The sequence below is a fragment of the Diceros bicornis genome, chromosome 22, assembly GCF_020826845.1.
Source record: "Diceros bicornis minor isolate mBicDic1 chromosome 22, mDicBic1.mat.cur, whole genome shotgun sequence".
In the NCBI taxonomy this organism is placed as follows: Eukaryota; Metazoa; Chordata; class Mammalia; order Perissodactyla; family Rhinocerotidae; genus Diceros; species Diceros bicornis.
In genome coordinates this window covers 9,829,851-9,890,798 of record NC_080761.1, presented here as the reverse complement: position 1 = coordinate 9,890,798, position 60,948 = coordinate 9,829,851, and the positions used below count along the sequence as shown (strand labels likewise).

Below are 60,948 nucleotides of genomic sequence, written 5' to 3'. Positions count from 1 at the left end.
TGCAGCAGGGCAGGCGTGGTGGGCTCTGGCTCCACACAGTGGCTTCTACAGCTTCCCGTGTGACGTTTAGACAACATTGCTCAGAGCAAGAACAGGGACCTTCTCCTATGTTTCTTTCCTAAAAGGGAAGAAATCTTTTCCCAGAAGCCTCCCTACAGACTTCCCCTCCAGTGTCACTGGCTAGAACTAGATTACATGCCCCTTACTAAAGCAATCACAGGCAGAGGATGGGATTATCATGAATAAGAAACCATTCATATTAACTCGAGTCTACCTCTGGAACTGCGGATGAGATCATCGTCCCGAGTCACTAGGGGAGGGATAGATACAGGACCACCATTTACGGCGGTGCACGTTGTGCAGGGCACAACTCCAGGGGGCCCCATTCACATTCAGTCATTGTCATTTGTGAGGTGATTATGACAAGTTTCCAGCAGATGGCAGTAAAGTGCTTGGGGAAAGGACGCCTTTTTCTGACTCGCACAAAGTCACAGCGAGCTGACAAAGAAGATTAACAAAAACAAAACAAAAACTAACATCCTCACATCTGAAAAGAAAAAAATTATGTTAGAAGGAGGGTGGAGGTGAAGGTGGGAAATGAGAGTTCTGCAACATAAAGTAAATAATCAAATTCATTGTAAACCTTTAAAAATTATATGTGGTAAATTCTATTTTAATGAAATAATCCATTTCAGGTTTAAGAAAAGTTTTAAAAATCTTTATTCAATTCCAATGTCGTTACTCTGGAAAAAACTACTAGACAGACAGATATCATAAATTGAAAATCCCTATGTACAAAATCCACTGTAATTGCCAATAAAAAGTTTAAAATAAGCTGTCAAGATGGATTTTTACAAGAGCAGCAGCATTCATACAGCAAAGACCCTACCCCCTCATATCAAATGATTAGGTATACAGAAAATTACTACACCTTGAGAAAAGATACCAACTGAATGGATGAAATATTATCACTGAAGATTAATCACATTACAAGGCATGATTAATTTTAAGAAATCTGAGATTTAAAGAAAGCATTAAAGTTTCTTCACTATTTCTGTCACGTGTCCACAGAAAAGGAAAATATAGGTGAAATTAAACAAGCAGACAAAGGATAAAATTGGGAATACAGAGTGATATGTCAGGAAAATTATTTTAAGTGAGACTGGGTATTCAATTTTCTTATTGCTGTAACCTCTATCACCTTCTTTTAATATCAAAGCAAAATTATACAAATGATTATGTAATATAAAAATGCAAGGAGTTTTCTTTGGATCAGTTTACCCTTTGAGTCAATAATATATGCAACGTGTGCGATGAAACGGAATTCCTTTCATATCTTCCCTGTGATCACGCGCATAGTCCCATAAGTAATAATCCAGAAGAATGGAATTGATCTCTCCACTAGTTTTTTCACCCTTTTTTTCAATAAGCTCCAGAAGACAATCCCGGATCAGCTCAATACACCAAAGTGAGCAGCCTCTGATTTCCACCTCTTGCCTATTCCCATACGAGAGCATTTCTCCTGCAAGGGAGAAAAAACAGAGCAAGAAGCATGAAGAGTCAATGATATAAAACCTACTCAGAACTTTACTGTAGAACAAAACACAGTATTTAAATAGTACTCATTTTATTTATTTATTTATTTTTAAATTCAGGTCCTCAGTTGCACCAGACACTTTTTATTTTATTATATCTTTTGGTGAGGAAGATTGGCCCTGAGCTAACAGCTGTGCCAATCTTCCTCTAGTCTTGTACGTGGCTCACCGCCACAGCACGGCTTGATGTGTGGTGGTTTATGCCCAGGATCCAAACCTGTGAACCCCGGGCTGCAAAAGTGGGGTGCACCAAACTTAACCACTATGCCACAGGGCCAGCTTCCTAAATAGTACTCATTTTAAAACTGTAAACCTCAGACTTTATTTTCAGTAATTTAAACCATTTCTAAACTCAGATATTAATTCAAAACTGCAAGTTAAGTTCCACCAGGACAGGGACCATGTCTGGCTTGTTTGTCTCAGTGTCCCTAGGACCTAGCATAGCGCCTTGCACATACTAGCTCCCCAATAAATATTTGCTAAATGAATATGGAGTAACCATAAATTGTAAAATATGACAGCAAGATTATTAAATCATTGAAAAGAAAAGATTTAAAATTGGGTTTGATGCCAGGAAAAAAAATATTATTGCAAAATTTGGAGGACTCCTAGGGAGCCAAATAAATAGCACCTCCCTTCCCCACTTGAGAACTGAACGCTGTCTTGGGGATACCCTAGATGCATCAAAGAGAACCTGGGAAATCAAAGTTGTTAACTTGAGCAAGGAAAACCATGATCGTTCTCTAGATTCAGGATCCTTTAGTCAGCTCTGCCTGAATATGGAGCTGAGAGCTCCCACAGGACCTGCAGTCTATTCAGTGCCCATCCCCAGGGCATATCTAATCCTGTAGGGTGGGCACTACTGTGCTTTGCCATGGAGACTGGAGTTGGGCTCATCAACTCAACTGCCTATAAGGATCAGGCAGAAAGAGTAAGTGAATGCAGCAGCCAGTTGCAAACTGTGGTGAGCTGGAGAGTATGGACTGCCCTATCTAAAGGTAGACCCAGTGTTCTCATATATCTCTATTTTTACAAGAGAAGTCAGAAAGTTTGATTTTCATGTGAAACCTAATTTTCAAGTGTTGACAACTAATTAAAAATTGCTTAAAGCACTGTTCAGTCCAAACAAAACACATCTGCAGGCTATATTTGGCCTCTGGCCACCAATCTGTACCCTTGCATAGAGCTTTACAGTACCCAACCGGCACTGTGATCCACTGAGATGTAGGGAAAATGCCCAGCCCCACTGGGTTCCACTCTGTCATCTGAGATCTTAAGTAGTGTTACTTATGTCCCCTCCCTCCATGTCTCCCTAGGGCTTAGGCACTGGTCACTGGGGCAGGGGGAAGAACAGACACAAGCTGTGCCCTCCATTTCCTTACTCTGCCCCAGGTGCTAGCATACAAATCCATCCCTTCCTCTTCAGTTTTCTTGTTAACCAATTCCTCCAAACTTGACTATCAACTTGTCAGAATTGCCAAATGAACCATGACAGTGACCTTGGAGGCAGATACCATATGCAACTAGAGTCATTAGATGGGACCACTGCCCCAGATGACAGCCTGACTGCAACCTTGAGCCAAAGGCACCCAGTTACGCAGCACCCAGATTCCTGACCCACAGAAACTGTGAGATAATAAATGTCTGTTGTTTTAAGTCACTAACTTTCAGCATAATTTGTTACAGAGCAATAAATAACTGTAGTGCTGAACTGTGTCCCCCAAAAAGATACATTCAAGTCCTAACTTCTGGTTCCTGTGAATGTGGCCTTATTTGTAAATAGGGTCTTTGCAGATATAATTAAGTTAAGATGAGGTCATACTGGATTAGGGTGGCCGTTAAATGCCATGACTGGTATCCTCATAAGAAAAGAAGAGGATACAAAGAGACAGAGAGTCACACAGGGAAGGTGGCCATGGTTGGTGTGATGTGGCTACAAGCCTAGGAATGCCAAGGATTGCTGGGAGCCACCCGAAGCTAGAAAGAGGCAAGGAAGGATTCTTCCCAGAGCCTTCAGAGGGAGCATGGCCCTGCTAACACCTTGATTTCAGACTTCTGAAAGCTGTGAGTGAATAAATTTCTGTGGTTTTAAGCCATCCAATTTGTGGTAATTTGTTATCTCAGCCTTAGGAAGCTAATAAAGTAACTAATACAGCAACTTATAGTATGGGATAGGACATGGACTTTGTAATTTTATTTATTTATTTATTTATTTTTTCCCCCAAAGCCCCAGTAGATAGTTGTATGTCATAGTTGCACATCCTTCTAGTTGCTGTATGTGGGACGTGTCCTCAGCGTGGCCAGAGAAGCGGTGCGTCGGTGCATGCCCGGGATCCGAACCCGGGCCACCAGCAGCGGAGCTCGCACACTTAACCGCTAAGCCATGGGCCTGCCCAGGACATGGACTTTGAAACAGAAAAAGAATGAAACCATTTGAGAGGACTGACAAACACAGGTTAGAGTCAAGGAAGGTAATATGGCCAATGTGTGAGGCCTGAAAGTCGGCCCTAGAATCACAGTGAAGAATCTAAATGTAGCCAAACTGCATTGTCAGTCTTTACAACTGGCCAAAAAATATGCCTTAGGTAAAGAGATGGGTTAAAGATAAAATGGACAGAAGTCTGGGTAGGCTTTCCAAGAGCTGTCCTGGAGATTCCAGAAGAGGGGAGAGGAAAAGGAATGTAAGTGCAGCACATCCTCAGGTCTGGAAGAAGAGTCATTGGAGGCCAGTTAAGGAAGGTTCTACCTCATCTAGTTAAGCCACTTGGTTCTAGATTTCACTTAAGATAGTTTTTAAAAATCAGTGTACTATACTTGTGTGTGCACTCCTTTACATTTATAGTTTCTGCCTCTCCTCTAGTTTGCTAGTAAAGTACATTTTGGGAAAAAAAAAAATCCACCTTTGCTTAAATAAACTAAGGGGCAAAGGAATTTGTTCACCCTACGTCAAACCAGCTAAGGATCGCAGAGTACCCTTTTAGAAGCTGGACATTACGGAGGCAGTAACGGCTGCAGCTGGACATCTGGAAAAGAGCCTCTGTAGCTGAAACAGCAAAAGAAAATTCAGACAACTCGGTTCAACTATGCTGGACGATCCCTTCTCACTAGGGTTTTTCTCACAGTAGCACAGACAGTTGGGTGCTATGAAAATTCAAGAGAAGAAGATGGATAAATCATGAAGAGTCGGGAAAAGCTATATGGAAGAGGTAGCATTTGAGCTAAGGCTTTGTGGATGTGTAGGATTTGACATAAAAAAAGAAAATTTGGGTGAGGGAAACCAGGCAAGAGAATGTTCAGAGATAGGAATGAGTGGCGTATACAACGGCAAAAAAAAGATCAGCTAAGTATGGCTGTATGTAAAAGCCCTGACTGCTAGATGTTGTCCCTTTTAAAGGTATCCAACAATTAATAACCCAGGACATGAGCATTACGACATAAAATAGCTTGTTATTTTTCAAATAAGGAAACAGAGGGACAAAACGGATTGCCCAAGGCAGCATAAAAACCTGGTAGAAGCAACCATAGGAATAATGGTACCTTTATATTCTGTGTTATTCTTATTTTAGGTGATTGAAATCTGTTTCACAAGAGAAAATTATTAGGTCATAAAAACTTTCTTTTAAATATGAAGAAAAAAGCAGCTGAAAATACTGCACCCAAAAGAGATTAACATGAAAATTATACAATATAATTATTTTTCTTAAACAAGGAAATATTTAAAAAACAAAAAGCTAATTTTCACACAAACACAATTATCTATACTCATATATTATAATAAGGCTCCCACTCTGGAGACTCAATAGTCAAATCCATTAATGGTAAATAAATAAGCCTGGAACAGTGAGTGACTTGTGCAAGATAACCCAGTGGCAGACCTTGGAGCCTCCTGACTTGAAATCCAGTACATATTACCCACCTCTCAGCCCACTTTATATTTCACAGTGTAGTGTTCTCTTCAGCTTAATTAACACTCTTCAATACTACATCTGATGAACTGTCTTAGTGTTGCACACCTTCATGTAACATAAATTTAGGTTTCATTTTATTATGAGGCTCTGAAATTATAATGTCCAAATAGCGCAATTTCCCACAATATCCACATTCCACAGTGTAAACAACAAAAAGCAATTTTTTCTATATTTTAATTGCCCTTGCATTTTTCTTTACAAGTGCTTTTAACAGTAAACAGTGCTTTTTTTAAGGAAAGGAGCTTTTGTGAAAGAAATTAGACAGAGATTCAACAAGTCATAGTATAACAAGGAATGTCTTAATAAAGCTGGCAAACCTTTGAGAAGCTTTTCCAGTAGCTCATCCGAGTATTTCAGGGCTCCCAAGTGAACAAGAACCTGAGGTAATCTGTAGTCAGCAAACATGGTGATACTGGAGATGTCCTTAAAGCAGCCGTCTCCTTTTCCCTCTAACACACTCCATGTATCTGCCACAAGGATTTGGGCCCGTTTGTAAAAAGAAATTCTTTTCCCCTGATGAATGAAGAGAATATAAATGTTATCTGGGTATCTGAAAGCTTTAAGTATGCTATTAAAAAAAGGGCACACATTGAAAACATTTTTCAAGGAGAATAATCTTACTCTGTTGGCAAGAATTTATAGACCTTTTACAGAAAAAAAAGGGGGGCTAATAAATATTAAATTATCTCTATCACTCAAAGTTTACGTCCTATATTTTTCAAGGTGCATACAACACGATTTATGTAATCACGGTACTATTTCGTGTTCTTTTTCAATGGCATTACTTCACATACATATTTCTGTGTCACTGTCATCCTCCTGTTTATTATTTTTAATGGCTAGATAGTATTTCTTTAGAAAGTTTCTTAAATTAAAAAGATATATATAGGGCCAGCCCCATGGCTTAGTGGTTAAGTGTGCGCGCTCTGCTGCTGGCAGCCCGGGTTCGGATCCCGGGCGCGCACCGATGCACCCTTCTCCGGCCATGCTGAGGCCGTGTCCCACATACAGCAACTAGAAGGATGTGTGGCTATGACATACAACTATCTACTGGGGCTTTGGGGGGAAAAAATAAATAAATAAAATCTTTAAAAACAAAACAAAACAAAACAAACAAAAAAGATATATATATATGTTTTTCTGATTGCAACATAATTCATGTTAACTGTACAAAACACAGAAGAGTATAAAGAGGAAACTAATCATCCTTAAACTCACCTCTGATGAGAATCACAACATTCATTTAACGGTTTCCTTTCAGATAATATGATTAACTTATTTCAGAGATAAAGACACAACTGATACACAGCCAGAATTTATCCAGTCTACCATTTTTGGAAATGGTCCAAGTCAATATGTAAGCCCATATAATAAAATAAACTACCAATTGTATTTATACGTGGAAGAAATAAATTTAACCAAGCATTATAAGATAGTGGGTTATAATTTAACTCAAAAATTCTCTGTAAAATTACAAATGCAGATCAGCACAGCCTATGGAAAAACACAAACAGATAATTACAATCTATTCCTAGTCCTAATACCAAATGGTAATAACCTCAAGTCATCTTTTATAACTGCTTATCTCCTAAATGGGAATAATCAATATTACTAGTTCTCAAAATATATCTTGACCGCCTCAGAGAAGGTTTTAATAAGTAAATGACATAAATAATTAAATTAAAAATGAAATGAAATTCTTCAAGGAAAGGTTCCATACAAAAATTCCTTAAGATGATATTATAGACTCCTTTATTTACTAAAAAAAAACTCCAATAATACTCTGCGCAAATGAGAAATAAACTAATATTGCTTAACTTTAAGGTATACCCTATTGCAATCAACCTAGACCTCCTGTTAATAAGTAAATTAAATTTTCTAGGGCCACCAAGAAATTCAGTACCTTGTTTTCCAGGGCAAATATATATGCTCATTTTTTGACACAGTATAAAGTTCGTAAATTAAATTGAGTGCTGGGGGCACAAATCACCATTAAGAAGTATCCTTACATAATTTGGGAATAACCTATATTCCTAAACCTATCAAAATATGACAACCTGGCAATTTTTCCTCTATATAAACTGAACTTCTATATAGTAACTAGGTTTCCAATACAAGTCTATTTTATTAAACAGCAAGCATAAAACTTAATTTACAAAATAAAACTGTGTATCAAACAATTATTACATCACAATGTTTACTATAATAGACAGAAGATATTGTCTCCTATTTCTAACAAGATTCATAGAGTAAACGGAAAAATCTAGGAACGGGACTTAAATAACAAAAATGCTAGCATCTAACAAAACACAAATTGTTACACTGTTTCCATGGTAGCCAACTAGTATATCAGAAAGATTAGATTCTAATACCCTTAAAACTTAAAAAAAACAATAAGAGTCAAGTGAAAAATCCAAAAATAAATTCAAATCTCCTATAAAACATTTTCTTAAGCTGATATGGTTTTAGTAATCAAATGATTTCAGTAATCAAATGATTTTAGTAATCAAATTCTGTTTCTAAAATATTAACTGATATCACTGAAAATACCAGTAAATCCCAAAATAACAATTTCCTATATGTTCCATAATATTGCTTTCTGAGTAAAACATTTTCAAAATAGTACCTTTAAAAAATAATTATCAATGAAAAAACTCTATGACCATGAGTTGATTTTCTTCAACAAATTTATCATGAACAAATTAGAAAGGGCAAGAATTACAAATGCTTAAGAGTAACATAACAATTAAAATATCAAAAAAGCTCCTGTGGGGCCAGCCCAGTTGCGTAGTGGTTAAATTCATGTGCTCTGCTTCTCGGCCTGAGGTTCACAGGTTCGAATCACGGGTGTGGACCTAAGCACCGCTCATCAAGCCATGCTGTGGTGGCATCCCACATACAAAGTAGAGGAAGCTGGGCACAGATGTTAGCTCAGGGCTAATCTTCCTCAGCAAAAAGAGGAGGATTGGAAGGGATGTTAGCCAGGGCCAATCTTCCTCAAAAAAAAAAAAAACCTAAAAAAAAAAAAGCTCCTGTTTTCCATGTATATTTATCAGTATGTCAGAGTAAAGATGACAGCCTAAGGAAGCTAATTTATTAATTAGGATTTTTACATAGTTACTGCATATTCTAAATCAGAGTCACTTGAAGAGCTTAAAAATATAGTTCCTCAGGGCTGGCCTGGTGGCAAAGTGGTTAAGTTCACATGCACTGCTTTGGTGGCCCAGGGTTCACAGGTTTGGATCCCAGGTGCAGACCTAGACATACTGCTCATCAAGCCATGCTGTGGTGGTGTCCCACATACAAAATAGAGCAAGCGTTTTTTTCTTTCTTTCTTTCTTTCTTTTTTGCAAGGAAGACTGTCCGTGAGCTAACATCTGTTGTCAATCTTCCTCTATGTGTGTAGGTCGGCGCCCAGGAACCAGGCCATGGGAAGCAGAGCACCCGGACTTAACCACTACGCCACCAGGCTGGCCCCCATAATATGTTAAATTTTAAAACAGTTTATACAGCAGGATCCTAATTCTCCCCTGCCCATAGGTATACACGTGTACACACAGAGAAAAAGACCAAACTGTGAACAGTCATTACCTCTTGGTAGAATAGAGACTGCTTCTCTGTACTTCCCAAATTCTATAATTAATACATTTTACTTTTGCAATTTGAAATTTTTAAAATATGGATAAAAAGATATATTTGATTTTAACACTTCCTGAATTTCTAAAGCAGTCCCAAAAGTTCTTTAGAAATCCTCCAGATTTGGAATTAATGGCACGAATGCTTTATTTGTGCATCTGTAAAATGAATATGCAAAGATACCCGTAAACTGACCAATCAAAGCATTAAGTGAACACCCACTACGTGCTCAGTGTTATGTTAGGAATCATAGGGGTTACAGAAATATAGTGCTTTAGAGTAACATCAATGATAATCTTATGGAAAAATAAATGAAAAAAATATAATACTCTTTTAAGAAAGTGTTAAAATTCTTAAGTATGATTGTTATTACATTTTGGGGATTTTTCCATAATAATGTATTTTAGAAATGAGTACAGTACTGATGGGAAATGATTCAGGTACTAATTTTTATTTTAAAATGTATCAGCCTTAAAATTAATCTATATCCTGGTACAGTTTTTAAAAATTGAACTTTTAAGCAAAGCAAATCAAAAGCACTGTGCTGTAAATAAAATAGAAACTCAGCAAATGCTTACTCAATATTATTATCTAATAAAAACATTCACTCCTTTCTTCCACAAAAACAAAAACTCAGGACAACTTGAAAGTAAATAAGCAGCATGGTGTCCTGAATTCATTTCATCCTCAAGTCATGTTTTTTTTTTTTTTAAAGATTTTTATTTATTTATTTTTCCCCCCAAAGCCCCAGTAGATAGTTGTATGTCATAGCTGTACATCCTTCTAGTTGCTGTATGTGGGACGCGGCCTCAGCATGGCCGGAGAAGCGGTGCGTCCGCGCGCGCCCAGGATCCGAACCCAGGCTGCCAGCAGCAGAGCGCACGCACTTAACTGCTTAAGCCACGGGGCCGGCCCATCCTGAAGTCATGTTAAAGTTAATATCAACCCTTCTATTACAACCATGTTGATTCTGGAATACATGGATTCTTAGTCACATGAATGGCAGTTTGATTTCTTTTATACACTGTTTAATATATTTAGATGGCCTGAATGATGGTCCAAGACTCTTGATCCATAATTTCTTGAAAAACAAGACTGAAATGATATACTTTGAAGATACAGCTAAACCTCCAAGTACTCTGCATTAGCAAAATGGTTAGTCAGAACAGAATGAAGTTCAACAGCAGCCTAGGGCCTCTTTTTTAGGAATTGCTCTGCCCCATCCACACTCCCCCTGCCCCCCACCCGCCGCCCGCAGCCACACTTAATTGGTAATAATCTACGCCAGTTCACGCAGCCCTTGCCCAGTTTTACAACAGGAACCGAGAAAGTGTGTGTCCCTCTCTCTCTCCCTGGTGGCTGAAGCAGTAAGATGCAAAATTCACAGCCCTTTTCTACTTCATGGAGACAGCTGGTCTGCAAGTAATAGAAAAAGGGAGCCAACAGAAGCGAAGAGGAGAGACTGAATCCTCATGGCACTGAGTTCCTGACCCTGGATGTTCCTCCTCCCAATACCCACCCCGAAATTCTTCTTTCTGCTTAAGTTTTTTCTAGTTTTGTGTCTGTCACTTGCAATTAAAAGACTCTTAACATTCATAATCAGACATCTCTCACTTTATAGTAGGATCGAATAGCAAACTATTTCCTGACTAAATAACCTAAGATAAACTAGTTAACCTTTCTTTTTAGACTTTGATTCCTGGTTGGCAAACGGAACAATAATGCTCCTTGTCCTTAGGCCCCATAGAGCTGTTCTGTGGACCAAATGAGAGTGTATGCACAAACACCCTGTAAATCTTAAAGAGCAATTTAAACAATATTACTGGTAATTTTAGTTGTTGAACTGGGATTACAAAAGTGTGGCTTTAAAACTTCAACTTGACATAAGTATTAACTTATTCAATAGATTTATACTGTGTGATTCCTCTGAAGTTGCTTTCAATTCTATGTCACAGTTAAAACACACAGTGATAACGGATTCTAAAAGAAGTTTACAAAAACAAAATCCAGGTGTACACTGGGAGGGTATACAAAATGTTCACCATTTTAAGAGTATATCTATTTAAATTTTTTTTCTGTACCATACAGCAAATAATGCTGTTAAAGTACCCTGTGCATGAAAAAGAAAACACATAGAATATATATATACATTAGAACTTTGCAAAAAATACTTTTTATTAGAGAGCATTTAGTATACATTCTGATTTTCATCCAATGAAGTAAATTTTTTGAAGTACTAAAAGGACCTCATTATCCCTAAATGACATCATGTTGAAGGTCCAGTGTTTTTTAGGTTTGAAACATTTTAAAAGGACAAAAGAATAAAGAAAATACACTGATTAGAAAACAGAAGAGGAGTACTGTCTTTGAAACACTGCTTAACAATTTTGTTACTGTTCCTCATCCATAAGGAATGAACTTCAGAATTTAAGTTTTTATTCTCAAAAGACGTTCTGGAAGTAAAAGAGTTAACTACCAGAAGACAGTTAAGAATTCTAAAATCCCCAACAGAAGCAACTCACCTCAAAGTGAGTCACATCTCTGTAAGAAGGAAAGCTTTCAACTATCAGATTCATTAACTTCTGTGCACTTTTTTCACTTTTTCGAACACAATTAAGAAAAGAACCTTCAAACTTTTCAAGCAGAATTTTCCCAGTTTCATTGAGAATCCGATGCCTCTCTTCTATTAAAGGCATGGGAACGTCTGTGTCAGAACGGAGGACATGCCGAACCTGATCCAGGGTCACTGTGGCATAGTACGAAGCACTCGTTATTGGTACCCCTTAGGGAGAAAAGAAAATGCAGAGGGAAAATGTCATTCTTTTACATCCATCGGACCCTTGTATCTTGTAAGTACGATTAATAGGAAACCAAGTGTTACAGGAATGCACTAAAAGTGGATGAACAATAAAAAATCAGAAGCAGACCCCTTATTTTCTATTTGCTTGTCTGTACTTATTCATCCATTTCTAACAACTGTCATATTACATCAGATGTATTTTGACTGCGTAAAACGTGTTATAACAGCTGTCCCTTTGTTCAGGTGTCATCAAAGCGGCGTTCTTTAGAACACTGACTTTTACACTTAGCTGCTATAATGATAAATATTAGGACCATTTCCCACTGAATAAAGATTCATTGCCAGCCTTTTCTCTTACTTTTATTTTAAGTAGAAGGATTGGCAATGAAGTTCAAGTTCCCCGTATTAACACTATTCCATCTCCCAGCCCGCTCCTCGGGACCCTCCCAGTAACCGAAACCTCAAAGGCTGTTGGTCCGACCCGGAGAACGCGCACCAACCTTCGTCGAGGGCTCTGTTGACCGCGGCGCACAGGGACCAGTACCCACTGTACGTGCTCCCCCTGTACCCCACCACACATTTGTGCTCGTCGTGCTCCGACCAGAAGGAGAAGTTGAGCGTGTCTATCACAAACACCCAGTTGACCGCGGCCTCGTCGGCCGCCCTGGGATTCAGCTCGTGAAGGGCCTTCCAGCCCCCCACGAACAGCGCCGGCCCCGAGGCCTTGGCGAGCAGTAGCTCGGCCACCCTCCGCACGCCTCCGCCATCAATGAACACATCCCGACTGTTTTCTGCAACGAATTTTGCGGACTCCCTGGGACTCAGGAGCCCGTCCATCCCGCCCCTCCCCTCTGGGACCGGGAACGACGCTTTTGCCCGCGGGCTGGCCAAACTCTCTTCCCTCAGCAGTCTGGGCAAGGGCGGGGGTCCCTCCCTGCCCACCGTGGGATTGCTGCCCTAATAGGGCCCGCCTTCCGGAGGGGCTCTGAGAACCGAGAGCGCGGCCTGGCGCGAGGGCCCCTCCCGCAGCGCCGCACGGCATAGGATCGCCGGTGACCGCCGGGCCGCGCGCCAGGCCCAGGCTGCAAGCACTTCCGGGAAGGCGGCCCCGCCCACTCTCGCCCGGGCGCGCGCCGGGCACCCGTTTCCGGTTCCGAAGGTCCGGAAACCGCCTGGAAGCGTCGGGCGCGCGCTGCTGGAGTTATCCACCGTGAGACGTGCGGCTGGGCCGTCTTGTCTGTTCTCCCATCCTCTCTTCGGGCAGGTGGGCCTCTAGGTGGCCGCTGTGGCCCGGGTCGTGATGACTCCAGCCTGTGTACAGCCCGGAGGGCGAAGTCTGGGCTAGATGCCCTTGGCGAGGCCCCCGTCGGTGTCCCCGGGCCGCGACGAACATTATGGCCGCCGGTCTCGGTGCGAGGGTCCGAGCCACCCCCGACTGCCATACAGGGCGGCGGTCCCCCCACCTCCGTCCCCCAGGCAGGCTCCTTCTTTTTGCTCAATTCCTGGCCCCTTTGGAGGCCGAATGGACGTTAACTGTTAGTTGGAACGTTTCGATAAATGGTTGAGCAAACAAGTGTATTAAATTATTAAATTAACATTGTGTGCCTGGAATTGGCTTAAGTACCGAATCTCATTTAGTCCCGGTCGTGACAAAAGTGTCGGGTGTAATACCCGTTTTGCAAGTGAAGCTTAGTGGTTCAGTGGTTAGCCCCTGGTCACAGCAATGGTTGGCTTGAGACTCGAACTTTTGTTTGTGGATCCCTAAGTATTAGTGCACTTTCTACAAGCCAAGCTCACCAATACCAACCATTGTGGTCGTCAAGTAGTGAGTATATCAATGGCCCTGCTGAGAGGACATTAATAGAGGAAATAAGTCAGTATTACCTTACAGCCCCAAACTAAAAAAAGAAATTTTGTAATAGGATGAGGAGAGCCATAACAAGAGTCAATTTAGTGACGATCCAAATTTTCCTAGTGATGAAATTTTAGTATAGAAGCGTGTCTTTTTCTCTCTCTCCATGGATATAAAAACGTTCATGTCTTCAAAAATCAACTATTGAAAATAATCATCAGTCATCTTTGGTTATTGAGGTAAAGAATCTTGGAATTTGGGGAGGATTTGGAACTTTTAAGTTTGGCAGCTGTGTGTGCCCCTAGAGAAGCAGAATATCTTCATCCCGCCAGTTTCCTCATTTTCTTAAGAAAAAGGAACTTTAAAGACTCCACTGTGATTTGCTTTTCCAGAAAAAATCACTAGTACATTAATACAGTTATTGAATAAGTGTAAATCTGTTGATTTGAGATTTTTCCTGTCTACCCCAGCAGCTCTAAGTCTTGGGAGTCAAAGAAATTGATTAGCTTAGCAAGAAAATCTAACAATCTTCAGAAGAATCCAGGAGGTTAAATAATTTGGGCCATTTTCTCTCTGAGAGAAAAAAATTGTTGACAAAAAAAATCAACAAACTGAATTCCTACTATATCCAGGATATTGAGTTAGACAGTAGAAGTAGTACACATAAACAAGAGTTAAACATGCTTCCTCTCTCAAGGTACTTACCATAGATATAAAGCATAAACTTTGTGTGGGGGGGAGGTTTTTTTTTTTAAGTATGTTTACAAGATGCTGGGAGTACAAAAAGTGAGTTCTTTACTACTCAGCTTCCTTTCCTTCCTTCTTCCTTCCCAACAGAATCCTGATGTTGTTCAGGAATCCCTCCCTCTTACCCATAGTCGGCATACCTCAGCATCCTCAGCCTTAAGGGTGGTCTGGACTGGCCTGAGGGTAATATCACCCTCTTGCCAGGGACTTTGTTAGGATCATGCATGTTCCCCAGTTCACCTCAGTGAGTTGCAAGGATAAGTTTGCAGGATGCTTCCAGAAAAGCTTTTCTAGGAGAACTTCCAGAAGTGATTCACACTCCCTCTGGACATGGTTGAGCTTGAATATGAGGCTTGAAATTGCTACAGTTCTTTTTGATGGCAACCTGAGCATGAAGTCAACACATAAGGGAGGTCAAAAGAATAGCAGAGAAATGGAACTGGAGTAATGGGATTACATCAACTCCTAAGTCTATCCTACTTTTGGATCTCCAGTTATGTGAGTTGTTAAACTTTCTTACACTTTAAAGCAGTTTTGAGTTGAGTCCTCTATTACTTGCTATGAGAGCTTCCTATTTTACGCAGGTAGCAAATACAGACATGGTATCCGACATCTTATGATCTAGTGGGGAACACAGACAATCAAATGTCTGGGTTGTGCTTCAAGCAACAGAAAACCAAACTATAGTGACTAAACAAAAGGGGGATTGTTTTTCTCATATAAGTAAGTCCAGAAGTAGGCACTCCAGGGCTTGTGCAGCTATTTGAGAATGTCAGCAAGGAACTAGGCTCCTCGCTTTCTGACTCACTATCCCTAGCATGTGGCTTTTGTCTTTATGGTTGTAACATGGCTCTATCCTTATAGGCATTGTGTCCACAGAAAGGAGGAGGAAAGTAAAGGGACAGAGGGCCAAAGGAACATGCCAGCTGAGTATGTTTCTCTTGAAAACCTTTGCTAGAAGCTCTACCCCATAGGCGTAGGCTTTTGAAGATCAAGCTGACCTCTAAAATATTCCTAAGTTTGCATTTTAAAGGTTAACAAAGGAGGGAGGCATGGTCAATGATGTTGTGTCCCTGTCACTTCCCCCTCCTGAACAGTATGTGAGTTAGATTATTCGGATCATTAAGAGAGCCATCATTCTAAATAGCTAAATTAAATGTCAAGCACTGGCAACACTCATTGCTACATCTGCTATTTTCTGTCATGATAGGCTATAGCAGATACATAAAGGAAAGTGGGTTAAGAGGTTTTCTTGAGGAAAAGTTGTGGAAGTTGGCTAGAGCAGTGAATGGACAATAGACATTGCTAGAGAGGAGGCTGTAGTTTCTCATATACACAGGAGGTAAGCAGAGAAGTAGAATGGATCTTGTGAAGGTAGGACATCTCAATTGTTTTAATTTCCCCTGATTTTCCCAAAGTGATCAATAGACTAAATCCCCAAGAAGGCTTAGCAGAAAAGAGATGTGGTTTACTACTGTGTAATTTTTCTCTGTTCTTTTTCTCCTTGATTTATCCATATTTAGCATTTAAGATTGACCACTTCCTTGAAATTCACTCTTGGTTTGTAGGGCATTATATTATCCTAGTTTTCTCAGTACCATTAGAGACTCTTTCTCTTTCTACTCTCTTCTTATTGAGTGTAAAATGTCCCATCCACAGGCTATGGCTCAGGGACAGAATGGACTCTTTTTGGTGAAAACTCTTAAATACTTCAATTTCTCATTAAAAGCCTTTAGTTATAATGGAATAAATACATTGTTTCCATTATGTATCACTAACATTATTACTACAGTTCAAAACCAATTACAACTTTTTGAACTATAGTTTGCTTTTAACTAGTGAAATTAGTATTTCCTACTTAGGACAAAGAACTAAGTATTATAAAAAACAGTACAGGGGCCGGCCCCGAGGCGTAGAGGTTAGGTGCGCGCGATCCACTGCTGGCAGCCCGGGTTCGGATCCCGGCGGCACACCAACGCGACGCACCGCTTGTCAAGCCATGCTGTGGTGGCATCCCATCTAAAGTGGAGGAAGATGGGCACAGATGTTAGCCCAGGGCCAGTCTTCCTCAGCAAAAAAGAGGAGGATTGGCACGGATGTTGGCTCAGGGCTGATCTTCCTCACACACACAAAAAAACAACAACAGTACAGAGCTTCCAGGTTGGTGAACACATAGCAGTTTGGGGAGATTGGCATGCTCAGAGAGCATGGAAGCTCCGTGCCCTTTCCCACATACCTTGCCCTATACATCTCTTCCATCTGGCTAAGTTATATCCTTCTATAATAAACTGGTAATCTGTTTGTTTTCCTTGCTGTCTAAAAAACACAACAAAGTTCTAGAACAAGCCACACAAACCTTGAGACGTTTGCTGAGTTCTAATGATGTTCCTTTACCAGATTATGCACAAGACTTAAATGTCATTGAAGAAGTGACTTGAATGACATTAGAGATCATCAGTTCCTGCCTGCCAAATTCTCTTCAGCATGATCCAGACTTGGTGTATGCACTGCTTTACAAATGAGATCTCTTTGAAAAATTTCAACTCACCCTTCATTTCAGGATATAAGGCAAAATATTGATCTGGTAATCACCCTGTTTAGCTCAAGGTTGCTACAAGCTGGAGCTAAGCTGTCAGTAAACAGGTCCTGGAAATCATCAAGCAAGGGGTTGTTGCACTGCCCAAAGACAGGCTGAAGAAATTTCCAGAACTGAAATTTAAATAAGTGGAAGAGGAGCAGTAGCCCTTCTAGTTATTTTATTTCTGGGGAACTGAAGTAGACAGACAGATTGCCTGATATATCTTCTATTTAAGAGGATTACACAAGTATGTTTCTCTTGTACACTTTGATTAGGAGAATTGGTGCCAGTTGGCAATAGATCACTCAGCTTAGATTGTAGTGCAAAAAAGGGGGGTAGGAAATATATAACAATAATAAATGTAAAAACCTGCTTTTAAAGTACAAAAATAAACAGATACAAAGGAATGTTTATCTTGAATAGAACCTGAGGCAGGGATTAAGTGCTGATATTTTATCTATGAGGTGCAGTCTGAGGGCATTGACTCAGTGAGGGGAAGGAAAAGAGAAGGTTCAGATGACAAGTAATACCAAGGGACAGAGTATACTGTGCTGGTCTCTGCTTCATGGTGAGCCTTGAAGAGACACAGCTAGTCATTAGGTAGGAGTGTTTTCACATCATTGGAGAAGTCTGGACAAACTATATGGAGAAACTGCCTCAGAGCAGTTTGTGGGAGAGAGAAAGGAGAGGAAATTCTCTCTCCTATTTCTCTCTCTCTCTTTTTTCAGATTTTAGGAATTTTATGTCCTTCACATATTCAACAGAAAATACTGACAGTGGATAAACAATAGGGGAAAAGACTCTTCAGCAAATACCATCTGGAACTCACAGCATCACCGGTCAAACACTAGAGAGAGAACAGTCAAGTGAACAAAGGTTAAGGGAGTTTAACAGGGAATTTTAGTTTAACGCATATCTAAAAATAAAGAACCAACCAACCAACCTACCTTCTCTTCTACCCATTGAAAGGAAAGCAAAAGTGAATCAGAGAACTTATTTTGTGAAGCAGCTTAAAAAGATGGGGAGGATGGGAGCCACAATTGTTGCTAATGTAGTGCTATAATGCACAAAGTCAAGGATTCTACCAAATTCTAAAAGTCGCTACGTGTATTACTGAGAACTGTATTATTAGAAATATAAATGTATAGGTGCCGGCCCGGTGGCGTAGCAGTTAAGTTCATGCACTCCGCTTCATCGGCCCGGAGTTGAGTTCTCAGGTTTGGATCCCAAGCGTGGACTGACGCACCACTTATTGAGCCATGCTGTGGCAGCGTCCCATTTAAGTAGAGGAAGATGGACACGGATGTTAGCCCGGGGCCAGTCTTCCTCAGCAAAAAGAGGAGGATTGGCAATAGAAGTTAGCTCAGGGCTAATCTTCTTCACACACACACACAAAAACAAAGAAATATAAATGTATAGAGATATAAACTATTCGGTATTAAAAACAGATTTTGCTATATAAACATATAGTATGTCACTTTTATCTCTTTCTGAGAATAACAGTATAAAGAAAGATTCCAGTTAGCCCTGTAGCCTGGAACTCCTAAACACTTAACACACGGTCATTGTTGACTTGAGCTAACAGCTGTGGAACCCAGGAGACCCCACCGCTGTCATTTTGGAAAGGATCAAGATTCAGCACCTAGAGGACCCCACCTACCCTCCATGCTGTATATGTGTCTCCAGAAACAATCTACTGAAATTTGCATAATTAAATCCACAGACAAGTTTGAATACTGAGATCTAGCTAGAAAAGGTAGCAGCAAAGACAACGTAAGCTGAAATTTGTTAGAAAAGCAAGAGGAAGATTTTTTAAATACTTCCGGTTCAAGTCAGAATTAAGGTGTCCATTAAGTCCCATCAGCTTTGCAGAGCTTGGATGTTTTGCTGTCGTTCTTTGAAAAAACAAGAATCTACAATAAACATATTCATTCTAGAAAAATATCGTGTTTGTTAAGTGTTTGTAGCCATTCTCAAGTTACTTTAAATTTTGTACATTGTTCAAGGGCGGAGTATATATTAGTTAGGATGTGTTCATAGCTGATGTATCTCCAAAGAATTTTTCATGGAGGCTGCCAGCTTCTGAACATCTTTGATCCTGTAAGCTTTATACAGAGAGGCCCAATGCCTCCCACAGGCCCACACCGTTTCAAGGAGATCATATTGAGTTCAAGAGCTTTATCAAGAAATCGTTTTTTCTAAAGCATCGTCTCCTTTGGCGTTGCCAATGCAGAATGGAATATTCATCTTGTTTCTATTCTGGGCTCCACTAGATATACATAGATTCCTTGAGAATTATCAAAAATATCATAAATCATTTGAGATTTAATGGAGCTAAGCTTCTCCATGGCTGCTGCACCAACATTGTTCTTAATCCACTTCAGGATCAAATCCATGACATAGATGCTGAAATAGAGAGGTGTGTTGTACAAGGGGTTGTTTCCAACCTGCACTGTGTATTCTAGGACCAAGAGGTACTCTCTGAGGGAGAACCCCAGCAGGTCATCTCAGATGGTCACCACTGTGACCCCCATAGAGCTAATGTTCTTCTGGGCACCAGCAAAAATCACACCAAACTTGGAAACATCCACTGGCTTAAATAAAGAGTTTGAGGACATGTTGCAAACCACCACTACTTCCTTGATTTGGGTATAAAGTCCAAATCCACCCTGTACACAGTCTCATTTGTGCAGTAACACCCATAGGAGGCATCTGGATTGAGGTTCCAGGGGCTTGGATCTGGAATTTTTGTGTAACTCCCAAGTTTAGTTTAGTCACAGTCCCAAACTTCTAGGCTGCTTCTGCAGCCTTAGCTGACCAAGCTTCTGTCACCACATAGTTGGCACACCTTCCTGCTTTCAAGCCAATTAGGTTTAAGGGGACAGCACTAAACTGGCCCAACCCACCTCTTTGCACAAAAATCACCTTGTCGTCTGAAATGGCTAACAATTCCGGCACAAGATTCTCTGTTAATAATCTTAGTGAAAGCTGATGGCCTGTCGTTCATTTCAAGAACACTAAGGCCAACTCCTTGTAGTCTAATAATTCTTTTTGTATCTCTAACACCACCAAGCGCGGCAGCTTGGCAGCCAGGGCTGAAATTGACCGCCTGCCTCTGGCTATCCACTGTGTGTCCCTGGTGGTGTGGGCCGAGTGGCCAGATAGGACAGATCCCAGGGCAGCATGTGTCTCTCTCCTCTTATCTCCCATTGGCCAGAGTTTTCCCCACAGGGAGTTGACTCCTCCATCATTCTAGATTGCATCATCCAGCCCCCTTTGGTGGCTGCTCAGGAAATCAAATCCCTTGCCTGTAGTCTGGCATTTTATCTAAGTCTGAAAGTGGAGGAAAAAGCCAGAAACTAGGGTCATTTTGCTGGTTGCCCTGGATGTTCAGTGGGAGCCTGGAAATAGGGTCTGGCACTCCCCTAGAAAATGACTGATTTACCCCCCAGATGGCATAACTGTGAAGGCCCAAGTGACAATGGGTGGCAGCAGTGGCGGCTGAGATGGAGCAAGCAGCCATCACTCATACTTTGTTGCTGTCCTCCCTGAAATCAGCAGTGCTGCCTGTACAAGATAAGCCTCTTCCATTGAAGGGCTGCATATAATAGCCACTGGCTGGCTAATTAATTTAAGGAAAAATAAATTTTGAACTTATGAAAAAGCTCTCAGGATGGGAGGGAAGGCTAGGGAACCAGACTTGTAAACAGAAATCAGGCAGTTCTACTGTTTGTTGGTTACCAGGGGCTGGGGGGTGGGGCGGTGGGCACAAGGGGTGGAGGGATGCACTTATATAGTGACAGATAAACAATAATGTACAACAAAAATTTCACAATAAAAAAACAAGATTCTAAAAAAAAAAAGAAATTAGGCAGTTCTAGACTATTGAGAGCAGAAACTGCCCACAGTTCTCTTCCACTACTGCTGCTGAAAAACTACGATCATTCTAACTTGCTTGCATCATTCTGCTCAAGATTCAAATTCTCAGGACAAAGAATCTGGTTGGGTAAGCCTGAGTCAAATGCCCACCATCTTGGGTGATAAGGAATCTCTAAGGACCAGGATTACTCTCTCATTAAGTCTACATACAACTGGAGAGAAAAACTCCAAAAGGAAAACTGGGTACTGTTAGAAAGGAGAAACTAACGCTGTGTTGTTGAACAAAAGGTCCATTATAATTCACCTCGATGGCTGTTCAGCATCCAAACTATGTTCTTCCCATACATATACTTTCAAAAATACTACTGCCTAACAGAATGCAGTTATTCCTTATAAAATAAAAAATTCTCACCCCTTCCTCAGAAGGAGATAACTCAATGGCTCATTACTTAGTGCATCAAAATCTAAATCAAGGATGTCTGGGTGATGTAAATTTCTGCCCTAGCTCCAGCTCAGATGTTTTAGATCAAGTCCTAGAAGCAGAGCCTAAGCCAGGGATTCTTTGCAAGTGATTCAGTGGGGAAATGCTCTCAGGTGAAAGGGAGCCAGGGAAGCAGGATAGGGCAGGGAATTAGTCAAGCCATGATTTGGTCTCAGCTGGAGATTAGCGTAGACTGATCCTACCGAATTCTGGAGTCTGAACTGTACACAGAATTGATGCCAGTTTGAGACACGGTATGAATAAACGATCTAGATAAAAAGGCTACCTGATCTACCAAATGAAGGCCCCTACTCAAATGGGGCCACCTCCACCTAGAACTTACAGTTTGATAGTATTAGCCTTGCCTCCTCTGCTTTTATGGGGACTTCCAGAGCTACCGAATTCCCATATGCCCTCTTTCTCATAAGTTCCCATTGATGGTAGAAAAACCCTAAACTTGCCAAATAAAAGTAAGTTGGTCTCTTTCAGTTTTTAAGTGGTCTAATTTAAGAAAATAATTATTCAGTTAACTTAGAGGTCAGCCCCCTTATTAGGGCTGTTTTCTCTGAAAGATCTTTCTTTTACTTCCACCTTTCCAAGACTTTCCGAGGACTTCTGGGTGCAAAGTTCAGGTGTTCTGATAATGGGAGGAAAGGGCCGTTGTCAGCAAGCTGTCTCTGACCTCTAGCTGAGGTGTAGTCTGTCTGTCTGGTGTCTGAATTTTGGCTCCTGCTCTCCCCATAGTTACCACTGAACGACCAAAGCTAGTATAACTGGTGGTCTGGTTTCTCAGCACTCAGCCCAGTGGTCTTCCTTGACTAACTGGATCTCACTTCGGCTTTCATTGATATTGACAATCCTTTGGGATTCTGCTGTCTCTCCATCCAGCCCCTGGCTTATAGCTCCTGCTGTGCAGTAACCACCCTTTCATCGTGGTGACCTCATGGCAAGCCCATTAGCACTTGGCTAGTGTCCCTCTTATGCCATATGGGAATCAAAGGAAATTCTGTGGAGTGTGCCTGTGAAATCTCAGGTCTGTGTGTGCCAAAACATGATATGCCTCAACTTCTGCTGTGCTTTACTAATCCATGTGATCACAGGGACACTTTGCAAGGTTCCAAATAGAAGCGAGGTTTGAGCCTTGCTTCTCTACTTTTGGTTTCCTATTCAACCTATCCGGAGTTCCCACTCTTACTAACCAACCCCAACTTGCCCTGCCCCAGGCTGAACCCCAGGTAGGTCTCTGAGGGACCTAGTTGGCACCTTATATTCTACTCTGTCGCTGCCAAATCTTTCTCTTTACTATCAAAATGACTTCTATCCATTTTGGTCTGATAAACAGCTGTCATGTTTTTGCCCCCCTACCCTACAGACTTTTTTGTTCTAGATGAATTGGCCGTTCCCTTCCATGATCTTGTCATTAATGGTAGAAAACCTTCAGGGAATAACGTGGCATGGGGGATAGGATGACCAAAAAGAGAAATGTGGGCCGGCCCCGTGACTTAGCAGTTAAGTGTGCGCGCTCCACTGCTGGCGGCCCGGGTTCGGATCCCGGGTACTCACCGAGGCACCGCTTGTCCGGCCATGCTGAGGCCGCGTCCCACATACAGCAACTAGAAGGATGTGCAACTATGACATACAACTATCTACTGGGGCTTTGGGAGAAAAAATAAATAATTATAAAAACAAACAAACAAAAAAACAAAAAAATGTTTCTGAGAGGATTTCGACAAGTGTTGAGGTATTGGTGACCATATCTTTCCTTTCCCTCACAATTACAGGTCTGGGGGTTAGAGGTCTGAGTTTGGAGGAGCAGGGAGAAATAGGGGGAGAGCTGTTGAGTGGGAGGACAGGAAATCCTTTTGGGTTCTGACAAAAAATGAGGCGGAAGCTAGAAAGGTTTGTCGTAGGATAGCTGGTCTATCAGTTTACCCCAACCCTGTTGCTAGTGCCTGTTGCTTACTTGGCAAACAGGGGACCCCAACCCCACACATTTGCACCTTACATTTTCCAATGCATATCTGCACATTCTACCACCTCGACTCAGCAGATTAGCTCCGCATTTTAAATATAGATAAATGTACAACTGTCTGGGCTTTAATTTTCCAGGTATTCCCTTCTCTCCTTTTCCTCAGGTCAGATCTTTCCTGACTAGAAGTGCTGAGGCCTGGCTTGGGCCAATGACGTCCATCTGTGTACACAAGCACTGATGTCTTTTTCATCTGCTAAGATGAGCAGAGGCAGACTTTTAGGTCAACACATTGGATTTTCCTAGTTTAACTCTACCCAGTGTTGTTTCAAGCAACATGCGTGTGAACACGTACACATATATACACACGTTGGTTTCTGCCTTCTTAAACACATCTCACAGTACTATGAGGTTTCATCAGTTGATTGTAATAATCACTGGATTGTTTCTCCAAATAGACTGTTTTTGCTAACCACCGCAGCCTTAGGGCCTACCACCGTCTCTGTACACCGTGGGAACTAAATACCTGTTTGATGAGTTAATGAAAAGGTATGGAAACATACTTGTGCTTCTTACTATATATTGCTATATTACAATGGTTTTTAACTAGAGGAATTTTTAAATATGAAGATTCCTGGTGTGTCTCTATAGAGATTGTGATTCATTAGAGCCGAGTAGTCCAGAAATTTTCATGTTTAACCAGCACTGTTAACAAAAGTTCAGTGCCACCATCAAGAAATTGATTGGGGAAAAAAATTGGGGGGGAAAAAAAAAAGAAATTGGGTGAGTTTCACTTCAAACTTGCCAGCAACTGGCAACTTTTGGGATAATAAACGGGAAATGTAAAATATAGTATAAGACTGATTTAATTTACATTTAACCACTCTCAAGACTGAATCTCTGTCCAATAAAAATTTTGATGGCACTGAACATTTAAAAAATCAAACTAACCTTATAGACAGAAGTTTCCACTGGTCTGAAAAGAAAATTTAAAATACAGACCTCTTTATCTAGCAGCAATCTTAAGCAAATCACAACCTGTCATTTGTGGAAGAGTAAATTCTATTTTGTGTACTAACACCATGAGGCATTAAGAAAAACCAGTGAAATGATTTTTAAGGGAAAAATTCCCGTGTTCATTTTCCTAAAAGATTCAGGCTCTACACAGTTCCAGTGGTAAGAACGACCCGAGATTTAGGAGTAACTACTGGATTATCCAATAAAATTATTTTACATTATAGTCTCTTTAAAAAGGAAAACTACTGAATTAAAATTTGAATTAATAGTAGGAAAACATTTTATTTATTTTTTTGTGAGGAAGATCAGCCCTGAGCTAACATCCATGCTAATCCTCCTCTTTTATGCTGAGGAAGACTGGCTCTGAGCTAACATCTATTGCCAATCCTCCTCCTTTTTTTCCCCCAAAGCCCCAGTAGATAGTTGTATGTCATAGTTGCACGTCCTTCTAGTTGCTGTATGTGGGATGCAGCTTGAGCGTGGCCAGAGAAGTGGTGCCTCGGTGTGCAACGAGGATCTGAACCCGGGCAGCCAGTACTGGAGCGTGCACACTTAACTGCTAAGCCACAGGGCCGGCCCCGGGAAACGTTTTAAATTCCTTTCTTCATTCCTTAGAAAACCACCTGGTGTCCAACATGTCTGTTGGCATGTTGGTAATAGCTTTCAAAGTTTAGCTAAAACCATTTTTGAAACCTTACATTTAAATTTTTAAAGCTTCATTAAATCAACATATGTATTAATTGCTATTTAAAAAATAGGTTCAACAGTCCATTTATATTTAGTGAATTTTAAGCTTGTTCACTTTTCTCACTTCCTGAGAATCTTCTCAACCTAACTCAACTTCCAGGCCATGTTCAAACACTAGCTACCAATAACAGTGGTAATGCAAAAGGCCTCTCCCTTCCAAAGTTGTATACCCAATTTATTAAGGCCAGATATTCTCCCATCTATTTAATCTTCAGTAGGTTCATATATTCAAGTTCTCAATTACTTGTAAAAGGCAAAAATGAACACACTTTCAGCCCATAGTCCATGTACTTACATAACTAATTTTTAAATAACCAATAAAGACTTTGAAAGCCAGTGCTCTCCAGGGATGCTTCCCTCCAGTAGGATTAACAATTTGACTAAAATATCATTACTGGTAATTTTTCTCTAGGGCAAGGCGTCACTTCAACACAAGTAGGCTATACCACCCTAAGCAACCCCAACTCTCCCCTAGTTAAAATACCCAAGAGGAAAACTAACAGCAGCAGCAACTCAGCCTAACTTCACCTCTGGGGAAACCACACAAGTTAACATTCACTAGTTTTAAGCCAGGTTGTGATACCTTTCCACTTATTAAGAGAACACTCAAGCCTCCTCCTCAAACTAAAAGCGGAGTGTCACTGAAATTCTAACTGCTTCATGTGGAACATTTGGATGTTCTACTTGAATATACATATATTCCAGAAAAACTGCTCACTTGAAATTCTTCTTAAATCTGAAGATTTTACCTTAAAATCTTAAATTAAGCAAGCACAATTGCATCCATGAATCCTTTCACGTAATTGTTGAGTTGTCATGCCTTCTGGACATTTGGAGGTTAACTTGGAGGTTAACAGGTAATATCTTAGGGATTTATGAGCCAGGAAACATACTCTGCAGTTATTTTACATTATCTGTCAATATTCTCAAACATCAAACTAGAGCTATTTTAAAGACAAACTTAAGAAACTCACTCAAATTTCTCATAGGTAATGTGAGAATAGGACTTATAGAACTGGATGACTCAACTCTTGTGATGCTAGACTCCCTTTTAACAAATTAAGACCCAACTACTGGAATTTCCTATTTACCACCCCTACCAGATTTCATTTATAAATGCTAGAAAAACACTTCACACAAAAAATACATAATTTAAGATTATTGTATTTCCTTACAAGAGGAACGTTTTAACAAATTTTACAAGTGTTGAATCAAGCCTTGTTGAAATCGGGCACACATAAAATCTAGCATTATGGGAGTTTTATTTATTTGGAAGTGAACTTTTAACTATTAATACAAATGCCAAGATACTACACAAAACATCCACAGGAACTTTTTCATCTTTTTTGAATTGTTCACAAACATTTCCTACATAAACCAACATACAACAGAGAAATGGTACATCTTTTTCTTCCAATTTGCATACAATGGAAAAACAAGAATATATATATATTTTACAAAGTTTAACTAATAGACACTAGCAGGCTGACAGTTTAAGTCTATAGGTGAGAAATTACCTAATAAAAAATAATTTTTTTAGCATCAGTCACTTCCATAACCAAGTAATAAAACTTGCTGCTGCCATTAGGCTTTTGGTATATACTTATACCACTACTCAATCTGTAGTATTGCTCCCCAACTTGGTTCTTCATCACAATTACTAACAGAAATCTCTTGCAAAGTAGGGGCCAGCATTTGCAAAAACAAACAAACAAAAAACCCCCAGCTTATTATAAGCATGAATGTGTAGGATGGAATCTTTTCTCAAGCAATGGACTTTCAAACCATCAAGAAATCACCAGAACTGAATTTGCCAAGATATTTGCCTATGTCCAAGAGATGCATTTATTTATACCCAACAGAGGAGCTGAAAATCAAACTTAGTGTTTAGTTTGAGGATTTCAGTCATTTGAAAAATGACCATTAAAAAAAAAAAATGACCACCAAAAATAGGTTCACTAAATTTATTTTAAAAATCATAAAACGTTTCTTACAAAAGAGCATTACATTCTGCACGCTGCTCTGAATAGATGCCAGGGACATATGGACTATTGTTACTTTTCCTCCCTGTCCCACCCCCTCCAAATGTTACAGTGACCACAAAGCAAAGTGTTCACAATAATTACATAGGGGGATTTTTTTTTAAACCACCAACAATGAACAAAAATTAAAATTCACTCACTCTGCTGCTGTTTCAAAATTTCAATGTTAGTTTTTGCACGCCCTTCCCCCCCCCACCCAGTTTGTAAGGAACTAAAACATTACATCTGGTGAACAGCAAAGATTTCACTACACCTCAAATGCAGAACACCTATGAAGCAGAGGAATGTTGGCTTTTTAAACAGAAGCAGATAAAAAAAAAAAGATGCAGGACTCCTTCAGTTCTTCACTAGTCTTAGAAAAACTTTCCAGAATACTGCTTCACACTATAAAAAAGAAAAAATATCTTGCATTAGAATCCTTCAACATCTGCATACTGCTTCACACTATAAAAGAAAAGAAAAAAAAGTACGAATTAGAATTTTTGTCCGTAACATCTTAATCAACATTAAGACAATTTCAATGCTAAATTGATAAACATGTCCATTACGATTAGAAATAAGAATACATTAGCAATTACAAATTAGAGCAATGTAAAATTCAAGAAAAATGATTAATAATAAATCAGACATTAGTAGAGTAGAATTAAGAAAATGAAACAAAAAGTTGTTAATATTTGGTAGAAAAGACAAAGAAATGCCAGTAAGGTGTGAAATGCTGCATTCTACAGCACCAATCATTTGTCCTGTAGAGGCATGGCCTGTGCCATATGGCAGACTGTGATTTGTTGTCGCTTTAGTTATCTAAAAACAACAAAATCACTAGTCTTCCACACAGAACTAGACCAACATCCACTGAATCTTCTACATTTTCTACAGGCTCTGTATAATTTATAACAAGTGGTTCTGGCAGCAGTTTTCACCAGAGAAATGAGAAGTTTGCTTGGTTAAGGCTTCTTCCAGCAAGATTAGTATTGAATGTCTTCGTTTTTAGTAAGAAAGCAGAAGAAAATTAAAGCAAAGCTATTAGAATATTTAGAAGTTAGGTCCCCAAAAGGTTGAGACACCATGGCTTCTAAAAGAAAAATCAATTGAGAAGAAAAGCTTTTGAAAGTTTTAGTATGTGTAGGCTAACATAAAGCTAAACCTCAACTGACCTGTTCTGCAGCAAATACTGTGCATTCTGTATCTGGTCCTGTGTTCCTGTAATGGTAATGATCCGATCTTCTGACCCTTCTAAAGGCTCATCAATTTTGATCGAAGCTCCCGACTCATGACGAATTTGTTTAATTCGCTGACCACCTTTGCCAATAATAGATCCAGCCAACTGAAAAGATTTAAAAAACACGTTTATACTTTAAAAGAAATTGTATCACCTGTTATTTTCAATGACCATCAAGACACTACACTAACTTTGTCTAGTTATTTATTCTATTATTTGTTATTTAATGCCCCCTAACTAGTTAAGGTTTGGATTATAATGCAGTTATACAACAACACATCAATATTTCCTTTTAGAAATGAATCAAGGGCTCAAAACCCTGTAACTGCTTTTAATAGTACTAAACATGGCTTAAGAAGACTCAAACTGGAGAATGACACCTCACTGAAATCCCTAAAACACAATTTTAATCCTAAAATGGAATTATTTTTGTTAAAATCTTTTATCACAAGTCAGGAAACTTAAAGAAAATGATTAAACGGTCCTTGTAATATTAAAGATACTTACATCTTTGGGAATAGTTACTTGTGTAGTAATAATAGGTCCACCAAGATCACCATATGAGCCACGACCCCCTGCATAGGAATAATCTGATTTAAATAATGAGCATTAAGTTCATTTAGAAAGCATGAAATAATGTTTGATTTCACAAAGGAGAAAACTTACCATATCCGGAGCCACCCTAAAAACGAAAAGGAAAAATAGAAAATTACTTTGCCTTCAAATTACTCTTCAGGTATTCCTAAAATCCCTCAGTTAAGGAAACCAAAGTCCACCCATATCCTCCCCAATAAGTAATTTTTAGAAGACACTCTTTAGGGGAAGAAACCATTCAGGTATACAGCATTCAAAGAAATGAAAACATTACAAGAGGGAAAATAAAACAATTATGCAAGTAAGCAAGCATCTTAAAATTATTACTGATATAAATGCAGACACCCATGATACTCAACCTGTGGTTCATAAGCCATCTGCCATTCTGATGGGCTCCATGTATCTATTGCAGAGTCCCAAGTTTCATCAGCACTGAAACCAACCTGTGTTAGATAAAACTAACATGAATCTGCACTATATCTGTCATAGAGCTACCACTTTTATATGCCCAATTTCTATTGCACAACACTACAATATATAAATCGGCAGCAATCATATTTTGGGGGAAGAAAAACAGTTCAATAAAGTGTTAATATGCCCGCAAACAACCAAAATAATGATTTAAGTAGCTATCTAAAAAGTCCATCTGTAAGACAAGCTTTTCAATGAACAACAATCTTCAACAAAATGTTAACTACCTGAGACGTTAAAATCCCTCACAGCCCTCATATACCTCATATATACATATACAATGAACTAAATTTCTTACCATGCCATCATAACGATCTCCAGGTCTTCCTCTTCTATCATAGGCCATTAGATCTCTGCAAATACAGTACTTGTTGTAATCTCAGCTTGTTTACACGTCACACACATCAAATAAAAATCTACCCTATCTACCCCAAAATGCAGCCTCTTATATGTTAATAATGTGTGGATGAAAGAAACTTACCCTCCTCTAGGTGGTGGTGGTGGAGGAAGAGGAAGATTCCGAGCTCTGCTACCACCCCGGCCACCTCGTCCAGGAGGAGGAGGAGGAGGTCCTCGACGAGGGCTCATATCGTCATAATCTCTTCTAGATGGAGGCATGGGACGCCCACCCCGACCAGGAGGCATTCTGTCAAAACCACCTCTTCCCCGCATGGGAAATCCCACTGGACGTCCACGGCGGTCATCAAACATCATTGTAAAACCACCATAATCATAGGTTTCATCATAAAAATTGGGATCATAAGGCTGTGCACGTCCTTTGATGGGAGACTAAAAACAAAAATACAGCCAATGTTACAGACTGAGGAAAAGAGCCTTGGTTCATACCAACTACTTTTCACAAACAAAACGTTTCTAGTCCTGTTTCTCCTGGGAGGTACCTGAGACAGGAACAGGAATGAATGTAAGCAAAAATAATAGCATGAAGGGTTTAAAAAATGCAGTATTTTTGATGAGTCCTAAACAAAGTGAGTTTTAAATGCTTGGGGTGGGAATGGGGGTGGCGACTCAGCAGTACAGTTTTACTCTTAGATCTTAAGGAAGAGACTACAAAACCCCTTTCACATTTAGAAGAAACGGACCATCCTCAGGGCTGAGGGGATCAGTATCTTGGGTAAGCCCGGGACCCATAGGAAGCACATCAGTTGGGAAGCTGTGCAATGGAGTACTATGGAGGAACAAGAGCAACTTCATTCAAAGACCAAAGGCCATAAAAATCTCACCAACAACCACATGACAACTCTCCCACATTATTTCTAAATTAAAATGATAGCTAAAGCCAGGTGACAGGCTAAGGAAAGGACAAGTAAAAGCCATTTGTCTAAACATTCTGAAACTGAAACTACTTGAAACAGAAATACATGTCTTATTTTAATCAGATTAAATGTAAATGAAGTGTTCCAAAGGTACCTCCGATATAAGATCAAGGATGATCTTGATGCACTCCACAACCCTATCAGGTTTTCCTCCAATAAGAACAACTCTGTCAGTGGAATGAGGACAGCATTCCTGGAAAAGCTTGATTGTTGTCTGAGTGTTCTGTAATAAGTTTACAAAAGGAAAAAAAAAAAGTTAATCAGAAAAAAAAAAGAGCACTAAAAATAGGTTTTCTAGGTTCACATAAATTTACATTTGTACTCAGTAATTTTTTCCCCTTAACATAAAAACCTAGTTAGTAACTCTAGGACTTTGCAATGGCACAAAAATTTTGGCAAAGTAAGTTGTCTAGTATGGCCAGGCCTTTGTGTTACATTTAAATAGCAAAGTACTAGATACTAGAAACTAGATAAATATAAAAGTGACAAGGAACTTAGAGAACTGAAAAAGGGGAGTAAGGAGCCCACTGAACCAAGTCTACATCAAAAACTATTTCCCAGTAATATGGCAGGAGGAGAAAACAAAACAGTGCCTTTACCTCTCGAAGTTCTTTGATTTTAGCACCTTTGACCCCAATAATTCCTCCTGCCAGACTCTGATGAATCAACAGTCTCAACTCGCAGTCAAAGTCGCTTCCTTTATAGTGTTGGTACTGCGGAGAGAGTTATAAAATTTTAGTCCCAAATCAAGGATTTCCAAATAATACACACTTATCTGCTATAAGCATAACAATATACTGTTGCAGTGAGCAACCTGAATTTATATTTCAATAACTTTACCAGTTATGTGCTTATTATCCTCAATAGCCAGGCCCAAAAAGGACATTCTGCACCACCTTAAAAAACTATTTTATTTTCAGGTCCTGCAACACCATACCCACACTGCAGCCATTTAGCATGTCGCTGTTACCACAAAATTATTATTAACATTCAAATAACACCATAATAAAAATGACTGCAAAGCACTTTGCAAATGTAGTTAATTCCCACTGCAGCATGGAGCAGGGTCAACAGTGAGTTGTAAGACCGTTCATTTATCATGTTTTTAATCCTTTTTCTATAGAGACGGGAAAAGTACGCTATGTTAAAAATAAAATTGATCCTATGGGCCAGGCTCCATACTTCAGTGGGGTTCAATGGCACTATGACATACATTTAAGCATTCCACAGCATCAGATTCGAGCGGGAGCTGGCTGGTTGCAGTGGGTGATGGCAACTGCAGGCCCTGAAAGTAGAAAAATAAGAGTAATAGGTTAAGTGTCTAGTGTGATCAGGCTATTGTCGCATATATTGGTAAAGCTACTACAACATGTATTTCGCATCTATATTAGTAAATGATGAGAAACTGCTTATCTGCACTAAGAATCAATTTACAGTGTTTTCCTCTATATATACCCAGTAAAGAAATTATTATACAGAATTTTAAAATCCTCAAACTACATCAAACATAGTCCTTTCTAACACAGTCCCACAATCGATAGTCTATCTTAAAGAAAACACCTCTCTAAAACTAAAGCCCATAAGACATGCTAAACCCATGAAAGTACATGATCACAGTCTGGAGTGGCCAGACTACATTTTTAAATAAATAATGTGAGTACAATAACCCTGTACATTTTGCGGCAGGTTTTAAAGATACTGCTACTACAAACTGTAATGTCCAGTCTCTCCACCGCCCCCATTAGGCCCCAATAACACATACTTTGAACATTCCCCCCTCAATTGCCAAATACATAAAAAAAATGAGCCTACCTCTTCCAAGGTAGGGATGATTTTCTTCAGAATTTCTCCAATTGTTTCAATATCAGCACTGATACTCAATATGCTGTCAAACATCACAAATACCAGATAGTACAAAAAAGGTGGAAAAGAAAAATGAGTTTTGTGTTCATCACCAACACTCATACAAACTTTTACAGAGAAGTAACATACAATTAATTTAATACTCCCCATTTAAAGTAGCCTATTTACAGATTTTTCACATGCATTTTGTTTTATGCCCAATACAGACATGATAACAATATTAGGAGACTTGCAGAGAGACAGAGAGAATGGGCTCTTGGAAGGGCTCAGATTAAGTGGGCAATAAACTGACCAGAACTGAAGCAAGAGTTGAATATTTATGTTCCCCGCCACCACTAAGTTAATTAAGGATATCCTCGCTGTTACATTGGTAAAACTGGCACACCTTCTCTTAGGCAAAGTGGGGGAATATGCAAGTGGTGAACATTATATTTGGAGTAAAGTTATGGATACCAGTTAGAAATTAGATCACTAATGGGCTCTGCAAGAAAACAAATACAAATGCGAGACAAAACAAAGACAACACAAATGAGAAGTGAAGGAAAGTGAACCAGAGTTAGCATTTCATCAGAAAAAATTATGAACAGGCAATGTTGGGAAGCAAGGTGGGCCACAAAGACAGAGCGAGAGACTATTCTGGTAACAATTTGATTTACAATGCAGCAAATATGCAACACTTGAAGCTGTGCTCCTTCCATCGAAATAAAATTAGTGGATCGTTTGGGTGGGCAACTCACGGTAAAAGTTCAGTGACAAAAAGACTTAATGGGGAAAATAAGACAGAAACTTGAAAAACAATACACCGTCTAAAGGGGATACTATTTAATTATATAAAAGGCAGGTAATAAAATACATTTCTCTCTTTCTAATCAGGCAGTGAGGCATAAACTGTTGGGACATACCGCTCGGGGCCACTGCTGTCTGGGACTGAAACACTGGCATTGTACTGCATTGGTCATTGGCGTTCGTGGATGTTGGCATTGGGCATGGGCATTCAATCAGAAGTTGTCAAGTATGGTACCCGTTTGGCAACGAGCACATTTTTGGGCATAGCCAACCAGGGTTTTCACATGGGCGTTCAGGGGCGGATGGGCCAACGTCATGGTGGGCAACGCAGGGGTAAGTCGATCCAGTACATGGGCAACGGAGATATATGGCCAAAAAAACAAGGAGAGGGAAAAGGGGGAAAAGCAATAAATTTTAATTTAATACAAACTATACTCATACTCTCAATTAATGAAACAAGCTTAAGTTGTTCTGAAGACTAACACAATAATGGACTTCTCTACATCTGACTGTGGCTTAACATTTAAGGACCTTAAATGATGGTTCTAACTATTTTTTTTTTTTAAACAAACGATGTTTCAGTAGCAGGCTGGCTCATGAGGGTAGACACAAAACCTGTCATGACTCAGTTTACTGAAATTCTTGAGGAAATGGGGAAATTAATAACCCAGATAATTATACAGAACATCTGGATTAGAGGAGAGAGGTTTATAAAAGACAACAAAAATTCCCACACCACCAAAAAACCCTAACTCTTAAAAGACTAGTTTGGTTTCCTGGAGGTTTAAAACGCATTCCCAGATCCTAACAAGCAAGTTTGTAAAATTTTAAACAAATTTTCAAGTTCAGTTTACAGTAATCAAGAGGAACATACAAAGATCTGCGACCAAGAGAGAAATGAAATACTATCCAATAAGTATTCAACACAAAGTTATTATTTGCCTCTACTGAGCACGAAAACATTAAAAGAGTATGTACACTATGAGAAAAAAATTTAGGAATTTTGGTGTAGCCAAGTCCTATAAATATGCTCACCTCTGGTGATACTAACATTTAATGTGTCTAATCACAAGAGTCAACCCACTATAAAATATGAAGACTCAAACAAATCATTGGCATTGACAAACAATTTTCCAATTTTAAGATTAAGTCCCTACTCTATTCTTTAGCCATATTTAAATCATGCAACCTCAACATTACTTTCTTTGTGCTCCATGTGCAAGTGTTAAAGAACAGATGGACAATTTTTTCTTTACAAAGAAAAAATAAATAAAAACAAGTTTTATCAGCCACCTACAATGGTTTTCAGTTACACTGTAACTGCTTCAAACACATGAGAAATGGTGCAATTAGGGTTTTTACAGTTATTCCAATTAAGGTGTTATCTTGCTTGAAGTGAATAATTTGGTGGCAAGTTATTAGAAAGTGAAGAGGTTTAATATAACCCCCTCCAACTCAATCTGAGCTGTTAAATCAGGAACGGCAAACCTTGAAATTATCTATGCAATCAATTATTACAAATGGCTTGTATCTAAAACTACTAAATGATTTCTATGATGTAAACCTTTAAATTTCTACAAACACATAAACTGAAGCTGCTTGTGTAGTTTAAACTCTTTAATACTTACGTCTGTACGGAGAGCCTTAATATTCTTGCCTCCTTTTCCAATCACTGCCCCAGCATTCTAGAGAAAGTAAAACGACAAGAAACTTATTTTACCTTTTTCTAAAACTAATGTCTATGCGCTTAGGCTTTAGCAAAAAAAATTCTCTAACCTCTGTTATAGGACTGAAAATCTACTTGGGGATATCCAAACCATCAAGTGAAAAACAAACCCAAAAAACCAACAGTCCACTGCTTGGAGAACTAAACACCAAGACAGAGCTTTGGAGTATTCAGAATGCCAGAAATACATTGAGTATATAACTTCAGCACTGCTTAATTTTACAGTACCCTTCTGTGAAACAATCTATTTAAATATTAGGAGGTACCTTCCTAATACGTGATATTAACCAAGCAAGCTGCCAACCAAGACATTTTCTAATGAATCCACAATGTAATCAAGATATAATCTTTAACCCATTACTGCTTTAAGGATCGCCCACACCCTTCTCCTTGTTTGACCTGTAGTGGCTCACTATAATCATTTGTCACTCAATGACAGTGACAGAGATTCATTCTGACAAATGGAGTCATTAGGCGATTTTGTCTTTGTGTGATCATCAGCGTACTTACACAAACCTAAATGGTATAGCCCACCACACACCTAGGCTATCTGGTACTAATCTTACGGGACCACTGCCATATATTTGGCCCATTGTTGACTGAAATGTCATTATACAACACTCATTAAGGGCTTTCATTTTAATTGTTAGCAAAATAACCACCATGGCCTACAAGTCTGCTTATAAAGAGCCACACAAATCAATTATATTCTTCAAACTTTAATACTTCTAAGGCTTCCCAGAGGACCAAACCAGCACGTGTTCATTTCTAGCTGAGGAAGAACCACTTCTAAATTTTCAATAATAACATTTATACCTTGCTCTGAAGCAGAATACGTAATTCAACCATCTCATCAGTGTTCCTAGATCTTTTAAAAGCTTGTTCCTCTTCCATATCTTCTGCAGGGCGTTTACCTAGAAGTCAACAGTTCAGATATCAAAGAAAGCACCAGCATCTCCAAGAAAAGGTACCTTTAATTATTTTAGTTTTAACCCACAGGTTAAAATAGAGAAAAGAACTCCATTCTGTTCTGAAAAAATTTGTTCCTAACTTCAAATGTTTTAAAAAGGTCAAACGCACTCATATTCTTGAACTTCTTAAACTTCTAAGTGTGAATACAAGCATGTTCCCTTCCAATAACATTTTCTAAACACAAAATACCGTGACAAAACATTTCTAAGGATCAGAAATGCCAAAACGCAAGGAAGTGGTATTTTAATATTTATTGGCTTTCTCTTTTTCTTTTATCTTCAACTTTAGTTTACGGCTACCTATACACATGGTTTACTTTTAGTCCCTAAATAAAAGCCAAGATGTTACTGACAGGTTATCTCAGACTAAACTCACAGCCATAAAGTAATAATGAAATTAATAGAATGGAAAATATAAAATTGTTACAATTAAAATGTCTTCTCACCAAATTCACCATTGGTTTCCGTGTTGGGGAAGGTTTCCTCCTGCTGCTCAGTTTCCATTTTCTTGTATTAAATGGACACACCAATCTGCTGAAAAAGAAAGAGGCTAGTACATTTGGCTTACTGGAAAGTAAGCTGCACATCTTGCTAAATATTAAAAAAAAGCAAAGAAATGACTCTTATTACTTCTGGAACATACCAGTTATTATATATCCTTGCAGAGCAGAACTGAAGTGTTCTGGGCGGGACCAACTGACACCCTAGCGCTGCAGTAGCCTATGAAAACCAACACAAATCAGTTTTGCCTTTTTGGTTGCTCATTACTGAATACTAATGAAGTCTGATCTGAACACAACAAATTAAACAGCTAGTTCTAAAACTTGCTTCTTTGTTTTAGAGTCTTAAACTTTCAAATGATTCCCCTAAAAACAAAATCCAAAGGATCATACCTGATTTTTTGAAAAAGGAAAAGCACTGATTTTCAGGCAGTGGATCGAGTCCCACCTGGGCAACTAATTATTATATACCATAAATACATAGAAGACCAGAGGCATGTAAGGCATATAAGCCCACGAGTCTCAATTTTGTCCCCGAAAATATAAATTTATGAATAGACACACAAAATTAGTTTTATGTTGGAATTTTTAATAGCTTTTGGTTTTCTTCCCATCGGTGACTTAAAATGCTATTCTCTGAAATCTCAGAAGTTTACAAATACGAAGGCAAATTCAAGCCATATCCAATAATCAGTCAACCTACTGGAGAGCGAAATCTCAAAACCTGATAACAAGGACAGAACCAAACTGCCAGTACTACTGGATTATTCAACAGAGCGAAGGGAGCCCTTGAAAACGCTAACACCTTCACTAGCGGGATATTTTTAATTAGGCTAAAAAAGATACAACCTAACAATTATACCTCGAATACCAGACTGGTGCTGAGACTGCAAACAGCCCTTTAGCTTCCCTCTCACGACTGGCACAAGGAGGCCACAACAGGCCCCTGCTAGAAGCTGGATAGCTGGACAGCCTAGAACTAAAAACCAAGGCAACATTTATGCCTCTCTTTCTCCCATAACGTTTGTCGATAATCCACTCTAACGACTAACTGAAACGCTACCCTTCTGGCCCATCACTCACTTAAGCACTGAGTATGGTGGAAGATTTGGATCAACGAGTTGAACGACAAACAGCAGGGTCTACTGGTAACGATAACGTTGCCGCGGTTCGTCCCTCAGGTCGTTTCCTTTAGTCACCCTTCCTGAGACCACGAAAATCGCTAAGCAGGCGCGCGACCAGCCAGGCGCAAACACGTCCTCCCCTCCCCACGCCCGGTACCAGGATCGCCAACGGCCAAGTAACCGGAGCTGAACAAGCCAGAAACGAGACAAGCAGCGCCGCACCGCTCCTCACCAGGATCCGACAGGAAATGGCGGCCCGCGTAATGGCGACTACGTGCGACTAGGCGGAGCCGAGCGCGGACACCCTCCCCCACCCACCACGCGGTCCCGAGATCTCATCCCCCGCACCCTCCCCCCACTGCGGGAGAAACAAAGCAAAGGAGGCAGCCCCGACCGTTCCATCTCCCCCGCTCCAGCTCCAAAGCCAGGCCGTGAGCGCCCGAGTGCGGCGGGACCCACACAAAGAGAACGGCGGCGTCCTCTACCGCCCTCGGTCCCGCCCGCCGGCTCCTTCTCCTTCCCACACAAGGCGCCTAGTTCCCGAGACTACAAAACTACAGCTCATCCGAGAGACACATGCCTCGCGATGCCCCCAAGCCTCCAATACCACAAGGCGGACTGCGGATATACGCTCAGGGAAATGGCGGAGGTGGGGGAGGGGAAACCGGACAACGTTCCCTCTCGGAGCACCGGCCAACCACCAATCAGCCCCCAAACGCCTCCCACAAGCGGGAAAATAGGTCTCCGACCCTCGCCCCCACGCGCCGTTCGCCCAGCCCCGCTCCTCACCGCGCGAGGCCCGGGTCCCTAAGCCGCGGCGCCGCCTCAGCCGGTCACAGCTAGACGGAGAACGAGCTCAGGCCCCCACCGCCCTCCCCCGCCTCCTCGCACTCTCCTACCCCGCCGCCGCGCCCGATTGGCTGTCCGGGCCGCAGCGGTGGCGCGAGGACGAAGCGACTGGCTCAAGGCCGCGTCAATCAAGGCGTCGGAGGAGGCGACCGCACCGCCTCCCGCCGGCGCCTCCCTTCAGGCTGTAAAGACCGCTGAGGGCCCGAGAAAAACCGGCATTGGGAAAAGTTAACGCAGCCTTTAGGGAGGCCAAACCCCTGCCTGAATCCATAATACCCAAACCCCAACAACCCTAATTACCTATAGGCCGCAAATAAGCGGGACGAAGGCAAGACGTCGAGCTCGGTGCTGCAGAGAAACAGAGGATAATGGCGTCTGCAGTGCTTTCGCCTGGAGCGCCCTCCTCCTTTCTCGTTCGCGCATTCACTGACTGGGGGGAGGGGAAAAGCCTCTCGCGAGACCTAAAGGCTGTCTCGTTCACGCGCACAGGGAGGGGGCGGCAAAGGGGCGTTTTCGAGGCCCGAAGGAGTCTTTTGGGTTTGGAGGAGGGGCATGAGCGCGCGGCAAATCGGGCGGGAAGAGGCAAAAAAGGATTAGGGCGCGCGCCGCGGCTGTTCCCGTTCTCACAGTCGCGCGGCCCAGGAACTGCAGTTGCGCGAGGGGAAGGCGGCCCCGCCCAGGTCGGTCCTAGGCCCAGACGAATGCCCCCATTTCCCCAGTCCGTACTCGCGTCTCCTTCCCTGCCCGGAATCCCCGCTCCTGCCCGGGCTGCCGGCTGCGGGGCGAGCTGCGCGGCGGTAAGTGCAGCCTGCCCGCCTGCCGGCCCGGCCCACGCCGTAGAAACCCGCTGTTGTAACGGGCCGCAGGGCCCTCAGGCGTGGCCCGGGCAGGGGCGCGGCTGGCGGGATCCCGGGAAACGCGGGCCGGTCGGCCGGGCTGTTGCGGGAGAGCCTGGAGAACTTGTCCTCTTTGGGTCCGACCTGAGCCGGGAGGCGCGGGAGAGCCCAGGCGTCTCTACAGGACTCTCCGTTCTGAAGAGACCTTTCATTCGTTTCTGTTTCTTTTTGTTAATGAGGCCTGTGACACGAGTATTCTGTAGTGTGTCGCTGCAGTTTATCTGAAAATTTTCTGGAAGTACTAAGTACTAAGAAAAAATTCTGGAAGTGCATTCATCTCCTAAAATGAATGCAAATCGCAGAACACGTTGTAAACATCCGCGTTCCTTTCATTCAACTCTTTAAAGCGTTTACCACGTGTCAGGGGATTACGCAGAGATTAAAACAGACCAAAAACTTCGCCTCAAATATGTTACCGTTCTAGCGTATTCAGTTTATACTTGCTTTGTGTTCGGTTACTTACTTTTAAGGCCCCTGTGCCAAGCTTTGATGATTTTTTTTTGTTAAGGCACGGAAGGTCACTCCGATTCGGTGACAAACCTGGGAAATCGGCAGGCCTGTTAGTACCTGATGTCCACATCCTGGTCCTTCAACTCCCAGCCTTCACCCACAACCCTAAACTCGTGTTGAAACATAAAAATGTTATAATTTATATATAAGGCTAAATCCACCATTAGCAGAATACATATTTTTTTTTGCAATGATGAATTTGTGCTGATTCATTCCATTGTAACTTGATTTCTCTCTTGAATAATTTGCAAATAGATGTAACCAGCATTTTTTTTTAATGGCTGTGATTGGATCCATCCATTATCTTTTACTTGTCTAATTTGGAATAAAACTCATGTTAGGGGGAAATGAGAACTTCATGAAGCACCAACATTTACTGGCTGGGAGGGTAGTTGACAAATACTGTTAGAGTATAGTGTCTGGGATTGTGGAGTTTATAAAAGGTCTCTTTAATTAGTAATATAGTTTTTTTTTTAGTGACCTCCACCACGAAGAGTGTATTACAGTCTTGTTGGGAGGTAAAACTTAACTCACATTTTGTTTTTAGGGTATTTGGTTCTCTGATACCAGATTTTTATTAAATGTTAACCAAGAATTGATGAGTTTATGTAGGGGCTGGGGATACTTGGATTATAAAGATTTAATTGTCAGTCAGGATTAGCAACATTTAATTGAATCTGTCATTTAAAGCCTGGGATATTTCACTAACACTAATAGGCACGTATAGGGGTACTGTGATAATAATGATGCTTTCTTTCAATCTAGTATTTCTGTTGCAGCCATCGTTTTCTGCCTTAATAAACAGCGATGAGTGATGAGCAGGCATGCAAAGTAAGCAGCCCTATCTAAGAACTTATTCCTCCCAATTTTACTGACTTCTGACTGGACCCAACTGGTGAAAGCCATTACTTCCCTTTTCTAGATGCCATTGTTGGATAGTTTTCTTTTTCCTTTCTTTTTCCACTTGTTTTCTTCCTTACCTCTTTTAATTTGCTTTTTAGGTTTACTCTTTAAATAACGGGAAAGTCTGTCTTTTCACCATCCTTTCATCCTCTGTTGTTTTCAACCAAACTATACCTGTGCTCATTGAAGGACTTGCCAACTCGATCGATCCATTCACTGGCTCCTGTTTTGTGTAATTAATTGTATGATCATCTTGGACTTGCAATGAATTTAGAGCTGGTATTACTTAGCTATAGGATTTACTTTAGATAAGCTGATATAATTGAGACTGTCACTAGCCAGCTGGATGATTATTTAAAATATTAGGGGCCATCCCGGTGGTGCAGTGGTTAAGTTCTCGTGGTCCGTGCCTTCCACGAGTTTGGATCCTGGGCGCGGACCTACTCACTGCTCATCAGCCATGCTGAGGTGGGTCCCACATAGAAGAACTAGAAGGACCTACAACTATATACTGAGGGCTTTGGGGAGAAAAAAGAAAAAAAAAAAGAGGAAGATTGGCAACACATGTTAGCTCAGGGCCAGTTTTCCCCCTTCAAAAAAAAAAATATAACTACAATTTTCTGAGTTCCCCGCTATGTACCAGACCTTCTGCTGTCGGTTTAATATCTATTACAGTTCTTCGAGTAAATTGTGGTTATCTTTGTTTTATAGATGAGGAAATTAAGACTAAGAGAAGTTAAGGAGCATGTCTAAGGTCACACAGCAGAGGTGAGATTCAAACTCCTAAACCTATTCTCTGTCTTTTCCTTACATTAGGTTGTGGAGGATCCACAAACAGCCCTGCTGATTACTTCTTTTTTTTTTTTTATAATTTTATTTATTTATTTATTTTTTCCCCCAAAGCCCCAGTAGATAGTTGTATGTCATAGCTGCACATCCTTCTAGTTGCTGTATGTGGGACGAGGCCTCAGCACCGCCAGAGAAGCGGTGTGTCGGTGCGCGCCTGGGATCCAAACCCAGGCTGCCCGCAGTGGAGCGTGCGCATCTACCCGCTAAGCCACGGGGCGGCCCTGATTACTTCTTTTTTATTTCAGTCATTAAATGTAAATTTTTTTCCCTACTTTTCAGAGAGTACCTTCTCAAAATTCTGTGATTACCTTGAAGTCGTCCCCAATGAGTTAAAACACAGACTTACCTTTGTATTTTAGGTGAAGCTAGTGGAAACATGGAGTGATTATGATTTAAGTATTTGTTAGTGTTTTTAAGTCTCAGCTGTTGGTTGAATGCCACATATAGTGTCCAAAAGAATGGTACTTCTACCTCTCTATTTTTTAAAAAATTGGAATACGTAAGGCTGACTGAGAATTAATTTATAAATCAAATATGCCTAAGTCTTAGTGGTGAATAATAGAATTTTCACACTCTATTCTCTTCTGCTCGGTTCCTGCAGTCATGATCTAGAAAATAGATTATCGTGGCCAGCCAAGTTTAGCATGCACAAAATGTCAAAGAATTAAAAAAAATTTTTTTGTGTGTGTGATTATAAAATTAATGGGGCTTAAAAAGTATGTAGTTTTATATCTGGCCTTTTTCCTAACAAAATATGAACATGTTTTCATACCATTAAATAGTCCTTAAAAATGTTTTTTTAGGGCTGGCGCCATGGCTTAGTGGTTAAGTGCGCGCGCTCCGCTACTGGCGGCCGGGGTTCGGATCCTGGGCGTGCACCGACGCACTGCTTCTCCGGCCATGCTGAGGCCGCGTCCCACATACAGCAAGTAGAAGGATGTGCAGCTATGACATACAACTATCTACTGGGGCTTTGGGGGGGAAAATAAATAAATAAATAAAATTATTAAAAAAAATGTTTTTTTAAAGACTATAACCTTCCATTTCATGGATCAAATGTAATATATTTAATTTTTTTTTCTGTTGTTGACCATTTACATTGTTTTTGTTTTTTCCACTCTATACAAACAATGCTAAACACTCTAGCACATAAATCTTTGTCCTCATTTCTGACTGTTTTCTTAAGATTAATTTTGGAAAGTAAAAGAAGTAGATCATATGGTATGAACATTTCTTAATGTACAATTTAGAAAACATATACTTTTCCATATTTTTCTTTTCTTGGACAATGATGTTCCTGAGGATCGGGGGCTGTCTTTTGTGTATGAGCAGATGGGAAGTTCTGCTGCCCTAGCTGATGCCTCCCCTCTGAGTTGCTTCTACCTGCAGTGACTATGGTTACTCAATTTCTCAAGAAAGGGAATAACAGAAACCTTGGGGATTCTCTGAAGGACTAGGCGCAAGTAATACAATTTACTAAATTATTAAGGAGCTTGGTTATTGAAACAGTCTAAACTTTATAATATAGATCCCACGTGATAATGCTTTTCTATTTAAAATTTGTAATCAACTTTTCTTTCTAACCTGTAGGAAAACATCCTGTTATACATACAATCATCTTTTTATTGCAATTGTTATAAATATGCAGTTGTGGGGACTGTATCCATGTCTCAGATCAATATACCCACCACTCTTCTTATTTTGCTGTTACATGAAGAATTCTGTGTAATGTGCATTTAGCAGTCAGTTTTTTCCCCAGAGTTCTTGACTTTTTGATAAAATATTTGTGATTAGCTGTATTTGAGTCCTTGAACAATGTTAAGTATCTCTTATCACATTTGCTGTGTTTAAAAAATGTCTTGGTTATCTTTTAAGGTTTTAGTCATTGGAATTTTTTTCTTTGCCTAGTTATGATAACATTATTATAAAATTATAGTACATCAGTTAGCTCCAAAAGTAGAGATTCAAATCCTAGAGGGTAGTCCTTGGAGTGAATTATTAATTAGAACTGCCACACACTAATAGAACAATTTAGTTGTGATTCACTGAGTAGTGTTTCTCAGAATTTGTCCCAACTGTCATTTCAAAGGAATTCTTTTTTTTTTTTTTTGCTGAGGAATATTCGCCCTGAGCTAATATCTGTTGCCAATCTTCCTCTTTTTGGTTGAGGAAGATTCGCCCCGAGCTAACATCTGTGGCAAATCTTCCTCTATTTTGTATGTGGGCCGCCACCACAGTGTGGCCATCGACCAGCGATGTAGGGCTGTGCCTGGGAACCGAACCTGGGCCACTGAAGCAGAGCATGCCAGACTTAACCACTAGGCCACAGGGGTAGCCCTCATTTCAAAGGAATTTTGTCACTTGCCATGTTCAACAGCACAAACAAGGAAGTGCATGTTTGAAATAAATAAAAAATTTAAAAATAAACAGACACATAAGCCTTAAAATATGTTTGTAATATTTAAAAAATTTAAGACTTATTTTATGTGGTATTTTAGTAGTGTTATAGCAACAGGAAAAGTAGTACTTAATCATAACACTAGTTTTGACACTGTTACAAAGATAGATGGAGTAGGTGATGTTCAAGTTTCTGTTTTATTTGACTTTTTAAATGAAATAATTGAGAGTGCACTAGGGGAGCTTGTTATTTAAATGAAATCTGAGAAAAGTCTGTTCATTATAATAGCAGTGTAGTGCTCTTATAGAATGGCCATTTATGAATGAGTTTTATACGTAAATGAGGGCCTGGCTTTCTTTTCTCTTTTCGCTTAAGTCAACAGGGTCTAAAAACGGTATAGGAATGGAGATTGGCAGAATTTATGTTCTAGTTCTGCATCCGCTACTAGGTATGATCTTTATGTCCTAATCTTCATGCCTCAGTTTCATTCTCTCTCAAATAGATGACAAACCTACTCTTTCTATCATAAATTATTATTTTGAGGTTTAGATAATATTAAGCATCTAAAAGTATTTTGAAAAAAGTTTAAAATCTTACAAATAAGAGATTTTAATTTTTATTTTCAGCAGACTCTTACCTTCAGTTCTCTATACAGCTGTACCTGCTGGGATATAGGATTACTATCCCTGAAATTCATCCTTGTTCATTTCATTTTCTGTCCAGCCGTGACCTTTTCAATACCCAACCGGTCAGTTTTTTTTCCTTTTTACTGGTTGCTTCCTCCTCCTGGAAGTATCAGCAGTATTATCTCCTAGTATTTAACAGGTTCAGGTAGAAAATAGGGTTTGTGTAATATGGCTACATGTAATAGTTAGGGCTCTATACTGTATCCGGAGTGATTTACAGTACAAAACATTCTGCAAACAACTTAATTGTAATTGTGGCATTATACTTGATAATTCACTTAATTTATAACTCTACTGAAAGTACTCTTCGTCCTGATTTCAGTTTACTTAATGACTGACACCTTTGCAAATTATACTAGGTCCATTTGTCAGTACTGTGTTCTTTATAATTTTATTTATTTTATTTTATTTTTACCCCAAAGCCTCAGTAGATAGTTGTATGTCATAGCTGCACGTCCTTCCAGTTGCTGTATGTGGAACGCGGCCCCAGCATGGCTGGAGAAGCAGTGCGTCGGTGCGCTCCCGGTATCCGAACCCGGGCCACCAGCAGCGGAGTGTGCTCACTTAACCGCTAAGCCATGGGGCCGGCCAGTACTGTGTTCTTTAAATTTTAGTTGAGGAAATAGGTAACTTATTGAATGAGTGCACCTAAGAGCCGAGGATCTGGCTTAATTTTTGAGGTTAAAAAAAAATGATAACATGCAATAAAAAAGCGCTTTGAAATCTTAGATTATATAAGTATAGATCTGTGTCTTGAGAATAAGATGTCACTAAGCTTTGAGCTCATGGAATCATGCTTGGAGGTTTTAACATGCCTTTATTTTAATTAATTTCATATTTTGATGTTATTTTGTTTTAGGTCTATCTTTTAAGCATACAGCTGGATTTGCTTTATTCAATTTGAGAGTATCTTGTAACAGGTAAGTTAATCTATGTTCGTTATGATTGCTGACATATTTAGACATATTTCTACCATCTTATTTATTTCTGTTTATAGTGCTTGACCACTCCTTTTGTGCCTTTCTTTATTCTATGTTTTCCTCAGCTAGTTTGAAAGTTAGTTATTATTTTTCTATTCTTTACCTTCAGTTTTTTTTATTGGGGTATAACTTACATTCAGTAAAATTTATGTCCTTTTTGGTGTATAGCTCTATGAGTTTTGACAAACATGTAGTCACATCATTGTCATCACCACCACCACATTCATGGTATAGAACAGTTTCATCACCTCCAAAATTTCTTTGTGCCCCTTGTAGTCAATCCTTCATACCTCTAGCCTTTGTCAACCACTGAACTATTTTCCATTTCCATAGTATTGCCTTTCCCAGAACGTCATATAAATGGAATTATATGGTCTTTGTCTGGCTTCTTTCACTGAGCATACTGCATCTGGGATTTGTCTTAGTCTGTTGGGGCTACTATAACAAAATAACATAAACCGGGTGGCTCATAAACAACAGAAATTTATTTCTCTGGAGGCTGGAAAGTCCAAGATCAAGGTGCTGGCAGATTCGGTGTCTGATGAGGGCCCACTCCCTGGTTCATGGATGGCCATATTTTCACTGTAACCTCCCATGGCAGAAGGGGCAAGGTAGGTCTCTTGGGGGACTTTCTTTTATAAGAGCCCTAATCTCTTTCAGGAGGGCCCCGCTCTCATGACCTAAGCATGTCCCAAAGGCCTCACCTTCTAATACCATCACATTGTGCTTTAGGATTTCAACATATGAATTTTGAGGTGGACATAGTCTATAGCAACATTTATCCGTGTTATTGCATCTATTAGTAGTTTATTCCTTTTTATTACTGAATAGTAATCCATTGTAATGATGTACCACTATTTATCCATTCACCAATTGAAGGACATGTGGGTTGTTTTGGGTGTTATGAATAAAGCTACTATAAACATTCACATAGAGGTTTTTTATTAGTGTAAGTTTTCATTTCTCTTAAGTAAATACGTAGTAATGTGATTGCTGGGTTGTATGGTAAGTGTGTGTGGTGAGAAAGAAACTCTTTTTCTTTTTTTTTCTTTTTTTTCTTTTTTAAATATTTTATTTATTTATTTTTCCCCCCCAAAGCCCCAGTAGATAGTTGCATGTCATAGCTGCACATCCTTCTAGTTGGTGTATGTGGGACGTGGCCTCAGCATGGCCGGAGAAGCGGTGTGTCGGTGCGCGCCTGGGATCTGAACCCGGGCTGCTAGCAGTGGAGCGCGTGCACTTAACCGCCAAGCCACGCGGCCGGCCCAAGAAACTCTTTTTCTTTCTAACAGACTACTAATCTGTTTTCCAAAGTGGCTGTGCCATTTTGCAATCCCACCAGCAATGTATGAGAATTCAAGTATTTGATATTGTCAGTTATTTTTTATTTTAGCTTTGCTAATAGATGTATACTAGGACATTGTGATTTTAATTTTGCATTTCCCTAATGTCTAATAATATTGAGCGTCTTTTAATGTGTTTTATTTGCCATCTACATATCTTCTTTGAAGTGTCTATTCAGATCTTTTACTCATTTAAAAATGAGTTTGTTTTCTTATTGAATGTTAGAATTCTTTACACATTCTAGATACAAGTCTTTTGTCAATTATATGTTTCTCCCAGTCTGTGGTTGTCATGTATATGTATGGGGGTGTGTGTGTATGGCTTGTCTTTATACTTTTGAGTGTCTTTCATAGAGCAGAATTTTAATATTTTGATGAAGCCCAATTTATTAATTTTTTTCTTTTGTGGATTATGCTTTTGGTGTTGTCTCTAAGAAAACTTAAGAAACAAGGTCACAAAGATTTTTCTCCTAACTTTTCTTATAACTATGTTATAGTTTTAGTTTTCCCATTTAGGTCTATGATCCATTTAGAGTTAATTTTTATATATGGTGTGAGGTATTGGTTGAGGTTCATATTTTTGCATGTGGCTGTCCAGTTGTTTTAGCTGTCATTTGTTCAAAAGACTATCCTGTTTCCATTGAATTGCCTTTGCAACTTTGTAGAAAATCAATTGATCATATATGTGTGGGTCCATTTCTAGACTATCTTCTCTTCCTATTGATCTATGTGTTAATCCTTTTTCCAGTACCTCACTGTCTTGATTACTGTAGTTTTATACTAAGTCTTGAAGTCAGGTAGTATGAGTCCTCCAACTTTGTTTTTCTTTTTCAAAATTATCTTGGCTATTCTAATTCCTTTGCCTTTCCATATAAATTTTAGAATCAGCTTGTCGTTTTTTACGAAAAAGGGTTTCTGGGATTTTGAATGGAATTGCCTTAAATCTATAGTTCAATTTGGCAAGAACTGGAACCTTAACAAGATGGAGTCTTCAACATAGCGTATCTCTTCATTTATTTAGGTTGTCTTTGATTTCTTTCATCTGTAATTTGTAGTTTTCAGCATACACATCCTTGACATATTTTGTTAGATTTAAGTTTTTGCTGCTATTGTAAACTGTCCTGTTTTTTTTTTTTTAACAGTTTTACTTATTTATTTATTTTTTTGTGAGGAAGATCAGCACTGAGCTCACATCCATGCTAATCCTCCTCTTTTTGCTGAGGAAGACCGGCTCTGAGCTAACATCTATTGCCAATCCTCCTCCTTTTTTTTTTTTTTCCTCCCCCAAAGCCCCAGTAGATAGTTGTATGTCATAGTTGCACATCCTTATAGTTGCTGTATGTGGGACGCAGCCTCAGCATGGCCAGAGAAGCTGTGCGTCGGTGTGCGCCCGGGATCCGAACCCGGGCTGCCAGCAGCGGAGCGCACACACTTAACCGCTAAGCCACAGGGCCAGCCCTAAACTGTCCTGTTTTGTTCATTGCTAGTACGGTTGAGTTATGTTCTATAAAGTTGCTGTAAACACTGTGAATTAGCAAATACTGAACTATTGCTCCTAGGGGAAATACAGGGTTAGGTTCCTGTGAGCCTCTGGTCATATTTTCATCAACTGATCAATAGGTAACTTTGTTTTATGTGTGTTTCTGTTTAAAGACACTTTATTCAGTGTATGTTGTTGATTCATTAATATTGAATTTATGACCATTGGCGATATAACTCATGCCTAAACAAACCTTAATCTAACACACGTATTTTTTCCATATGACACATTACAGCTTTCTTGCGCTTAGAAACACTAGACAGCACTTTAGTACTATGCTGTTTTAAACAGTGAAATCATCAAAAAAAGCACAAAAGTGTGAAAAACATGGCACTAAATAGAGCATGAAAAAGACACTTGCATCTTGCTAACTCATTTATCAGGTGATGTAGTTTTTTGGTAGTTTTTTCATATTTTCTTCATAAACATTCATGTCTTCTGTGAAAAGGGTAATTTAATTTTTTCCTTTGTTTCCCTCTTCCTCTCTCTTGATTTTTCTCTTTTTTAATTGTAATAAAAAACACATAACATAAATTTACCCTCTTAATTTTTAAGTGTACATTATGGTAATGTTAACTATATGCATATTGTTGTACAACAGATCTCTGGAACTTTTTATCTTGCATGAATGAAACTGTTTATCCATTGAACAACTCTGCATTTTTCCCTCCCCTCAGCCCTTGGCAACCACAAGACTACTTTCTATTTTTATGAGTTTGATTACTTTAGATGCCTCATGTAAGTGGAATCATGTGTCTTTTATGATTAGCTTATTTCACTTAGCATTATATCCTTAAGGTTCACCCACATTGTAGCAGATGACAGGATTTCCTAATAATGTTCCTTCTTATATATACCACATTTTCTTTATCCATTCATATGTCGATGGACATTTAGATTGCTTCCACATCTTGGCTATTGTGAATAATGCTGTAATGAATATGGATGTACAAATATCTCTTTGAGATTTTATTTTCAATTCCTTTGGATATATACCTCGAAGTGGAATTGCTGGGTCATGTGATAGTTCTATTTTTCATTTTTTAAGGAACCTCCATAATGTTTTCCATAACTGCTGCACAATTTTACAATCCCACTAACAGTACACAAGGGTTCCAATTTCTCCACATTCTCACCAACACTTGTTATTTTCTGTTATTTTTATTAGTGGCTGTCCTGTGGGTTGTGAGGTGATGTCTGGTTGCAGTTTTGATTTGCATTTCTTTTATGATTAGTCATGGTGGGCTCTTTTCATATGCTTGTTGGCCATTCATATATCTTCTTTGGAGAAAAGTCTATTCAAATCCTTTGCCCTTTTTTTTTTTTTTTTTTTTTTTGGGAAAGATCAGCCCTGAGCTAACATCCGATGGTAGTCCTCTTTTTTGCTGAGGAAGATTGGCCCTGGGCTAACATCCGTGCCCATCTTCTTCTACTTTGTATGGGACGCCACCACAGCATGGCTTGACGGGTGATGTGTCAGTGCACACCCGGGATCCAAACCTGCGAACTCCGGGCCGCTGAAGTGGAGCACATGCACTTAACTGCTGCGCTACCCGGCTGGCCCCTTTGCCCATTTTTTAATTGGGTTATTTGTTTTTTTGTTATTGAGTTGAGAGAGTCTTTGTATTTTCTGGATATTAACACGTTATCAGATACATGGTTTGCAAATATTTTCCCCCAGTTCCTAGGTTGCTTTTTCACTCTGTTGTTTCCTTTGCTGTACAAAAGTTTTTAAATTTGATATAGTCCTATTTATCTATTTTTGCTTTTGTTTTGGGTGTTATATCCCAGAAATCATTGCTTTGGGTGTTACATCCAAGAAATCATTGCCCTTCCCAACGTCATGAAGCTTTTCCCTCTATGTTTTCTTCTAGGAGTTTTATAGTTTCAGGTCCTATGTTTAGATCTCCACTTTGGATTAATTTTTGACTATGGTGTAAGATAAGAGTCCATCTTCATTCTTTTGCATGTGGATATCCAGTTTTCACAGCACCGTTTGTTGAAGAGACTGTCCCTTCCCCATTGTGTCATCTTGGCACCCTTGTTGAAGATCATTTGACCATATATGTGAGAGTTTATTTCTGGGCTCTATATTCTCTTCTATTGGTCTATATGTCTGTCTTTATGCTGTTTTTTTCTGTTATAATCTGTATACCTTTTATTTCTTTTTCTTGCTGTATTGCACTGACAAGGGCCTCCAGTACAATGTTGAGTGTTGCGAGTGGACATCTTTTTTTTTTTTTTTCTTTAGTTTCCTTCTTTTTTTTTTTTTTTTTCTGGGAAAGATTCACCCTGAGCTAACATCTGTTGCCAATCTGCCTCTCTTTTTTTTTTTCATCCTCAAAGCCCCAGTACAGATTTGTATGTTCTAGTTATAAATCCTTCTGGTTCTTCTGTGCGAGCCTCCACCACAGTATGGCTACTGACTGATGAGTGGTGTGGTTCTACACCCAGAATTGAACCCAGGCCGCTAAAGCGGAGAGCGCCGAACTTTAACCGCTAGGCTATCGGGGCTGGCTCACCTTATTCTTGATCTTAGGGGGACAGCATTTTGTCCTTCATACCTTTAATTTTTAAACATACATACTGTTGTACTATTTTGTTCATTGCCAGTAGCAGAAATGAAGAACTCAGTAGAAGACATGGAAGTTAACGTTAAGAAAATCTCCCCCAAAAGTTAAACATCAATACAAAGAAATCAATGGAACATGGGATAAGATGAAAGAAAACAAAAGTTTTGTATATATCATTTAAAATATCAAACTTTAAAGAGTTGTTTTGAAAAATAGTAATCCCCTGCCCTCCTCCTCCTCTGTTTCTCTTCCCCAGAAGCAACCACTTTATATTTTTCTAGCTGATACTTTTTTGTATTCACTTCTTTGGCTCTAGAAACCATGCAAATATTGCTACTTCTTGATTTTTCAGTTTTAGGCCTTATCTTTTTTTTTTTTTATTCTTAAATCATATTTTATTTACACTGTAGGGTATAATATTTTAAAATAAACATTTTTTTTTCATTGATGTTTTAATCGTTTTTAACATTGTGAAATTTTGGGTTGTGCATTTTTGTTTGTCCATCACCATATATATGACTCCCTTCACCCCTTGTGCCCACCCCCCACCCCCACTGCCCCTGGTAACCACAGTACAGTTTTCTCTGTCCATGTGTTGGTGTATATTCCACATATGAGTGAGATCATACAGTGTTTGTCTTTCTCTTTCTGGCTTATTTCACTTAACAGTCCCATCCATGTTGTTGCAAATGGGACGATTTTAATTTTTTTAAAATTTTAATCCTTTTCTTTCTTCAAAAAATTAATTTTTTTACTACATCTAAGAAAGAAAGAAAGAAAGTATTGACATATATGTTGCTTGAGCTAAAAGACATAGGAAACCAGACAATGTATACCCATTAAATTTTAAAGAAATATGAGATAAAAAATTTAATCTTTGCACTAAGCTCTGAGTTTGTACAAAGAAGCCAGGTTTTTATTCTCCAAAAAGTGAAGGGAGCTACTATGTAACATACAGAAATAGTTTAATTCCTTTTCACAAGAATATAACTTGAGCTTTGCTAAAGCTTCATATTCCATGAAGGCATCTAAAATGCTAGTACATGGAACAGGCACTTCTTTTTTTTCCCCCTATCCATTTGTATGGCATTTTTCATGGATTTCTGGCCAGATATCGCAGACAAAGGCCAAGAGGTTATCCAGGACTTCATCCCTGTTCTGCTGAAAGTAGGTCTGGAGGATGGTCGTCTTCTCCTGGGTCTCCTTCTCCACTTCTGTGCTGCTGTTGCTGTGGATCCCAGAGCTGCGGCTTCCCTGGCCATGAACCCTTTCTCCCTCTGTAGGCAGTACTGTTCAGTTTCAGCCTGAGCTTCTTTCGCCTGCTTCAGCCTCTGGTTCTTTTGCTTGCAGGCCTTGGACACCTTCTGGGCAACCCACTTCTTGGCCTACAGCAGCTGCTGGATGCCCTGTGGCTGACTGGCCGTGGCAGTGATGACTCTGAGGCCAAGGTTAGTGGCCTAGGTGGGGCTAAATTGCCGCCTTGGGTCAGCTGACCCAGCTGCCCAAGGTCTGAGCCTGTGCCTGTGCGCTGCTGGCTGTCCTCTCCTCTCTACTTTAATTTTCACAGTAGCCCTGTGAAGTAAGTATGTAGACAAGGAAACAAGCTTAGAGAGATTGTGTAAGTTTCTCATGGTCACTTCTACTTATCTTACTTCAAACCTCGTGTTTTTATTCTGTTTTACCTCCACTCTACCCTGATTGATAACAGGAACCCCCAAAACTACCATCAAACTCTTGCACTTATGAAAATAGGCCAGTGATTGTTTTTGCAGCTTCACCTTATAACCGTTATTGCTTCTTGTCTTAGCCCCCAGGGCCATTTCTGAGCAGTAGAGGTTACAACTACTCCACTGAACAACTACTTCCAAATCCTGTCATCAAGTCCTGTGCTTCTGTTCCAAATGGTAAGTTTTCTTATGGACGTATTAAAACTTTTATAAATTCTAATTCTTAGATAGCTTCATCTTTAGAAGGAAAAAATATACTTTTGTGAACACAAGGTTAATTAGTCTTTAGTGTTTTGCTGCTGTTTTATCATACTGAGAAAATCAGAAGCATATTTACCTGATAGGAGTGTTGAGAATTGTTTTGCCAAACAAATAAGATGCTTTACATCAGCTCAGAATCTATTGTTATTTGTTATAATTTTATCCTAAGGCGAAATATTTAAGTGCTAAATGGCCAAACATAATGGTATAAATTTTAATAGAGTATGAATTATAGATATGAAAAGAACCTTAGTGAATAGTTTCTTAACTAAGTTTTAAATGTTTAGATCTGATTATTATATTAATATGATAATAATTACTGTTTATTGTGTGTCTTTCATAGGTCTGACATACTTTACAAATGTTAATTATGTAATCCTCACAACAACCTTGTAAGATAAATGGTGGTATTGACATTTTACAGATGAAGAAAAGCTGGGTTAAAGAAGTTAAAAAATTTATATTACAGAGCTTGTAATTTGACAGAGCTAGCTTTCAAACCTAGACACATCTCTTAAACCTTTTGTTTTTTTCCTCATTATACCATCTGATTACTTGTGGTATTTGAATTTTGGCCACATAGAAAGTCAAAGAATTTTAAGATGCTGAAGAGAGAAAAATCAAAAGGGTGTGGTTATGCCTGTTTGTGTATTGTAGAGCATTATAGAAACTATATTTCAGTGTGCTGAATTATCATAATTGTTTTCTTTCTTGTTTTCAGGTAATAGATGCATAATTTTTATTTAAGAGAAATGAGTGTAACTAGTATTGCATTAAAAGTTGAAACCTGGCTTTTAGCTACGTGGCATGTTAAGGTACCTCTAATGTGGCTGGAAGCTTGTATTAACTGGATCCAAGAAGAAAATGATAATGTTAATTTGAGTCAGGCACAATTGAATAAACAAGTATTTGAGCAATGGCTTCTTACCGACCTGAGAGATTTGGAGCATCCTCTTTTGCCTGATGGCATTTTAGAAGTTCCAAAAGGAGAACTGAATGGATTTTTTGCTCTGCAGATTAATTCATTGGTTGATGTAAGTCAACCTGCATATTCGCAGATACAAAAATTAAGAGGAAAGAATACAACAAATGATCTAATTACAGCTGAAACACAAGTAACCCAAAAACATTGGGAAGCAAAGCCTTCACGACTGTTGATGCTACAGCTAACTGATGGAATTGTACAAATGCAGGGAATGGAATATCAGTCTATCCCAGCTCTTAATAGTGATCTTCCTCCAGGTACAAAAATTTTGATTTATGGGAACATTTCTTTCCGTCTTGGTGTTCTCTTATTGAAACCAGAAAATGTGAAGGTATTAGGAGGAGAAGTAGATTCTCTTTTAGAGGAATATGCCCAAGAAAAAGTACTTGCAAGATTAATTGGGGAACCTGATCCTGTAGCTTCAGTCACACCAAGTAATTCTAACCAAAGCATCTCCAGAATTACAGATGCTCTAGATCCTGCGTTGGGACCGTCTGATGAAGAACTCTTGGCAAGTCTGGATGAAAGTGATGAGCTTGCAGCAAATAATGACACCTCCTTGGAAAGAAGATGTTTCAGTACAGGTAGTTCCTCAAATACTGTTCCCACAAGACAGTCAAGTTTTGAACCAGGACTTATTATTTCTACAAGACCAAAGGAGAAACCACCAAATCAATCCATGCATTTCATTGCTGGGGAATTAGATGACTTTTCATTGGAGGAGGCCTTGCTTTTAGAAGAAAGTGTCCAGAAAGAACAAACGGAGACTAAAGAATTGCAGCCATTGACTTTGAACAGAACCACAGATGAAAGTATAGAGAGATTTTCACATAAACCTAATACTCCAAATAATTTTTCTTTGATTTGCAAAAATGGAAACAGTAATTGGAATGAAAAAAATTTATGTGAACAAATGACTAATGAAGACAAATCTTTTAGTTGTCCATCTGCTAGAGACCAAAACAGTAGTGTTTTTTCAATTCATCATAAGGTACCCCTACCCCATGATTTTACAAATAAAGATAAGAACTCAGAGACAGATAATAAAGTAAAACAAACCATCAGCAATTCAGATGGACATTCCTTAAATAATAAAATATTAAATGGAGAGCTGGTCAGTTATGTACCAAAAAAGAGTTCACAAATTTCTGATGAAAGTGATCACCATTTACAGACCCATTCTTTAAGATCATCAGAGAATAACACTAATCTTTCCATTGCCATGGATTGGTATTCTCCACCTTTTGTCTATTTGTCTGTTCTAATGGCCAGCAAACCAAAGGAAGTTACAACAGTGACAGTCAAAGCATTTATTGTAACCTTAACTGGAAATCTCTCAGCTTCTGGTGGCATTTGGAGTATAACAGCAAAGATTTCTGATGGTACTGCATATCTAGATGTAGACTTTGTAGATGAAATACTTACTAGCCTGATAGGGTATTCAGTACCAGAAATGAAACAGTTAAAAAAAGATCCTCTTCAATATCGAAAGTTCCTGGAAGGTTTGCAGAAATGTCAGAGAGATCTAATAGATTTGTGCTGTCTAATGACTATTTCATTTAATCCCACCTTGTCTAAAGCAATGGTACTAGCATTACAAGATGTTAATATGGAACACTTTGAGAACCTAAAGAAGCGATTGAATAAATAATTTACCAAATAGTATTAGAAAACAATAAAAAAAGGAAATATTTAGAATTAAATTTATCCTTTTATTTTTGAAACTTTCTTTTTGTAAAAGGGAGAAAGGAAGTTTCATAGCTTATTTCAGTTTAATTTAAAAATGTTTAATCATGTTTGTGTGTTTAGATTTTTTTAAATAAATTAATTTTTTATGATAACTTAGATGAAAGAATTTGGTGACCCATTGTTATTGAGAAATTTGTTTTCCACTTGTCATTTCACATAAGATGATTGCTAAAGTATTGTGTTGTTTACTGAGTCATATTGTTGAAAGTTAACAATTATAAATAGGTAGTTGTACTTCTAATATGTTGAGTACCCCAAAAGATTTGTTTCTGTTATTATACTTAGGAAAATGTAAATCCAGTGGATCAGAATATCAGGCTTTCAGGTGCGAATTATTTTGCTGGTTTTTATTTTGCTGGTTCTAAATAATTGTCTGGTATATTTAAGGCACATATTATGTTAATAAAGGTACCATTTCAGAGATTACATTGAATGCTTTGAAAAACTTATTTTCAAGGATAATTTATTTTAAATAGCATATTGAAAACTTCATTATTAAGATCCAGTAGGTATTTAATTTTTTGAGTTAAATAAGGTATTTATCCATTTCCTTAGATGTTTTCCCCTTTTCTGAATTAGCTCTATATGTAAGCCTTCCTTTAGTTTTGTTGGAAGTGCTGATTTTATTTTTTAAGGGAGACTTACCATTTTTCCATTTTGCTGTTAAAAAGTCACATTTGAAAGGTAAAGTTATTTTTATTAATCTTCTGTCTTTAAAAAATTTAAAGTATCTTGAATTTTAAAACATTAAAGAAATAATAAAATGAAGACATTGTGTTTTGTTTTAGTTAAAGTAATATAATAGGAAAATACCTGGAAGTAAGATAAATACATATATAAAAATGTGATATAGATGTAGTAGAAAAATATTTTAAAAATCTTTTGCCATTGTTGTTTGAAGGATGATAATACAAGTTCAAGGCACAACACAGATTTTGCTGATATATGCTGTAATGGTAACATCTTCTATATACTTGCATAGCTCTTTTACTACAAGAGATCTAAATGAGATGGCATTAACGTTCTTCTTCCTTTTTTTTTCTTTTTTTGTGAGGAAGATCAGCGCTGAGCTAACATCCATGCCTATCCTCCTCTTTTTTTGCTGAGGAAGACTGGCCCTGAGCTAACATCCGTGCCCATCTTCCTCCACTTTATATGGGACGCTGCCACAGCATGTCCTGACAAGCGGTGCGTCAGTGCACGCCCGGGATCCGAACCCGGGCCACCAGCAGCGGAGCGTGCACTCTTAACCACTATGTCTCGGGGCCGGCCCCCTGGTTTCTTTAGATTCTTGAGCCCCAGTGTCAAGTCCAGCCATTCCTCTTTGAGTCCTGTCACCTACTAGGGCACTGGCAGGGAGGAGGACGTGGGTCTCATTATTCAGGTCCCATACCCCACTATCTGCTTTCCAGTCTTGGGAAATTCTCTCCTTTCCAAATTTCTCATTTTTCTCCTCTCTACCTCCTTGTAGCCTAATTCCCTGAAGGACTCCAGGCACGTTCTTAACAAAAACTAGGAAGAGAATCTGAGGCAGGGGAATGCTTTCCTGGCTACTGACAAGAGATTTTCACATATTGAGGTATATGGGGCAACTATTCTAGTTCAAAACTGATTTGGCTTGAACTGAAGAAGCCTGACTTATGGCCTGTCAAACATACATTGTATGTCTGCTTTAACTGTTAAAGTAAAGAATGCACTCTCCTAAGATAAGAATGCTTTTTTCCCCTCCTTCGCCAGTATCTGTAACGCCTGAAATTGTTCCTTTCCCAGCATCAGAGTTATGTTGACCTGCTAACTTGCAACTGAATACCTCGTTGAAACTTTGATGAATGTGTATCCTGGGTGTGTTTAATGTATGTTCTTTGTTCTAAGAAAGTATAAGACTGTACTGAAAACCATGCTTCTCCGGAATGCTTTCTTCCTTTGTGGAAACTGCCTTCCCAAGTTATAATGCTCACCCTGGCTCAAGTAAAACTCACCTTCTCTCTCTTATGTATAGAGTGGTTATTGGTTATTTTGCGTCGACAGTACTTACGGGATCTAAAAAGGGAAAAACCCAGAGAACAAAGCAAAATGCTTATTTTTTGTTGTTGTTCTTCTATACCATAAAAAAACCTATTAATGTCTCATTAAATTATCCTGCAACTTTATTTCTTCATTCATTCACTGACTCAAATATTTAACATTTATAGAGCATTTCCTGTACTAGCAGCTGGATATAACAAATTCTTCATCTCAGAGGTCTTCCATTATAGTCAGGGAGATAGTCAGAGGAGTAATCAAAGTTACAATATAGTATTTTAAAATAAACATAGAATAAGATAATATAATTATAAGGAAATTTAGCTCTTTAAGACTTAAAAAATATAATTAAGGGCATGCCAAAGTCAGTTTATGGAATAGAATCTCTGCTATCAGGGCCGATTATAGGTAAAAGCAAGCCTAATACTCAAGACAACTTATTTTAAGAGACAACCAAATTCTAGTCTTGTATTAATACAATTTTGGACAAAACCCTCACCTGTGGCAGGTATGAATCTTACTCCACAAACTTAAATGTGTGAGAAATGTCATGTTTCTTTATTTTCTTGAAATCAAATTAAATTACACTCAGCTCAGCAAAGCCAGCTTCATGGGTGTGTGACCTGTGTGGTCTCACAGGGCCACTTTCCTAGCAGGGCTCCATGCTTGGTTCAATGCTCTGTTGTTGCTGTCTTGAAATTCTTGAAAATTTTATCTTTGGGCATGTGTTTTGTAAGTGACATCCAATGGAACTGTAGAGCATGCACTTGAGCAGAGGAGATAAACACAATATATGTATCTGATGTGTTTCCTTGCTGCCCTGTTGGCATATAGCCTTTGAGATGCCCCTTGATTACAGAATTGCAGTGGACACACAATGCATTAGAATTCAGCATGTGTCAAAGGAGTAAAAAGTGTGAGTGTTAGGTCTACCACTGGGTAAAGGCTGGCCTGGGGTGGCTGACAGTCATAGAGATCATGGGTTTTTTTGAACCGGAACTTCTTTTGCAGACAGAAGGCAATGGCATATTAAGAAACACAACTGAGGAACCCTATCATATCCTTTTTTACCTGTGTTACTTTCCGTTCTAGCCAACCACTTACCCTGAAAATGATGACATAGAAGGAGAGGGAAAGATAGTGCAACCTACAGTTCTTTTTTCCTTCAGTTCTCTCTTGCTCATCAGTTAGCTGAAGGTAGAGTATTGGTAGATGTGTAAAATGAAATAAAAGCTGTTGACAGTTTTGCACAGGGTTTTCACTGTTCTGGTAAAAACAAAATACATATACTTGTACAAGCTACAAAATCAGAATTATGTAATTTTGGTGATTCCACATGAGTTAAATGTTCATATATTTGCATTTGAAAGTGGCATTGCACAATATAAAGATAAAAAGTAATGAAGCCAGGTATCTGAGGGTTGCTGTAAATATTCAATAAAAACATGATTACCTTTCAACTTTGTTCCCAGCACAGACATAGATGAAAAAGAAAATTTTGTCAATTTGCTGTTTTCTTGTTTAACCTGAGGGGTGACTCAAGGGTCACAAGGATTTATGAGCTTGTTTGGGAGAAAAAAAAGAATTCCTTCAAGGCACTTGTGATCTGATCACCAGATAACCAGCCCCCAGCTGCTGTTGATGCCCAAAAGTCAGATTGCCCAAGGGCTTATCTGGAGTGAAAGAAACACTGATTTCCCTTTTGTTTCTCTAAAACTCCTCCTGCCAAGCCCCTTAGCTCTATAAAACCCCCTGCTTTATTCTCTTGTGAAGGTGGACTTGAAAGAACCTATCCTCCTGCCTTCTCATTTTGGCCAATTCAAATAAACCTTTTTCCATCTCTAAGCACCCATATCTCAGTGATTGGCTTACAGTGCATCAGGCACAGGAATTTGAGATTAAGAGGTTTGGTATCAGTAACATTCATGCTAATTAAAATTTTATGTTAAAAAGCAAATATAAAATACCACAACAAGTTGAGAGAGACTGCAGAAGAAAGGAAACAGCTTTATATTCTAGTACCTTTAACAGTATTTTTTCCTTGCTTTGTCAACAGCACTTTTTTCTCCTGAATTTTCATTTTTCACTGAGCCCCACAAATTGTGTTGCTGGTGCTGGAGCACAGGCTGGTGGGAAACGAAATCTCAGTCATTACTGGAATTCTCTCATTACAGCTACCAGGATCATGCAAATGTCCTGAGAGGTCTTACTTTGAGCAGAATATTTGGAGATCCTGCTCTATTCTCTGTTAAGAGTACACTCTATTGCCCCAACCTGGAAGTAGGTGGGCTTTGAAGCTTTTGTGCCACACATAGATCCAAAAATCTTTGCTCAGGCTGTAAGCTCCTTGATGAATGCCAGGCACTGTGCTAAATGCTTTCCAAAGGATTTTACGTTAAAAGCTTTTTAGAACATTAAAAAACCTTTTATCAAAGTAATACATAAACATAATTACAAAATGACATAGTATAGAAAGACCTATAATGAAAAGCAGCAATCCTCTTTTTACTCTTTCCCACCCCAGCCCCATTCTACTCCCTAACTCCTAAACTCTGTTTTTACTGTATCTATTGATTTTTCCTAATCTCTAAATAATATGGGAATTTCCATTATTTACACATCTATCAATCAAATTTCAGCTCTGATAAAGTGTAAGCTTATCTCTCTTCTCTCCCTCCTCTCTGTGTAATTATATCACTCTTTTTAGTTTCCCTATTGGTTATTGTAAGGGAGGAAAACCTTCTACCCTCCTAGGTTCTGTGGCTGGTCCTAAGTATT

At 39.2% G+C, this 60,948-nt stretch overlaps 3 protein-coding genes and 2 pseudogenes across 26 annotated transcripts; 1 reads left to right on the top strand and 4 right to left on the bottom strand.

Annotated features, from left to right (window-relative positions):
- Positions 1–696: 696 nt before the first annotated feature.
- Positions 697–13,074, bottom strand: QNG1 (Q-nucleotide N-glycosylase 1). Its single transcript, XM_058565562.1, has 4 exons — positions 12,500–13,074; positions 11,722–11,981; positions 5,881–6,076; positions 697–1,522 (listed from the first exon to the last, which is right to left on the bottom strand). Exons 1-4 carry the CDS (start codon positions 12,834–12,836, stop codon positions 1,290–1,292), a joined length of 1,026 nt encoding a protein of 341 aa, XP_058421545.1. The 5' UTR covers positions 12,837–13,074; the 3' UTR covers positions 697–1,289.
- Positions 13,075–16,564: 3,490 nt separating this feature from the next.
- On the bottom strand, positions 16,565–22,420 carry LOC131419858 (phosphoserine aminotransferase-like; annotated as a pseudogene).
- A 4,799-nt stretch (positions 22,421–27,219) lies between these two features.
- HNRNPK (heterogeneous nuclear ribonucleoprotein K) lies at positions 27,220–39,155 on the bottom strand. Of its 10 annotated transcripts, none has more exons than XM_058565551.1 (17): positions 39,049–39,154; positions 36,919–36,995; positions 36,722–36,809; positions 36,121–36,218; positions 35,207–35,263; positions 33,695–33,738; positions 32,742–32,814; positions 32,143–32,214; positions 31,529–31,642; positions 31,024–31,152; positions 30,077–30,384; positions 29,894–29,948; positions 29,484–29,567; positions 29,197–29,212; positions 29,038–29,120; positions 28,466–28,635; positions 27,220–27,755 (listed from the first exon to the last, which is right to left on the bottom strand). In XM_058565551.1, exons 3-17 carry the CDS (start codon positions 36,777–36,779, stop codon positions 27,722–27,724), a joined length of 1,395 nt encoding a protein of 464 aa, XP_058421534.1. In that variant the 5' UTR covers positions 36,780–36,809; positions 36,919–36,995; positions 39,049–39,154; the 3' UTR covers positions 27,220–27,721. The 10 variants fall into 10 exon arrangements, with proteins under 10 accessions (XP_058421534.1, XP_058421542.1, XP_058421536.1 ...); XM_058565559.1 differs by having other exon boundaries at positions 27,220–27,695; XM_058565553.1 differs by having other exon boundaries at positions 36,722–36,806.
- A 166-nt stretch (positions 39,156–39,321) lies between these two features.
- Positions 39,322–58,140, top strand: RMI1 (RecQ mediated genome instability 1). 15 transcript variants are annotated; one of them, XM_058565538.1, is made up of 7 exons: positions 39,322–39,428; positions 40,934–40,985; positions 41,769–41,825; positions 45,850–45,910; positions 52,777–52,874; positions 53,234–53,330; positions 54,136–58,140. In XM_058565538.1, the coding sequence occupies exon 7, from the start codon at positions 54,143–54,145 to the stop codon at positions 56,048–56,050; it is 1,908 nt and encodes a 635-aa protein (XP_058421521.1). In that variant the 5' UTR covers positions 39,322–39,428; positions 40,934–40,985; positions 41,769–41,825; positions 45,850–45,910; positions 52,777–52,874; positions 53,234–53,330; positions 54,136–54,142; the 3' UTR covers positions 56,051–58,140. The 15 variants fall into 15 exon arrangements, with proteins under 15 accessions (XP_058421521.1, XP_058421520.1, XP_058421525.1 ...); XM_058565537.1 differs by having other exon boundaries at positions 40,920–40,985; XM_058565535.1 differs by lacking the exon at positions 39,322–39,428 and adding an exon at positions 39,435–39,545.
- Positions 52,498–53,246, bottom strand: LOC131419857 (V-type proton ATPase subunit G 1-like; annotated as a pseudogene).
- Positions 58,141–60,948: the final 2,808 nt, after the last annotated feature.

Bases quoted from the DNA above. Each gene is read 5' to 3' on its own strand.
- QNG1 (XM_058565562.1), bottom strand. From the start codon at position 12,836: ATGGACGGGCTCCTGAGTCCCAGGGAGTCCGCAAAATTCGTTGCAGAA. The intron at 11,982-12,499 runs GTTGGTGCGCGT...TTTCTCCCTAAG, and splicing joins CAACAGAGCCCTCGACGAAG to GGGTACCAATAACGAGTGCT. The intron at 1,523-5,880 runs GTTTGCCAGCTT...TCTCCCTTGCAG, and splicing joins ACTGGAAAAGCTTCTCAAAG to GAGAAATGCTCTCGTATGGG.
- HNRNPK (XM_058565554.1), bottom strand. From the start codon at position 36,779: ATGGAAACTGAGCAGCAGGAGGAAACCTTCCCCAACACGGAAACCAAT. The intron at 35,264-36,120 runs GTATAAATGTTA...TACTTTCTCTAG, and splicing joins GTATTCTGCTTCAGAGCAAG to AATGCTGGGGCAGTGATTGG. The intron at 32,815-33,694 runs GTATGTCCCAAC...GATGTTTGACAG, and splicing joins GACAGCAGTGGCCCCGAGCG to CATATTGAGTATCAGTGCTG.
- RMI1 (XM_058565549.1), top strand. From the start codon at position 54,143: ATGCATAATTTTTATTTAAGAGAAATGAGTGTAACTAGTATTGCATTA.